The sequence below is a fragment of the Pyxicephalus adspersus genome, chromosome 4 (assembly GCF_032062135.1).
Source record: "Pyxicephalus adspersus chromosome 4, UCB_Pads_2.0, whole genome shotgun sequence".
NCBI classification, from domain to species: Eukaryota; Metazoa; Chordata; class Amphibia; order Anura; family Pyxicephalidae; genus Pyxicephalus; species Pyxicephalus adspersus.
In genome coordinates this window covers 27,768,266-27,840,354 of record NC_092861.1, presented here as the reverse complement: position 1 = coordinate 27,840,354, position 72,089 = coordinate 27,768,266, and the positions used below count along the sequence as shown (strand labels likewise).

The window sequence follows — 72,089 nt, the reverse complement described above, 5'->3', positions numbered from 1 at the left end:
AGGAGAGGGATTTCCCTTCAGAGAGCTTTCCCTATTTACTGCGGCGGCGGAAGTATCAACGCCGGCCTTGGTAAATAGAGGAACAACTGCACAGGGGCGGCACCGGAGCTCGGGGTTGCCGGCCGGCATTAGGCCAGATCGGCCAGGGGTCGTTAGGCCATAATGAACTACCAGCTAGGCCGTATCTGGCCTAAAGGCTGGGTTACAGGTTAGGTTAGGAGGTGACCTGGCTTTACCTGCAGTATTACCAACTTACTATACTCTGCTGTATGACAAGTCATCACCAGGACTAGAAAGAAATATTATGTTTTTTTATGATATTTTAAATTCTTTTCCTACAGCGCAAGTTTAAAGGATGACAAAACTTTTAAATACATTCAGTTTCTCAATGCTATTTCTAAACCTTAGGACCAGGGTTATGGCCTATTCCAGACTTGGTGATGTTCCCTTCATTCCTCAGCCAAACAGTCCTCCTCCTGTGCCACTGTCTGTATCTGTCATCTGCAACCCCTATTTATTGTACTGATTACAAATTGGCAAGCAGAGGGCAAATGATTCCACAGGCTCCCTGCAGTTGCTACTACTGTTACTTTGTAATGCACTGAATGGAGGGGTGAGGACCAGGGCTTTGCTTTCTCATGTCAGCGCTTCCAGCTAGATTACTGGTAACTAGTGATCTTGTGGGGGATAGATCATTAGACTAATAGCAAATCTTTACTAAATCTGTGTTTTTTTACGTATAATTTGGTTCCATTATAATTGGAGCCATGAATAAATGCTTCACACGGCATCTTTGGAGAAAGAAGAAGAACTTGGTGACTGTGTCCTCTTATTCCAGACATCTGTTTCCTAAATTAATGTCTTAGAAATAAGTAAAATGCAAACCTGTCTGGAATTTCTATGCCTTGTCAATCATTCTGGGATAGCAAATGCTGTAATAGCAGTTCATAGTTATGTGCACAACTTAGATAATTGGCTTTAAAGATGTGCAGCTTTATACATGGCTGATATATATAACAGACAGCCAATACTCATCACTATAAATATAAATGAAAGAAACAAAGTCTGTGCTGATGTTGTGTTGTTGCATTTTAATTAAAGCTCTTTATTACTGGAGAAGATAGATTATCATGGAGGAACCTGGGTGATTCAGCCATCCTGAACTGGATTTCTTAAAATCATTTGCTGTTTTTAATCCTTGACCACATCTATTCCAAGTTTGCTGGATCACCCAGGTTCTCCCATGAAAGTCCATCTTCTCCAGTCTTGGAGTACTTTTATGAATCAGGAATATTACTCCCTGCAAGCACTACCCCTGCTTAATTATCCCCCCAAATAATGTGACTGCCCTTATTCATTCTGTGGTTTGACCCTTAAACAAAGCAGCTAGGACTTTAAAAGGCTTGATCTCATTCTCAGTGCTTGGTTTCCAGCGCTATTTAAACTCTGTATACTAAAATGTATAACAAGCATCACATTGGTTGATGTATTTCTACTTACTGTCTACCCAGTCCTGTGTATCATTGGTATATGTGTCAAAAAAGATGCAGCAAGTGGTTACAACAATAATGATTGTGTATGGGGAGAACATGTGGAGCAGGAAGGGGCCAGGTCTGGTTACTGAGCAACATTAATATATTAACCAAGGAATGTAAGCTGAGAATAAATTACACAGCCTGGTGCACACAGGGATAGAAGGAGTCTGATGACACCTACACCTTGTGTATGAGCAGCCCAATAATTCCGTATGATCCAGAGAACATCAGGTGAGCATTTATTTACCAAAGCTGGACTACAAATCACATAGGATGAGCTAATGTAATAAAACAGTACATTGTGATAAAAAAAGTGTAAAGATAGGAAATCACAGATTTGTGTCTGTTATGTTATTAGTTCTGTGCAGTATGAAGGTCTTGATTTTGTTGATCTGACTGATATTAATTTGTATTATTTTTATTTTCTTGTATTTATATAATGGTTACGCAGCGCTTTACAAAATTCTTTGTCATGTCAAAGCTGTATGTGGGTTGATTCATATAAATCTCTAACTGATTGTGATAGACAGATTGCAATGCGTGATTTACTTGCTGTGCCTCCACCTTATCAACAACAGACTTAGTTCCTCTGCTGAAATTTAAATGAAAGAGACTATTTCACCTTTCCCATTCAAGGCATAGTGACAGGGTCACCTCTATTCATTTTATGTTCATCCTTATGGTGCCCTCTTAGGTAAAACATCTGTGACTGTTAATGTAAATTACCTGGTATTGACAGGTGCCTGATCTTAGACTTTTTCAGCGCTTAAAGCGCTAGTAAACCTAAAACTAACCCAAAGCAATAAAATCACACTTACCTTCAATCCCGCAGATCAGTCTGTACGTTGGGGGGTTTCTTCCATCTGTTCCCGCGTCGTCCCGGTATCCATCTTTGGCCTGGCATAAAGGGATCACCAGGCGCTGCCATCTTCTCTTTTCTTCGGCGTTCTTCTTCCTAGGTCACACGATCTTGCACTGTGCAGGTGCCATAGATTGGAACATTTTGTTCCCCTATTGATGAAGGGCTGCTGCGCATGGAGCTATTCATTCTTGATCACCTAGGCAAATAAGAATTAAGAGGGCGGTGCTGCACCCTTGTTTTTTTTTAACAAAACGCTAATAACACTTTTACTTTGAATAAAAGGGTTTAGGTACGCTTTAAGGTGGAACTAAACTGGCAGGTCCTTATAGCTGAATGAGAAATGTGATGCTCCTTCTGTAATAAGTTTTCTTACCTGCCCGATCGCCGCCCCGCTGTCAAGTTTCGCTGATCTGCACATGGTTTGTCGCCAGGGTTATCCAGCTGTCTTTGTATGTGCCAGGACTGAATGAACTCCAACGTGCCTAAGTTACGCCATCCTGGCCTGGCCAATCAAAATTTGTAAAGTAACATAGGACTTGGCAGTTTAGCATTAGTACTTCCTTATTTGTGTGATTTATGGAACCCTTTGGGTTTGTTCTTTAGCATTTCCAAGCACATTCTGTAGAGTGGTCACCAGGACAGGAAGTCCGGAAATCTCAGTAGACAGTAACAACCAAGACAGAGAGAGGTTCCACTTTTTCTTAGGGTGATATTTGTGCAGATTCAGTAAGAGTATTTGTGGATATGCAGACTACCTGACATTAGGTATTACAATAGGCTGTACTGTAGAGTCAGGTTTCTGTTGTACACACCTAGTTACCAAGCTATCAAACACAGGCTGAAGAAGCTGACTGCATAAAGACATGGTATGTACAGGGAAACAAGAATGAAGAAAGAACTTCTGTGGACCCCTAATTTCCAAATCAAGATAGCCCATAGACCCCCCATATATGCAATGTATCCAAATACAGACAAAGGAATTAAACCTTGATAGACTCAGATGTATTCTACTATGTGAATAACATGCTATATTAGAAAAGTGCTGAATGTTTTATTTTATGTTTTATTGAATGTTCTATATTATTTAGCTTTTATAACGTCGTAGGCTACCCATAGATATTAGATGGTGGTCTTAGGACAATTTGAAATGCGTTTGTTCTAGGAAACTTTATTTTAGAAGAGACAATAAATGGCCATTCTGTAATTAAAGTTGTAATTGTTTCTGTACATTGCTCAACAAAGTTTTGGAATTTTTATTCTTTTTTTTGAGTCAGGGAAGAAGTCCATATTACATGTATTTTTATGTCATGTTATGAAAATTAAAATATACTGAATTTTTTTACTATTTGAGTATTATAGTAAATTATCTACCTGTGTTTAAACTGATTTTATGTTATTTTTATTTTTTTTTATTTTTATTTGCAACTGTTGTATAGCAGTACGGCTCCATTCACATATCAGCATTGTTCTTCTAGGAAATCAGCAGTGTTCCAGGTTTAACATAAACTATCACTCATTTCTATAGAAGGTGCTGAAACATGAACCTAATATGCAGCAATTTTTTTGTGCTTAAATAGCTTGGTAGATTACAAATTAAAATGAATAAAAAAAAAACTTATGGACAAAGTAAATATTCCCTTTTGCTTTGGGGTAATGCACACATTCATGCACTTTGCATATGTCAGTGTTCATTTTGCTGTTCTGCGTTGAAAAAAAATGGTGTTTTATTATTTTTTTGGGATGTTTTAGTGCATTGCCAGCCTGTTTATTTAAAGTGAGCAGCCTTATGGCAATGCACCAAGATCCCAAGGAGTGAATGGGCCTATTTACTCTTATTCCTTGTGGTACATTGCAGTAACATGTGTGTTGCAGTCATTCATTTTAAATAACACCCAACACACTAATACTTAGTACACTCTTTCAATTACTGTCAACTAAAATGATTTTTTCATGTTTTGGGTGACAGTTTAGGATTAACCGATGATGAAAATTCAGCGTGTTTATCATCCTTAACCCAACAGACCTCTATCGTTTATATGTTACAGCAGACCACACACACACCCCAAAGCAGGAATGGGCCCAAAAACTAATCTGTAGATTTAGGCCACAGATCCTTATTAAAATTATTACTAGCCAGTATTTATATAGTGCCAACATATTACGCGGCACTGTACAATGTCCAAAATCATGTCACTAACTATCCCTCAAAGGGGCTCACAATCTAATGTCCCTACCATAGTCATTTGTCATTACAGTCTGAGGTCAGTTTTGAGGGGAAGCCAATTAACCTAACTGCATGTTTTTTGGAATCCTTACTATAAAATCTCACTCCGGAAGCTAACTAAAATATCAGTGCCAGTACTTACTTTGTGTACTTAATCCTAAAAACAAAGTCATCACTTTTTAACCATGTGATTTTATCATAGGATTTGTTACATACTTGGAGTATTGAACAGTAAGCCAACTCAGTCCGGGGTTCTTCCTGGTGTGCTGTATGCTTAATTGGAAGTCTTGGATTGCATTTGTTTCTTCTACATTTTAGTATTTTGCTTCTGGGATGGCTGGGGAGCTGTAAAAAGGGAGAACGTCCTCAGTGTCTTGCATCTAATGCTAATCTAATGCTAATTCAAATAAAACTGACAACAGCCTAATTAAAATATCTTGGTTTAAAATAATGTACATACACTAATCCATTGTCTGCTATGGTGATTCCTTATCTATTTAACCAAAAAACTATACTGGACTTTTCAGGCATCCTATTTCTTTAAACCCCATATCATTGTTAAAACCTTCATTTATTTGACATTAAAAACACATGAAATGTATAACACATTTTGTAAAAAAGGGATGAACAATTGGAACTGTATCAAATTAGTCCCACTTTTATTTTGATGTATTTTGCAGATTTTGCTTCCTCAGGAAAATTTTAGAACATCAAAAATGCTACATCAATAAACATTTTCACAATATAATGGCATCTGGTATCGCCTATTGTATTTTGTTATAGGATTACCTAGTCCTTTAGCTCAGCATGGGTAGGACTTGGGATCAAAGTCACAGAGTAATAATGTTAAGCTCCACAGAAGCAACATGAATCACTTGTGGTCAGTGCATTGTAATGCAGGAAAACAAAACTTAGGATATACTCCTTCCAAGTTTTTTATGATTCTGATCTCCTAGATTGTAAGCTTTTCGGGCCAGGGTCCTCTCCTCGTCCTGTGTCACTTTCTGTGTCTGTTTCTCATTTGCAACCCCTATTTATTGTACAGCGCTGCACAATATGTTGGCGCTATAAAACCCTGTTTAGTAATAATATTAATAATAATTCTGTCATATATTTCAATTTTTCTTCATGTCACTAAAAACATAATAAGTGTACATGAATTGTGTGCGCTACTTCCCCCACCTCATAGATTGTAAGCTCTTCAGGGCAGGGTCCTCTCCTCCTCCTGTGTCATTTCTGTATCTGTCTGTCATTTGAAACCCCTATTTATTGTACAGCATTGTGTAAAATGTTGCCGCTATATAAATACTGTTATTAATAATAATAATAATAATAATAAATGTTCCAAATTCCTTAGAGATAGATTAAAGTCAACAGTATTTATCAAATGGTTTCTTTTACTTATTATTTCTTTCCATTCCTTCCTTCCCTGATATTGCAATGGTGATTCACTAAATAAACAAGGAATGCTCCCCTAAAAATGTGTTTTTGTATTTTCTCTATATCTTCCTTGTAGAAATTTACCATCACTACTTGTCCTAACATAAAATGAAGGTGAAACTCCTACAGACAGCAATAAATACCCATTCAATATAGTTAGAGATCAGCAGCCTAATACATCAGCACCCATGCTTTTGGCAACTGTTGTATCAGATATTTCATTCAATGCTATTACTTTGTCATTTAAAAATATGTTTTCCTATTTTTTGCAGCCTTTCCTCAACAATATATACTACCCTTTGGCACCACTTCCCTCCAGCCCACGTTCCCTGAAGATGCCAGGTTATATCACATCCCCGGCTCAGTACCCGTCTTTTCCCTTTGTATCAGTACCACCTAAAGGCAGCCTTATTCAGGCTTTCAGGTTCCAATCACGTAGAGATGGCATTGACTGGCGGCGTATCAGTGCCATTGATGTGGACAAGGTAGCCCGAGAGTTGGATATATCTACATTACAAGAGAACATCAACTCCATCACCTTCTGCAATCTGGATAATGAAAGATGCCCATATTGTCAGAATCCAGTAGACCCAGTGTTGCTGAAAGTCCTCAAACTGGCACAGCTGACCATTGAATATCTCCTGCAGTGCCAAGAATGCCTTAGCAGCACTGTAGCACAATTGGAGGAGCGGGTACAGGAGGCAACAAATGAACATCAGATGACAAAGGACGAGCTAGCCAAGCTGAATGATGAATTAAAGCAAGTGAAAGATGAGAATAGGAGGAGGAAGAAGTTAATTGGCACTCAGCAGATGTTACTTCAAGCTGGAGCTAACAGTTATCATAAGGTATGGTCATCCTTCCAGTCATGTGACAGCTAAAAATCTGATAATACAGGTAGTCCCCGGGTTACATACCAGATAGGGACTGTAGGTTTGTTCCTTAGTTGAATTTATATGTAAGTTGCAATAGGTACAATATTTTAATAAATGCAATCAGGACAGATGTTTGTCTGAACATATTATTAGGCAGTGTAGTGTCAGTTACTGTATAACTGTATAACCTCACTGTGATTTAATCACAAACAAAGCAAAAAAAAAAAAAACTTTATAGAGCCCAGACATTCATTAACTTATAGAGCAAGCTGTGCTTTGATATGCAAAAAGAAACAACTGTAGAGTTTGTCTTGGTCATTAAAGAGTTACAAGAGCCTGCAAAAGAGCTCAGTCTCAGCTGTATTTAGCAAAAGATTTCTTCTGCAAGTCATGCGAAACGCTCCCCTCCAAGTCTCCGTCCTGCACATGAGGGAGCAGGGATGCCCCATTCATATCTAGGCGTTGTCCGTGTGTCCTTAACCTGGGGACTACCTGTATTACCCAAAAACCCCAGCTTTAGATTTTGCGGTTCTGGTCCAAAATGCCCATGTCTTTCAAATCTGACAAGTGATTAGTGGATTAAAGTTTGAGATTCCCTACCACCTGCTATTTAGAAAAAAGTAAGTCATTATGGAAAAGCCATGTGTGAAAAACTAAATACACCCTACCATTTAACAGAGCGTAGATCCGTCTTTAGCAGTAATTGTTTTTTTGCATGGCCCGACCAGCCTTTCACATCACTGTGCAGGACCGTTGGCCCACTAAACACATTGCTTAAGCTTATTAAGGAGTGCCGGCATTCATTTATGAAGAGTTCTTTTAAGTTCAGGCAACTGCATTTCGATTGAGTTGACTAGTACCATAAGTACTAGTCAACTCAAGTATAGTACTTTTTGACTAGAACTATAAGAAAGACACTTTTCTCTACTGATCAGAATGTGTAACATCACAGGGTGCAGGGAATCCCATCCCTACTATATCTTTTACCCCATTCCGCTAAATAAAGAAGTATCCAACAAACGTTAGGTTGAAGGATAATGGGTAGGAAACCCAAACTCCAGGATAGAATGAGGGTCACATGTGGCGCGGTTTACCTGGCATAGTACTAAAGTCCCAGTGAATCTGCTATAGGTGGATTGGCTTAATTTTCCATCTCACTTATTTTTATCTCATTTAACGTCAATTTTTTCACCTGACACATGGCAGCTGCAGGCAGCAAGATAAGTCAATGCATAATAAATACAATCCAGGGACGCTATAGTCTGCTCAGTGTACTTTATAGTATAGTATAGTAATTCAGTATAGCCATAGTTTCCCTTATACAATAGTTTCTGGGCAGAAATTGTAATTCTCACACGTTAACTTTCCTTCCATATTCAATGGGTTGTAGGCAAGGCTGCAGTGACACATAAAAGCAGCACATGAAATAACAACACATTTACATGCATTCTTAAACATGATGAATTACAATATGCATATAAAAAAAAAAAATAATGTCCCTTTCTGTTTACAGTGTCAGTTATGTGACAAGGCCTTTATGAACTACTCCTATCTCCAGGGACACCTCCAGCGCAGACACCCAGAGGTTACAGACATAGGTAATTCAACCACTTTGCTGCTGATTTGTTTTATGCATCACAATTGTATTTCATAGAACTTGTATGTGTGTCACATATGCCACCATGTGGCCATTTAGGATACTACAGCTTTCTCTGGCTAGCTGGAAAACCTGAATCAAGCACCAAGATGCCATCAAATACAGTACTGTCTTACCATTTTCTTCTGTACATAGGTGGCATCCTCTTTTGTTTTGTTTGGAAATAAATGTTTTTCATCTATTTGGTGTTAGTTTTTTATTCACTGATCATTGCTTTTGATCGAGATAATAAAAGATGTCCAGATGTAGAGAAAAAAGAAATGACTTCATTACAAGTGTGAAAGCAAAATATGTCAACAGAACTAATAGCTTTAGTTTGATATTGTTTTCATAAATTTATATTCTCAGTTTGTGTAAAATATTCTGTGTTTTTCAAGCCTAATGTACTTTTAATATACATATGTCTTTAATAACACAAAGGGAACAATGGTCAGTGACTATTTCTGTGATGGATTTATTCTGGAGCTTTTCTTTTTTTAAATCCTCTAATATATTTCAACCTTGATCTAACTAATGTCTTTCTAGTTGACCTGTATATTATTTATAGTTTACTTTCTTTGAAAATAATGTTTCATTTGCACCTTATGTATATCTTGTATCGAGGATTTGTTATCATTGTGCGCTTTATGAGACTGATTTCAATATTTTCTGTTTGTGTTGAAGAGAGGCAGAAAAAGAAGCAGGTGGAACAGATGGAGGACGGCATTGAGGAGCTTAAATACAAATTACAGAAGACTCAATCTCAGCTGGAGGCAGAAAGGGACATAGAACATCAGCGAAGGATGCAGGTAATATATGGTCCAAGGTAGATTAAACTTTAGGGAAACAACTACCAGCAGACTAAGAGTGTGAACTCCAGGTCCAGATCTAAAATCATCTTTCCATAGACTTAGACATTAGATAAGTCTACCATAGATACACTTTACATTCTGTTTGTATTTGTGACAGTAGCTGCTATAAAATGTTGCCTGTTTTAGCATGGCATATTTCAGCCGATCAGCAAACGATTGTGTACTGTTTTTTTTTTTACATATCTTTGTGCTGCATTGTAGACTTCTATTTAGTTTTGGCTGAACAAGAACAATAAATAAGACCCGTAATGTCTTACTTTTCAGGAGCTGGAAGTAATTCGCCAGAGGGAAGAAAGCATCAAGAGAGAGTTTGAGAGCTGGAAGGAAGAAGAGAGAAGCAAGCTGCAGAATGAGATGGATAAACTCAGACAACAGCTGTTCTCTCAGATCGAAGACATTACCCTTAAAAACACAGCTGTAAGTAGAGAATGGATTTGTAGGCAGAGAGAATTCTTACCGCCAACAGAGTTATCTATGTAGTACTTTAGAGCCATAGTCTCATGAGTAAATTCAGTTAAAACCTATAATGCTCTAATAGATTCCTGGAACAGTTCCAGAGGGATCTCGCATATCACAGTGTACCTTTAACATTTTTGACGTAAACAATTTAATTTTTGGCTTCCCAGGTTAGGAGGAAAGCACTCCTACACACCCAACACCACATCATGGGTAAACTCATCCTTAGACTTTAGATAATCGCTAGTTTCCCTAGGAGTATCCTTATTTTATCAGTATCTACATTTGCCCTCTTCTGGGTTGTTTGGCCACTCATTTACAGAGCTACACTGTTGTTTAAACATTTACTCACTAATACTAGTGTACAGGTAAATGTAAGTGTAGTTTACAAAATGATTTTCAGTGACAGGCGGCCCCTGACCCTATATTACCTTTTCACACCTCCACTGACTACACATCTAATGGTGCAGAGCACAGGGAATCCAGGATGTCATGGAAAGCTGGGGCTGTGCTACGAGTAGGTCTGTGTAAGGTATATGAGGTGTAAAAGACAGGCTTACAGGCATTGATCAATGTTGCAACCTAGGTTATTACACTATTGTGAGCAGTTCAGTTATCAGCACTCATTATCTAATGACCGCTGTTGTCTCAAATATTGTAACCATTCTAAATGTTTGCAACCATTCTAAACCCTATATATAAAATGTGTTAGAAGCTTTAACTTAAATATGCCATTTAAAAAGTATAAAGAAGGCCTAAGCATTCCTAATTTCTGTAGAATTCACCAGGTTTTAATGAATGCTCAAGCTTTTCTTACAGGAGGAGAATATACTGAGCTTACTAGAATATCCCTGGTTTACATCATTCCTCTGCTGTCCCTCTTCAAATCTTATTAAACAATATATAAATTGTAGACTTTCCTTTATTATATAGTTTATCGGCAGTTTTTAAATATATGTTCCATGGGACAAAGAAAAGTAATCCTCCTGAATGGTAAATCTATCAAAGACTGCCACATCCCTAAATTTATTCAATAAAAAGCATAGAAAAAATAAAAAAGCAAAACAATGTGGTATATTTAAGGCAGCAAAAATACCATTATACATATTTTGATATATTTAGCATTTTAATAAATTAAGTACAATAAAACAATAATGTTTATTCTCTCTATATTTAAAATCAACATAAAAACTTTCACCATTATGGTGTATGATGCAGGACAATTAACAACTCTAGGATATTTCTCTCCACGCGTTTTGCGGAAAACCAGTCCGCTTTTTCAGGAGATTTACTCTTAATTGCTCTCCCTCTCCTATTTGTCACAGGACACACCATTTTATCTGGCCACAGAGCAAGGGAATGTGGGATCACCAAGCAAACCACCTCAAAACCCCAGCACTTATCTGAATAAACTTTAATTCCAATCTCCTTATAGTGCTTATACCAATAAACAATGTAGACATTGCTGCTCATATTGAATGCTAAATCAGACAGCCACTCACATATACACCTCATCTTCTGGGACCCTTCTTTTTAGATGCAGTGACATTGTCACTAGATTTGTGTGCTCCTCTGTGCAATGTACCCGGATCATGACTGCTGGGAGGGACTAACAATTGTTACAAAGCATGCTGTTATCAAACTACTCTAATGTGCCATTGTGGTACAGGTAGTCCCTGGGCTAAAGACATCTGACATACGAACACCTCCTAGATACGAATGGGGTTTCCCTGCTTGCTTCTGTGCAGAACCGAGGCTTGGAGTTGGGAGGGGGCAGTTTGCATTACTTGCAGAAGAAATCTTTTGCTAAACACAGCTGAGGTTGTGGGTGATCTTAAGGACTGAGCTCTTTCTGCATCCTCTTGTAACTCTTTAATGACCAATACAAACTCTGCAGTCCTTTCTTTTTGCATATCAAAGCACACCCTCCTCCAGAAGTTAATGATGGTCTAGGCGCCATAAAGTTTTTTTTTTGCTTTGTTTGTGATTAACTCACAGTAAGGATTTTATACAGTAACTAACACCACACTGCCTAATAATATGTTGAGACAAACATCTGTCTTAATTGCATTTATTAAAATAATGTCCCTGTTCTGACATATACAAATTTAAATTAAGAACAAACCTACAGTCCCTATCTTGTATGTAACCCGGGAACTACCTGTATATTTTCCTATTTATTAGAGATTTCAAGAGATGGAAGCTAAAAAAAACACCTCCTCCAATCTTGGTGAACTCTTGGATGAAGAAGAACGTCAGGAACGTCTGAAGCTGCAGAAGGAAATATGGAACATGAAGGAGGAGTTAGAGAGACAGGTACATTTAGGGAGAAAAGGTTCATGGTAATCTATTGGATTAAAGCAGTGATGTTGTGTTCCGAGAGAAGCAGTTATGGATTCAGGGCTCCTGTTTGTATAGTTCAGAGGTCGGCAAACTCCAGCCTTTGGGCCAGATACAGCCTAGCCAGTAGTTGGTTCTGGACTAACGCCCCCCTGGTCGATCCGGCCTAATCCAGGCCAGCAGGGGTCCACAACCCGCAGCTCCGGAGCCGCACACGGGGGTAAGGAGGCATTCCCTCTCCTCCGTATGCATTGCGGAGGAGAGGGATTTCCTTTCAGGGGCGTTCCTGGTGGTGGGTAAAGCCATCACCGCGGAACTCAAGAGAGAGTCCTGCCTAATGTGTCTTCTTGACTTTTTTAAATTGCCTAGTAGCCAAACAATTTTTCTGACCCCTGGTATAGTTAATTTATCACAGAAATTTGTAACAAATTTGTTTGTTTTTGTCACTGGGAAAGGAATGCTGAAATTTCAGATTCCACTCACTGTGCTACTTTCAGGTGCAACCTTGTATCCAGAGAGACCTTTTAAATATCACAAAGCTCTGGGAAGTCTGTAAATTGTAAATTAGATTTAAGTCTATAGATAAAATTCAATAATCACATGGTATAAGGGAGGCACGTATGACTTCTCCTTTTCCCAGTGATCTATAGTTTCTTCTTTGATGCATTCGTAAAGGATGGACACCTCTTCTCAAATGTCATAACTTTTTTTAGAGCATGGAATGGAAAAACAAGATAAAGGAATTAAAAAAAGAACACAAAGCAGAAACATCAGAGGTAAATAAAAGTAATAATAATAAAAATGTATTACATGGCTCTGATTTTTGTTTTAGTTTTGTTTTTTTTTACTAAAGGTGCCAAATCTGTAAGTCCACCCACTATGGGCTGCCTACAATAAACGACATTGGTTACAGAAAGCTCCGGCATAAAGGAAATGTTTTACACTGGATTACTTCACAAATATGAAAAAATACACCAAAGGATAAATTTATAAACTATTTGTATTGTTATTCATTCAAGGAAATTCTTGTTTATCATTCTGTGTGAACTGAGGTTGGTGAATGTACCTTAGGTACATGAAAGATATTAGGTAGACATGGGCAAATGTACATCTACTGTTTATTGTTAAGTTCTCGTGTATTTCATTTTAAATGAAAAGAGACTCAACTCCAGCTAGTGCAACCAATGATAATTACATGCTATTAAGCCAATGTCTGTACATAACATGTCTACCTAATATACTGTAAAACTCAAACTTATCAATTATGTTTTTGTTTCATTTTCATTGAAATGTGTTGAAAAGAATCACAGAACCCAAATGCAACCTCATTGACTTTAATTTCCTATTTGTAAAATAGAAAGATTGAAAAAATGGGGAGGAGAGGTTACAGTTTCATCAGTAAAGCTGGGTGATCCAACAAACCTGGAATGGATTTGGTCAAGGATTCAAAACATTTGCTAGCAAATAGCAAATGACTTTGATTGAAGAAATTAATTAAAGATTTGCTGGCTCACCCAGCTTCACTGATTAAAGTGTATCCTCTCCAGCCTTGGAGAGATTTAATAAATCTGACCCATAATCTCAAAATAGCAGCAGTAAAGTTCAAAACAGACGAAGAAGGTATTTTTTTTCTAAAAGAGTAGTTTATTCTTGGTGCAGATTCCCAGCAGAGTCAGTGAGCCAGTCTACAGTAAGTGAATTTAAACATACATGGGACAAACAGAGATAAATACAAAAATGTTTAAAAAATCAAAATAGATTCAATAAACTACTTAGAACAAGTTCTCCATCCCATTAGGCTTTTTTATACTGTTTTATTATTTTTCTTCGTTTTCTTGACTTAATATTCCTATTTGGAAAATCTAAAACAAAATAATAAAAGCATGATCAAATTAAAGTTTATACTTTTATAATGCGTACACTATTCAGGATTTATTATTGAGTTATCTCTGTACATTTGGTGATGATATTATTGCTGCTTTGTGCTTTGCAGCTTCTAAATGAAAACAACAGACTGAGAGCATCCTTGTCTAATGATCAGAGGGCCAAAGATGAACAATTTGAGATAACTATGCAAACTTTGAAATCTACAATACAAGGCCAGAAGAAGCTCATCAAGTCACAGGAGCAAAAAGTAAGTGCAGACTTCTCAAGAAATGTTTGTGCAAACTTTTTTCTTTGGATATATTACATTTCTTTCCTAAAGTTTTCAAGAAATAAAATATATCAGAATGTTTTAATTCATCTAATTACAAAAAAAACCCTAATACCAGATTGATAATCGTTTTCTACTTCTCCAATAAGAAGAATGTCATGGCACCTTCCAGGCAATTCTCTTGGAATTTGTACCATATTTTGACTCATAACTAAAAATAGTTTTTGTTAAAGTAAATATAAACCCAATATTTAACAAATAATGTAATATACTTCAGCCCAATGGTACTTGGAACTGGTGGCTGCATTATTTTTCTTTTTTAGGCTAAGAGTATTTTCTGCAAATACAGAAAATACCTGTTGATGCTGATGGAAAGTCGGTGTTAACTTTCTTTGCAGTGATATGAAATGACAAAGAACAATATCTTCCCCCATACACTGTTATGGGAATAAAAAATTTGCAGGAGAACAGCCTGTGGTTGGAATGCTGCTCGGATGAAATAGAGTGAATGTGTTTTGTCACCTTAGGACAGGAAGTTTGTTATTGGCTGGTTTACCAGATGAAAATAAAGAGAAATAGGCCTAAAAAAACAATGCCACCACCATCACGGCATTGAGAAATTACAGTTTTGATTTTAGATGCACTGTAACCTGGGTTAGCAATGAACAGTTCGCTGCCCGGGTTGGATGTTTGCAGCAATCACTAAAAAAAGGAGAAAAAGCCAGACAATACTAGCATACGTGTTCACTTGAAGGTAATTGCAATGATGAATACAAACGATTAAAATATTGGCTGTTTGATGGTGGTTGCATATCCAACTTCTGTCTTGAGTCTTTGGCCAACTTAAAACATTTAAAATTAAAAAAAATCTGGGAAGAAGTCCTGGAAACTTAACTATTGTGATTATTATCTTTATGATATCTATTAAATACATGGATACAAAAATATGCTTGCATTTTTTACATTGGTGAGCAGATTGTGCAATGTAAAAAGACCATGGGGGTATTTAAGTTTTTCAGAATCTCTTGTGGATTATATAAATTGGATGAGATCAGAGCTCATTCATGTTTTTGTTTGACAATCTGCTGATCAACTGTGAATTCATTTACTCATCTCCACCATTCAGTTAACCATTTTTGTATTTTGAACTGGAACGTGTGTATAAAACAATATAATAACTTTTCCTTTTTATAATTTCTATAGATTAGGGAATTGGCTGCAAGCAAAGAAATTAAAGAGATCAAAGAGGTCAAGGAAGGTATGAGCTGCACATATACATAACTGTAATAAAAGTAAAATAAAGCAACTTCTTAAAGATATCCACATTTGGAGATACAAAATTATATTTTCTAGTAATAAAACCCATTAAAGGTTCTCTTCTACACCATGTAGAGGTCCAACCCAGCAATATAACAATAATTATTCCAATATATATTCCAGACAGAGTACAGTGTTACAGCCTTCCATAATAAACTTGAATTGTTTGTCATAAGTGGTATAGTAAAAATGTATTTCAAGATCTGTTACACGGGCTTGCTGCCATATAATAATAATAGATTCACCAGGGGATGATACATTTACTTTTCACTAGTACAAAGGAATCCCTTTAGTAATTTGTTAATTTTATAATTGTGGAAAAAAGCTACTAGAGGTTTATTTGCCAAGTGAATAGATTACTGTTACAATAATTTGCTGTCATCTTTTACTACAGTGCCACAAGTAGCTCATGTCGTTATGCCCGTTGGACGTGCGAAAGATGATTCCAGTGAAGACGGTAGGTGGAGCTTGGGACAGTAATGTAGTTGTTAGACAGTTTTGGTACTGTTCATACACTGGTGTGTGCACAGGAATAAATGTAATTATTACTTAAAGTTGACCTTACAAATTAAAGTCTGATTGTACAGTTACCTAAAGGTTTACCGTCTACTGTATAGCCTGTGGGCCTGTCTGGTTGTATACTAACTATATGCATTGTGTTAAGATAAGAGTGTGTTGTGATAAGAGTGTACATAGAAACCTTACTAGCTGCATTATTATGTATATATACATTAATATTATTTTGGGTTTAGATGCTTAGAGAATGGTTAAACTGGTTAAACAGACTTATGTCAGTTGATTCTTAGATATCCATGAGCTTGTGGGAAGATTTTTTACTTCCTGTCATAGAGATTCAACAGGAAATATATGATTATCTAGAAAATGATGGAAAAATTATTTTCCTAAATACTTGTCTCCATGAAAGGTCTCTCAGTGTTGGAAGATTTACCATAATCTTTTTTTTAATAAAGGGCAAAACGCAGATAAACAATTAATGATTACTTACAGAAAAGGATAGATGGTGCAGGGCCTTCAGCATACTCAGGGTTTCCCCTATAAGTGTAAATGTGAGCATAATCCCAAGTAGTTTGCTCCCACATTTAAGGCCACTTTACTTTTTCCCAGTAATAAATACCTGACAGTTAATCTAATACTGCCTTACTCAAAAACTAGAGAAACAGGTTTTGCTTCTACATGCACTTTGGGGGTCTATTTAGAGCTTTCAGTTCCTGTGAGTTTCATTTACATGAATTATGTCCTAAATGGGCTGCCAGTGCACTAAGCTAACACAAAATCAGAAATGCAGCATTCTTCTGAAAGAATTTGTTGAAATTGATCTGTTTGGGGATTACTACCCGGTACTCCTTTAGCTGCAGACAGTAGAAAATGTCTTTTTGCATGTTGTTAAAAATATTCTTTTTTTGTGTATGATGTACAGAACTGGACGCATCTCTGGACCAAAATATGAAAAAGATTGAGGCACTAAGACGAAACCCTGACTTTATCAGACAGTTTCGCCCCATTCTGGAGGAGACATTAATGGAGAAGCTTGAAAGCATGGGTGTAAAAAAGGTAAATAAAATCTCTATTGACTTAGCATCCTAGATAGATAAAGTGTACTACGGCTTCATTTTTTATGTACACTTTTGTTACAAGCAAAGCCACTGAGGTCTTCCACGTAGAAACATAATCACTGGCTAGTTAGCTGCCTGCCCTGCTTATTTACTGATAGCATATAACCATGTTTTTTGTTGTCACAGAAGGCAATGTTGGAGATTTACAATACTTCACATTTCTCCAATCATCGAATATTGTTTAGAAAAGTCAAACATCAGTGATTATGCCATGGATAAGCGTACACATTTATTGGTTGTGGGTGCACCAGGTGTTTGGGTGAAACACAAACCCTAATAAGATTCTAATCAGCGATTGTAACGTTTGTCAGTCTGTTGGTAGGTAAATAAAAAAAATATTTTCAACTTGCTGTATGCTGTAGAAGATGAGACTTATACATGTTTGTATGATCAGGCAGATCATTATTGCAGATAGGTACAGGCCATGTCACCTTTTGCAATAATGCATCTTAGCCGCCTTATCGCTCTGGGTCTCTGGCGTGTGCAGCATCAACTTTAGTTGCCAGGGAATCTTGGCAATCCTGGCTTTTCTTGCTTGTGGTGGAATGAATTTACTGCGCAGGAGTTTTGTCATCCTGGAAGGGCCAAGATGGCCAAAAAGAGGAAGAAGAAAATCAAGATGGCAGTGCCAGTCGCTGGAAAGCGGACAGGTGAGTCAGCCTAGGTTTAGTTCCAATTCCACACTAGTAAGTGTCTGATTTTCACCTTGCAGCGGATAACTTATCAAATGTGATAAAACATTTACTTCGCAAGGAATACTCAATCATGTGCAAGGAAATATAAAATCAGTATTTTTCCTTACATGTGTTTGGATGGGTAAAGTAAGCAGAGCCTTATCCAATTTAATAAGTTAGATTAAATGAGAAAATGAAATAACAGAACATTTTTTTTTATAAAAATGATGCATTTTGTTAGGCAGGTTATTTCTTGCAAAGTCAACTTCATTTGTCCGAACTGACTGATGGAAGTGATTATTGCAGATGATACCCAGCTGCTAGTACAGTGTTGCCATGCCATTGTATAGACAGCACAAGTAATTCATATGCAATCATATTCTATTATTTAAAGGGTGCAAAAGGAATTCCTTTACCTATCTACAAAGATTTGAAGGCACTTCTCATGAAGCAGCAGCAACAGAAAATGAAGAAGTTTCCAGACTTGGAGGCTCTGAAAGTCAAGCTAGGAAAAGTGCTCATCAAACGAGTGAAGCAGCAGAAAAGTGAGGAGACATTACAGTCCACCAATTCACAGTTATCATGTAAGTGACGCTCTCTGCGGTGCTACAGACACTCTGTTTATACAATTAAAGGATCATTATGTCCTAAATATTCTATGTGTTACCTTTGATTATTTTTTCAATAAATCATTCAAATGAGAATCATAATTTTTTTAACAATGTTAGGCCAATATATTCCTTTAATGAAGGGTCTACTTCAGAATTCTTCAGCATTTTGCACAGAATCTCTTTCACACTTTTTTACCTGTGTGAAGATGTGCCACTTTCATCCAGATATTGGTACACTGGGTTCGTTTTACCAGCTTATAATGTAACAGCTGGTGGCATAACAGCACAGGACCCTCTTAAGTATATAATGCAGTTTTAGTTTACATTCAAAGCACCCCACCAGCCCTATGGATAACCAGATCCCTCATGATGACTAGGCAGTCCATCTGACAATTGGAGCAGGAAAGGTAAGACTACACGTTAAACTTAATGGTCACTTTTTGCTGACTGTAATTTTAAGGATACAAGGTGCTTTGTAGGGAATGTGGGAAGTGACTGCATTATTATGTTCAATGTACAAAATGTGTTAGGTTTGTGCAAACGCATAATAATACTTGGAATTCAGCATCTTTACCACCTGGAAATGGACAAATTGAAGAAAACAAGGTTTTCAAAGAAAAAGGTAAAATGATAAAAGTCATCATCATAGGGGTCATCTGTATGTTATTGAACCTAATTTCAATGTAATTGAAAAATCTATTAATATGGCAGATTTACCTGTTTACATTTTACAGAACATCAAAGTGTGTCTATGTGTTTTTATGTGCTAGGCCAAGTTTATATAAATCATTGGAATTGCAGATACAATTATCATGCCTGTGACTACATTTGCATAAACAATTATTATAGTCTGATATGTTACTGTTCTCATAAAGAACAATGCTACTTCTATATATTTCATCAATAATTCCCAGTACCTCTTTTTGGCATCTGTGTGATGAATCTGAATATTTACATTTTTTTAATTTATTCTAGTACCAAGTCCAAGAAGCCCACGCAGCATCCAACCTTCAGAATCGATTCCGCAGGTCAGGAGTGTGCAGATTGTGGAGTCATATTCACCAGCTAAAGCTCCGATCCCCTCACCACGCACTAAGGCCTTAGCAAGTAAGAATACAGCTGGAACTATAAATGATACACCAAAGACTCTACCAAGGTAAGAAAACAGTTCCAGCACTGCTAGCAAGGATAAATGCTATATATATATGTACAAATTACTTTATCCACCTGGTATTCAATTGAAAACCACTACATCCCTATTCAAAATAAATACAAAAAACAACCAAAAGAAACCGTGGGACTTTAAAGGTAATAATAAATGATGTCATCCATACATACAATTTGTAACAATTTTTTAATAAAACATCCCATTAAAACAATAGCATTTATTGACCTATTTTAAAAAACACAACAAAAAAAACTTATGCTTATATAGGTGTATGACTCTTGATACATAGGAACCTTCAGTTGGTATAGTTTTCTCACTGTTCTCTACGCGTTTCGCGGAACCACATTCCGTTTCCTCAAGAGATCTAAATAACCCAAATATTACATTTAATTCAATTTCACAAGTATTTTTTAAAATTTTCTCCAATTTCAATATTCCATTATCAAATAATTTTTTACAAGTAAAAATCATTATGCACTTACTTAAGTATCACATGACATACCCAAAAATATCTCAATGGCTGCAGGGCAAATAAGGAAGCATGGAATCAAAGATGATGCGATTTAGTGTATAACAATTACTTCTCCATGATTACAATTCAGTTTTTTTTTTTCACCTTCATCTAAAAGGTTTACTAGCTAAGGTAGTTCTTTAGTTCTTGTCTTATAGTCCCATTTATGTCAGGGGGATCACTGCAATTTTGTTTTATGCATCTTTTTGCATGTTGTATATGGTGAAACCTTCTAATCAGCGGGAGACCAAGGGAGAGAACTCCCCCAGGAACTCCACAACTTATTTAGTTGTCTATTAACTAATGAAATTAGAAATTCACATGCATAATCCTTAGTTTGGGTTGAACAATTCGTTTTTTAAATTTACATTGTACTTAATATATTCTTCCTAAATCCAGTGTGAGCTGGCAGTCTGAATATATTTTAATTTTAAACAGTATTTTATAATAAAAATTTGTTGTGATTCTCTCCAGGACTCCACCATTCACCTCTGAAGATGAGACATCTATAGCTGACCTTTCTCCTTACAGCACTCCAGCTCGCAAAGCCATCCCAGTCTCTCAGACTGTGTTTTCTAAGCAGAGACAGATACAGGAGGACAGTGATGATGACCTATCTGATTCAGAGAGTTCTCCAGAGAAGCCTAGCCCCAGGGTTGTTAGCTTTTCAAAAGACCTCAATCAAGGTCAGAATTGTCCACTATAAGCAATGTTTCAAATTATACACTGTATAAAATACCATATTTACCGGCGTATAAGGCGACTGGGCGTATAAGATGACCCCCCACTCTAAACAATCAGTTGGGGGTCGTGTTATACGCCCAGTATTGTACTGTTCCTTCTGCCTGTCAGATCTCGCTATTGTGCGAGAACTGAGAGGCAGAAGGAACAGTACAGTACTAGTAATTGGAGGAGGGATACAGGAGGAGCCTACACTGCGCCACACTCCTCTAAGGAATGAATGGGCGCGTTCCTTCTTAATGAATGGGCGTGTTCTAGTGGAGAGCCAATCCAGGCTCTCCACTGGAGAGCCAATCCAGGCTCTCCACTGGAGAGCCAATCCAGGCTCTCCACTGGAGAGCCAATCCAGGCTCACGTCCTCCTGTGCAGGCTCGCGTTCTCCTGTGCAGCTTGCACAGGAGGACTTGCGGGGACTCGACTCGCGGGGACGCCGGACGTGAAGCAAGCTGCAGGTAAGTACCGGTATCCGGCGTATAAGATGACCCCTGACTTTAGCACAGATCTTTCGGGGTTAAAAAGTCGTCTTTACAGTAAATACAGTATATATAGGAAAATGTAAAGTAAAGTGGTGTGCTATACCAGAGAATGTTGTGAATAGATTTGACCATTGTTTAGTTACTTCACTAAAAAGAAGCTGATTAATAAAACTTGATGGAAGTTAGGTAGTAGTGGTGCCTAATACATTCAGAGATCAGGTGCTGTGTTAGCTCTGCAGGTCATGCCGGCGCCGCTGCTCCTAATTGCAGGCACGGGCGCCGGGTACTATCTTTCAGGTAGAGTGACCCCACTACCTGTGTTCCATGCCTGAGTTTCCTTCCTGCTGGAGACTTGCTCTGGTGTTTGAGCTGGCGTGGGTGTGTCTCTCTTAAATCTATGAGGTGACACATACACGCCCTCTGTTTTCTTCAACCAATGGCTGGATCTCTGCAGGTATTTAAAGGCACCTCCTACTACAGGAAGTTGCCTGAGCAATTCCAAGGTTTTACCCTGTGTAACTCCTAGTGCAAAGGTGTTTCCTCTGTTTGCTTTACTGTGTACCCTACCTTGTTTACTTACCCTTGGACTTTGCCTGTTTGCCGCCTGACCCTGACCTCGGATTACGTTTTTGGACCTTTGCCTGATTGCCGCCTGACCCTGACCTTGGATCTTGTTTCTGGACTTTGTCTGATTGCCATCACCCTCTTGGCCACGCAAGCCCCTCGGTGCTTGCACCAAGTACCCTGACCCCTCTGGTCAGCTGCCACTGACCTGGGGGTTGCTCTGGAGTGGCACCTGGCAGCTACCCTGCGGCCCAAGCCTATCCTCACCATCAGAGGCTCTAGTGAAGACCAGGTAGCGGCTTAGTTATGCCCCTCCCAGTCAGTGGCACAGTGGGTCCACACCCGCGTGCATAACAGGTGTATTACCAACAGGAGTAAGGAAATGTATAGATGAAACATCATTACCTTGACGTCTGTAAAAATATGCAGTGTGATGATGCAGAACAGTTTTATAGAGGCTCTGCGGAACAAGTGTGATTAGTTACTTTACCAAGTACAAGAGATATTAATGTTCAAATATAAAGTGTATTCTTTGCTTGTATTAGTCCTGCTAACCACATCTGCTTATGAATCTTTAGAATATTCTTAGGTTTGAATGGATTTACTTTCTTTTGGCTTCCATTGCTAACAATAGTGTCCTCTTTGTACAGGTTCCTTGGTACAGTCCATGGCACGTAGCCTAGAGAAACAGCTCCTAAAGCAGAGGGAGAAACCAGCTGGAGGAGTGGAAACTATCCCATCTAATTTAATGAAATCCCCCAACACTACAGCAGGAGTAATATCTCAGGTACATTGGATGTCACACGCTTATCTGAATATGTTGGTGCTGCACTTTACCATATGTCATGTGAATCTATGGGACTTATTGAAAAAGAGCTTTAAAATAAATAAATATTAACACAGATAAAGCACAATGATGTTCATTACAGGTGTGCTTTGCACTCTGCATACATCAAAACTCTAAACTCTTGTAATGGAAATGATTAAAAATGAAATAAATGAATGAAAAAAACATATAGGAGAACATGGTCGTACTACCTGTAAAACATTATCCCACCAGAGAGAACACTATGGAGGTTCATGGGCTACATACCACAGCCCAAATGTATTAAATTGAATAGAATATTCCATACATTTATCTGCAAGTTTGATTTAAGTGATTCAGATTAGTTCAGCTCTACTCACATAAATCTTCACCTTAGGTCCACACTAGAGCAGTGCACATCTATGCGGTACTACATGAAAATTACATGAAACAAGTATTAGTGCAATGCTGTGCTAAATGGCATCCTGATTGTTATTATTAATAATATTATCATTATTATTATTTTTATTATTATTATTATTAATATTAAACAGTATTTATACAGCGCCAATGTATTACGCAGCGCTGTAAAATAAACAGGTGTTGCAAATGACAGATAGACAGTGACACTGGAGGAGAGGACTCTGCCCTGAAGAGCTTACAATCTAACAGGCAGAGAGCTGCATACAATAGAAGAGGGGAATGCACTTTACTGGATACCTTGCTGTGCATCACACATTAAACTATGGTACTGCATTGTGGTGTGAATGTAAAATAAATGTACATACAATGCATGCACTTCTCTTTGTGCATTGCCATTTAGTAGGCACCCTATTTAAATGAAAGAGATGCCCGATCCCACCACATGACAGCACAAAGTGCACATCTATGCAACCTCACACAAAGATGTGAGCTCATCCTAAAGTACAGGTACTGGAAAGATTTCTCTGGGCATTGGGGAATTCATTGTATTGTTTATTGTTGTAATATATTTGCACATATTGTATATACTTTGTTTAATGTCTATATTAAAATGACGGATGGTCCATTTTATAGTATACGTGCTTAACATGAATGTTTCCATTGTTCAGTAAAACTGAGAATTAACTTTTCGCTTTTTTGTAGTCCTGGGATGACAGTGACTCTGAATTCTCATCCTTGGAAGAAATAACTGATAACCTTGACCTCACCCCAAAGAAGCCTCAGCCTGCTATACGTCAAAGTGCGGAGTCCACGGGCTCTCATGGAACCAGTGTCTGGAGCTCTGCCAGTGGCCGGGGCTGGTAGAAGGAACTGAGGATGATCTTTTATATCCACAGTAATGTTTTTGTTTTTTTGCTACTTTGATGTTAAAGGTTACAAATTACAACATAACAAAATGGAAGATAATTATCCTGCCCTTGTTTTTCAAAAGTAAGAAACAAATAGTAAGGGGAAACCAAAAAGAATAAGAGAAAAAAAGTAATAAGGAGAAAAAATGTTAAGGCAGATAGCGGCAGACATCTAATGGGTATTTCCTTAACTTTGGGAAATGTTCTCTAAATTCCTTTTTTGGTCTGTGAAACTGGAAGTGAATTAGAATTTCACCAATATGCCAGTATACTTTGGAGAAAAATAAACTAATAAATACCATGACACGCTTTTAATCCTTAATTTCTCTAACCAAAACTACAAAAAATTTTTTTATCTAATACATACTCATACATATACAATTAAACCTAAATGGCCAAAAAAGGACACAGATATAACAAGATATACCAAGACAGACAATTTGTTATTGACATCAAATTACAGTTGTACTAATAATTACAATAATTACATGTCCAGAATATACTGAATTGTAAAAATGTCTGTTACAGCAATACAGCCATTAATAAAAATGGCTCAGCTACAATTTTACTACATATTTATTTTAGTTTTTATGCTTACATAGAGTATAAAATTAAATTTATATTGATATGATTTTATTTAAATGGTATTCTTTATAATAATTATTTTTATAAACAGTTGATGGTACAACAGATATCATAAAATAAATTATTATTTAAAACAGTAACTTTCTTAGCTGTAATTAAATTGTATATAGTTTATTAAATTAAATTAAAGTCATCTCGGTTAAAAAAAAAAATAAAACTCAGCTTTAACATTAAAATGTAAGATGTTAAAGAAGTTTTTTTACCTGTATACAAAAACATTTTTTATCTCTGAAAGGTTTGTATTAAAAGGGTCAGTTTTCAATTTTAGTTACAGCCAAAGTCTGTTTGGCTGACTTGCTCCTTGGCTTGTTATATCTCAGGAATGGGGTATTTTTGCCAACCAAAATTTACATATCTTTTTTACCTCCTTAGAATCTACTTCTACTGTTCCCTGGTTTTCCTATACCTTTTGCTGTATGATTCATGATGTAAAATTCAAAATCCAAAGGGAAGTGTGGAGCTCAGTCTTATGTGCCTTAATATGTTCAGTCTACAGTCTGACATAAATAAATGCCACTCAGTTATCATTCATGTGTCATTAAATGTATTTTATGTAAAGCAGTGTAAGAAGGGGCCTAGTATTGGTCTCAGTTCCTGTGTATCAGTGCTGGTGTGTAAGAGGTAGGAAAAGCACAAGTAGCCGATTAGGTTCTGCCACAAAGCCTGCTGATAGGAATAAATAGATTGAATTATCACTGTGCTTCTTCTTTTGCTGTTCAGTAACTGAAATTTGTCCAAAACAACCCTTGCTCAAAAGAAGTGAGTTGAAAGATGCTAGCCATCAAACCGAGGGCATCCAGTGGCAGACAAAATGTAGTGCGGGGAAAATATCTGGAGTGAAGGTGAATATTGCAGCAACAGAGGGTTTTGTTATTTTATTTATTTATTTTTATGAAGAGTTCTAAGCAATAGCAATACTAATCGATCACAACATTCTCATAGATAGTGTTGAAAAGGAGTTTGAGTAAAAAAGGTGTCATATCCTTTATCAACATACTTCAAAGGGTCAATGGATTTCAAATGCCAACATGCAAAAGCAGTAGAAAAAGGCATAAACCAAGCATGTGTGCTGTCTCCAATACTTTTCACAACATTTACAGGCTAAGCTTTTTAAAGATATCGGTAAAGGTGTAGAAATTCCAGTGTAAGGACAATATCACACAGAAAAAAGGCTGTACAAATGATACCAGTTTTGCTTTCAGAGCCCATGGAAAAGCTGAGCACCATACAACCACCTGTAATAAAAACAATCATCAACCAGTTAGATGTAAAACAGCCCATTTCATGTCAATTTAGTTGCCAGTTACTACTAGAAAAGCTTAATTTCAGGTTTTCCGATAAAAATGCCCTTCTGAGCACAAAATGGAAAACAAAAATCAGCAAAAATACTCACTTTTATGCTAGGTTTATGTAGATGTAAATAAGCATTCCTGATCACTTCCAGCAACAGTACAACAAACAAGTGTTGTACACACAGCACTATTCAGTTCTATGGAGAGAGTGAAAGGGGAGAACAAGTGATGGTCCTTTCCTATATAAACGTACAGCAATTATCCTATTAGATAATTTATTGATCTGCCAGGAAAGATCAATACACAACACCTGGGTACCATTGTATACATTCTAGATTTTTGCCTGAGACAATCACAGTCATTTGTTTAGTACAAATTTATCTAGCATGTGTACGTAGACTAAGTCTGTAATAGGTTCAAATATCACTGTTCAGTTTATGCTGTGTGACTATCATTTTAGGAAGTAGTTTTTCCCTGAGCCTGGAGTTCAGCTTTAAGATAATTCTAAAATCTCAATAAACTGTCATTTTACCCTTTTATTTTATTAAAGCTGTATAGCTATTTTTATACTTTTAATCTAAAGCTTGCTATTTTATATTTGTTGTTTCGCACCTTGTGTTTATATTTTTGTACAAATAAAGATGTTTTTAATCACAATATGTGTCTTTCTATACTAGAAAACTGTTAGGTCACCAAAGATTTAACCCTTGCCATAGAAAACAACACATCCTCATCTCTTTAGCTACATGCTATACAACTAAGGACACTATGAACTTCCACATGAAGTGGTAGTAGTTGACAATTGATATTGTGATTGAAGACGCCTACACAGTTCTGGTTTTATAGATTATTTACAGGCTTTTACTTCACGCCACTTGTAATGGATAGCAATCCCACAATGTGAGAACAAAATAACTCTTAGCAGATTGTCTCTCACAATAACAAGTGTCTTCACTTGTGTCTTCATATCTGAAGAATGTTTTCCCACGTATTCATACTTTAAGTGGGCCTGGCAGCAGATGTCATTTTTCATGTTAAAACTGAACTCCAAACAAAGCTTATTTTTTTTCTGACCCCAATTCCTCTTCTCCATACCAAAAGGTCGATTCATCCGCGGGTCCTCTTTTAGGTGTAATCCTCATCCATAGCAACAGTTGTATTCCAAATAACAGCAATCCAACATCATTACCTTGATCAATCACTGTTGGAACAGATTTCATTTCTACATGGCAAATAATTTACTAGTAGGTTTTTTAAAATAATAGTAACAGTCATGACATGCATGCTGCTGATTATGTGTAATTGAATCATTAATTGACAATTCAAAATAATAACAGTGTGAAGTCCAATTAGCCAAAATTAGGTGTCAATTACAGCCCTTGATTAGGAAAAGAAGGCAGCAACTGTTATACATGCTGGTTATAGTGCATTTCTCTCTGTACAATGGGTCATTTCAGATATTGTTCAGAAAACCTGCGTCCTTCGATGACAAGTTGATTGGAATGGCTAAAACATATAGGGAAGTGCAGAAAATGATAGGCTGCTCAGCTAAATGATCTCAAATGCTTTCAAATGGCAACCACAACCTGAAAGACGTGGAAGGAAACAGAAAACTACCATTTTCATTATTACCTGATTATTTATATAGAGCCAACAAATTATGCAGCGATTAGTTATCCATAATTTAGTCTATAGTCATATCACTAACTGTCACTGAAAGGGGCTCAAAATCTAATGTCCCTTCCATAGTCATGTGTCATTACAACAGTCTAAGATTAATTTGGGGGGCAAATAACCTAACCACATGTTTTTGGAATGTGGGAGGAAACCAGAGTACCCAGGGAAAACCCAACACAAGGAGAACTTGCAAACTTCATGCAGATATCATTGTGCCTCCCAATAGCCAAAATGGCCAATGATCATCTCCAAGAAGATGAAAGAAAGTCTAAAGTTACCTGTGAGTACTGCTACATTTAGAAGATGCCATATGAAGCCAAACTATCAGCATGAAGCAAAATGTTGAAAAACAAACTGACATTTTGTGGACTGATGAAAGCAAGATTATTCTTTTTGGGTCTAGGGGCCACAAACAGTTTGTCAGAAAACCCCCAAACACTGAATTTAAGCCACGGTACACTGTGAAGAAGCATGGTGGTGCAAGCATCATGAAGTGGGGATGTTTCTCATATTTATTGCCTACCAGGGTTCAAGCAGATTGATGTTATGGAGGGTCCAGCTCAATCCCTGGAACTTAATCCAATAGAAAACTTGTGGAGTGACATAAAAAATGCTGTTTCAGAGACAAAACCAAGAAATGCAGAATAATTGTGGAATGTAGTCCAATTATCCTGGGCTGGAATACCTGTTTACAGGTACCAGAATTTGGTCAACTTCATGCAACATTTATGAGCAGCAATTTTCAGAAACAGTGGTTATACAGCTAAATATTAGTTCAGTGATTCAAAGGAAAGCAAATCTTGAGACATTTTTTGGTCATACAGTGAATATTTTAGCTTATGAAGAATGCAGGCACTGCTATTATTTTGAACACCCTAATATTCCTTTTTTGTTCAGTTTCTGTAAAGTGAACAAAAAGGGAAAATTGCAATTGCCTGTATGGAAATAAAACCTGATATAAAGAGCTTCTTCATTCACTTTTTTAAACACTGTGTAATGATCTCATACAGCCACAGACTGTGGTCCTGTCCCCGTGTGTCTCTGCTCCTGACCATTCATATTAGAAAGTCAGGGGTTGTATGTTTATAAATGGCCAGGACGAGAAAGAGGTGGGCATGGGTCTATAGCCACTGGATGTATGAGATTGACTACACAGTAGTCCAGAAGTACAACAGCTACTTCTCTATTTCCAGCTCCGATAGATAAAGATTTCACCTAAAAGAAGACCCACCAGGTAAATATACCTCCCACACTTACCTTTTTCTCACTAAAGTGCAGGCACCTCTCTCCTGCACATGCGGGCAGTTCTGACTCTGAGCTTGCCTGCGCTCCCAAGTTATATAAATTTTGTCCATCCCACCAGCCATTCAGAAAATAGCCTCCTAATCATCCCTGGCTATTTATATCCACTAGTGCCGAGCCCCCTAGCTCCACTGAGCATTTTCTCTACACCTGTTATTTAAATCAATGCTTTTCCCTGTCCAGCTCCTGTGATAACTCCTTATTGCCCAGTCTGTTGTTTTCCAGCCAATACCCTTGTGCTGTTCCAGTGTTCCTGTCTGTCTGTGGATATTCCTTGTGTCACCTGTGTCTCCTGTTGCTTCCAGTGTCTCCTGCATTCCCTGTGTCTGCAGTGGCCCCTGTGTCACTGGTGTCTATTTCTTTGATCCCTGGTATTTGACCCCTGGCTTGTAACCTGAGCTCTCTTGCTTGCTGCCTGCCTCGACCCCGGCCTTCCTCGACTATCCTTCTGCTTTGTGATTTGATATTGTGTTTTTCCCACCTTGGTGTGCCCAAGGACCTCCACCTGGCGGTAACCAGCAGCGCACCATCCTCACCATCAGAGGCTCTGGAGAAAATCTGGTTACTGCTTAGACTCTTCATCCTTGGCCCTTCTCAGGGCTTACACCACTTCTGTGCAAGCCGTAGCACCCACTGGAGGCCCTGTCCTCCAAAGCACGACAACACCTTTGTTTTGGAAAAGAGGAACCAGGAAAAAATGAAATAGTGTAAAATAAGCTTGGGGTAGAAAAAAGTTGCTGAAAGCGGTAACCCCGAGTCACACTTGGGGTAGGTAAACCTATGGAAGTAATAGTAAATACAGCCTAATCCGCCGGCGACACGCGTCATCCATCGCCGCGATCTCTGTGTTCTTTCTCCTTCCTCCGGCCAGCTTCCGCACACGACGAGTCACCGGGGAGTTCCCGGTGACGTCGGTGCGTGTGTACGTTGCCGGCAGGGCAGGAAATTCAAAAACCATTTGTATTGTATTCAATACAAAACAACTGTATTAAATGCAATACATTGGATTTATATGTGTAAAAGCAGTACAATGTTTTCAAGAACATTTATTTTATAGTATATATAATAGTATGACTATAATATGTATTTTTTTTTTATTTAAAAAAAATTAATAAAAAATTTTTAAAAAATATATATTTTTTTAATTTATTAAATTTATTATTTTTACATGATTTTGTGTTTCAAACTTTATTATACTCATACTATTGTATTATACTGTAAAATAAATTTTTATGAAAAACAATGTACTGCTTTTAGACATATAAAACCGGAAAGAAATGAACCGCTAGGGAAGGTAAATGAGCAGATGGTAGGAGCATGCCGAATCGAATGTGGGCGGCTTACTAAAGCAACCCTATTGTGTAGGTTTTACATTTACAGCTATTTATTGCCTCCTGATGATGTAGTAGTTCCCCTGGCCATGCCCCAATTGACTTTTTTCATTAAAAAATGTCAATGCCATCTCTATTTGGGCATCATCCATGGACACAATCATGTAAATCCTACTGCCTTGGTTATCTGGATTTGTTTTTAGATAACCTGGACAATTATTGCATAAAGAACACGGACTATTTAGTAGAGATCCTGACAACAGGCCCTATAAGCCCGTCACATTTACTAGTAAGTCTTCATCGTAGATATGTCAGCTCTCATGTAACCAGCTACAAGATCCTCATACTGCCGTGGTCACTGAGCCCGCCTTACTATTGTGACAAAATTCATTCTGTCGTGTTGACAGTTCCAGGGGTGAAGTATTTAGTGTCTATTCTGTCCCCACTGAACATAAACATTGCAAGTGACAAAGCCCGGGTGTTCATCAAGTGTGTGTGTGCAGAGGGGAAGTGTCATAGAACAGCAGTTTACATCTGACAGATGGATCATCTCCCTGTTTGTATGACAGGAACAAGCCATCTGAGAGCCGCTACAAACCGCATCAACATTGTTATTCATTAACTATTCATTTTGAAAATACTCTCTACACGCCCCTGGCTTTGTTAGACAAATCTTCTTCCCACAAAGGTAAACAGGACAATTTCATTAAGCAAAGAAAAAAAGGAGATGGATTTAAGAGAAGCTTTGTAGTAATTACATGGAAAATAAATAATGTGCAGGACGTGGAGGGAATTCATTAAGGCTTTGACTTTACAATTGTTAATGGCTGTGATGCAGCGGAGGTGTTCTCCATGCTATGCAGAATTGTATTATTTAGTATTAGATTTAAAGCTGGACTGGTGGTGAATAAAAACTGATTTATGTAGGTATGTGTATAGAGCATAATCATTAAAGACCTAATAACCTTGTTTCTATACATGTGTTGCAGTTCATTATATGCCCATGCATAGATATAAATAGGCCCATATAGTTTTTTTTGGAAAACATTCTGCAGTGCATGAACTGGTCACAATAAAACAAATGAGATTTCTCCTTGAAATGAGTTTTACAACAGTAAGCAGACAAGTATAAAAAGAATGTTAGTATATTTTTAAAATTAAGTGTTGCCCTGTGTCTAAATTTCACTCATTATCTGCCTATTGCAGGGGCATCAACAGAAGTGATCAGACTAGGAGAGGAAGAAGCAGATTAAGTAGGCAATCAAGTGAGAGCAGAGTGGCAGATGAGTTTATCAAACGACTACTTGTCCTATGCTGACCAATCACAGGCAAGAAACAATATATTATTTAAAAAAATGTAAAGCAATGAATACAAATAGGAAACATTCCACTGATGCTTTTTGTAACTCCACTTTCTAACTACTACCTGGCTACAAGAAATAGTCACCTCCCAATGTTTGAAATGTTTGTCACTAGGAGAAGTATATACAGACACCAATTAACTCCTGAGAGAAGCTCTAACCCTTCCTGCCCTCCATATTTAGCCGGAGTTGGGATTTAGAGTATATCACTGCAACACATGTAAATTTAGAAAGGTATTTCACCTATACAAATCCTGCAAATAAAGGCAAATGTGGCTGACAATGTTCAGGAACTTTGGTGATCATCATACTTTCGGTTTGGGCAACACAGTGCACTTGCTACACTGAAATTCCACCCATTGTTGCTAGCATTTCTTGCTGGACGACAGAAATCTGCCTATTCCCCACTCATGGCTATTTTATGGAGAGGGTGCAAGCTCCAATATGGGGCACCTGTAGGTAGAATTGTGGGGGAGACAGCCAAGCATGTCAGGAGAGAAGTAAGTGATCTTGTGTGTGTGCATATGAATGTGTGTATACAGCATGTGTATGTGTGTACATATGTGAATGGGGGTGATGCCTTATATATAATAGAGTTGTATACCTTTATGTTTTAAATACCTGCACCATGTATGTTACAGATACCAGACACCTGCACTATGTATGTTACATAAACATGGCCCCTGCACTTTGTACACTTTAATTTTTTTTTCAAAACCAAAGCTTCTGTACTGCAAATAGCCTGATTACACACTTTGTGCAGAGAATGGGCTCTTGGTAAAAGCAGTTCTGGGGACCGGCCTACATCAGCAGGATCGGACCTCCAAGTCACAACCCCAGAAGACTAGTGATGATATTGCATTGTGTAACAAAGGTTGGTTCTCCCTACACAAACAAGGTAAAAGTCTAATATAATGCTTGGCATTCTCCAAATGAGAAAAGAGGGGTTTGGGCGTTAATGTGGGTAATGCATGTTACAGGCCCAGAAATGTATTAGGCAGTTTTTTAAATAACTACAAAAACCAAAAGCAAGTACAAGTAAATAACATTTTATCTTTTTGTTACTAAATTCTAGTTTTGCTGTGTAATCTAACCCTAACTAGAATAAAATCTAAACACAAAAGAAGTCTAAACTCCACTTTATCTTTATTTCACCTTTGTCTCCTATTCATTAAATAAAGTTCACTTTTAATTCACTTTTCCCCTGTTATTTTCTTTGCAGTTGTAAATGTCTTCACCTTTTTTTAAAAGAAGGAGGCTATTCATCAGAAGTTTGTGCTGTAATTTATCTCCATTATTAACACAAGATATACCAGCTTTTCATGCTCTATATGACTGGCACGACCCTCTAATGCCCCGGCTTTTCCTTGTTTTTTTTCCTTTTAGTACTACATAGAGAGGCATGCAAGAAACTGTTTGTGTAAAATGTAAGCGTAATATTAGGATCATATTGATTGGAATTAGTACAATGGCACAGTTTTTACAAGTTTGTCATCACAATAACCCGAGTGACAACGCTTTCCTTGTGGAGATGTTTTATGTGCACAAATGTCACCCAGTGCATTCAATGTATGTGCTGGAATCCAAGGATTAGAGGGCACAGGTGATTTCTATTGTACAGCTTTTATCATTTTGTCCAGATACATACAATTCATTCTTCTGTGTTGTGTGGTGACGTTAGTAATAAGTAGGATGTACCTGTGCCCAGTCATCTATCTATATAATCTCAACAAACAATTTAAAAGCTTTAAAACAAGCTATCCCTGACCTCCCTAGCTGTTTTTAATGTGAAGTTATTCATTCTGAAAGATCCCAGAGGAAACAAGAAGAAATGTTTTTCAGAAATTTACGCTAAATGAAATTAACAGTCCACAAAGTGTTTGTTCCTTTCTTTTTCACCAAGCTTCTGTGTGTCCATTCAGAGCAGAGTTTCTCAACCGTTTTACCATGGGGGAACCTCTACTATAATTACTATATGCACAACTCACAGTACAGTAGTATGGTGGTCAGTAGGAAGAATGCCTCTTACATTGCTGGCCATAGGGAAGAATGTCACGCTTACAGATGGCCAAAAAGTTCATTGGTGTCAGTAATAAAAAACCGAAGAGGTACAAATTGATCATTGCTAAAGGATCCGCTAGCAACCTCTGGAGGGATCCTGGTTGAGAAACACTGACCTAAAGGTTCCACACAGATGGAAAAAAAAGATGAGCGTTCCCAATAAATTAATATTCTTTAATCACAGTTTCTCCAATCAAATTTTCTAAATGTGATGATAACGTGTTTCGTGGTAACAAACTGCTTCTTCAGGTGAAAATAATATAAAAGTACTCATACACCAGGAACTCAAAAAATGGTGGAAACAAAAGAGTCCCATCCGAAACATACAGTTGTTCAGTCACCCACCCAGGCTGGAATTCCCCCATCTATACTGGCTCCAGGGTAATCAGCAGACATTTATATGAACAAATATTGCCAATATAGGCCCATGTTCACCTTGCAATCAAGCAGATGACAATATTAGTTCATGTTTGACTTATATAAGGTTAGGGGAATGGTTCAGAGTCGAATACAAACCAATGTTCACCTTGGCAACTGGCAGGCTAGCAAAACAAACACCTTTTACATGCTCATTGTCAAGTTGTACAATGTACATCGGCTGGTAGGTATTATTACCTAAGGAGGGCTAAATTCAAATACAGCCAGCCCAGCAATGCCCACTCTGACATCCACCCATCAAGACATTTTGTTATTTGCATAATGGGCCTGATTTATTAACGCTCTCCAAGGCTGGAGAGAATACACTTTCATCAGTGAAGCTGGGTGATCCAGCAAACCTGGACTGGATCTAGTCCAGATATGAAAACATTTGCTAACAAAAAGCAAATGACTATTAGGCAATTAATTTCAGGTTTGCTGGATCACCCAGCTTTACTGATGAAAGTGTATCCTCTCCAGCCTTGGAGAGCTTTCAAAAATTGGGGCCAATATCTCACCCACGCTTTGGGGCAGAGCTGAGCACTTTTAAAAAGGAGGTTTCATTAAAAAAAAAAAAAAAAAATAAGACTCCTACCATTATTTCCACAAAACCCTTGATCCCTCCACAATCACAATCGGCTTCCATTCGGTCCTGCGCTGTCCTGGATTCTGGACACCAGTGGGCGCCACCTTCTTCTGTCTTTTCCCTGCTTCTGCTTACATCACCCAATCTGGCGCTGTGCAGGCATGAGATCAGGTCTTGTTACCTCTTTTAAATGTAAAAAATGTTCTGGTCTCACTGCACATGTGTAAGATCAGCACCTTTTTTTACATTTTGGGGAAAGCCTCTTCTGTGCACGCCTAAAATTGGGCATGCGCATAAGGAGTAGCCCCAAACCTGTAGGCTTTACATTTAGTCGTTACTGCTCCAGCAGTAAGGACAGAAGCAGAGATGTCTTTCCTTCTATATTTGTTTTAAAAAGTTTGGAAAAATATAAAATTAAAAATGATAGGTTCGTTTTAAGAGGAATACTGAGGCTTGGTATTGGGATTTTACGTGTAAAAAACTAACTAGTGGTTTGGTAGGAAGGTGGGGGGGGGGGGGTAAACACAGGTACCAACTTGCTAGGTGAAGTTTTTATTAGCATAACAGGTTTTTAGGCTACAAAAGAATGTATATAGATTCTGTGCCGGAATCTTTGCATCTTTTCTATACTTCCAGAGTAGGGCCATTGTCCATACTTGTATTAAATATTTTATACATTTCTAAACATATACACATTAGCTTTAGGTGGGTTAAATAGTGTCTATACAGGTACAGATCACATGAAAGCTTTGAATTTTTGACATGACCGTTTCTTTCTGTTTGCTGTTTGTTTTTACACCTTTAAAAGATCTAACATATTTTAAATTTTAACATATATATTTTACAGACTAAAAAGGAGAAAATCAGAGAAGTTTATTGTCTGAGTTCACATTTTGATGTTATTTAATTTCGATATAAAGCTCTTTGGAAGTATGCAGGCCACCAATCACCACAAGGTGGCACAAAACATTCATTAGATTTCTACAGAAAGCTTCTTAGCTGTATTCCCCAGACATTTGCTGATAAATCTTTTCTTCTTTGATGTTACCTGAAACCAGGAGCACTTGATCTTCTTAGCAACTAAAAAGAGGGTCGGCTAGGCCATTCACTTTATTGGGAGATATAAAACCTGGATCATCTTACTAGTGAAAACTAAAGTCTATAGAAGGCTTTGATGAGCCAGTGGTCATCAACTTTGGTTTTTGCAGTAGACAAACGGATGTCCCTATCCAGCTCTCTCGATCATCTTTAAATGTCGATGAAAAACTTCAAGCGTATTCCAACAGCTGTAAGATATATCACATTATAAAACGAGAAATTAAAACCCTGGCTGAATTTAGTAAAGGTTGTCAGAGAATTTGGTGATTTTCTTTGGATAAAAGAAGACGGTCTGACAGAATGTCCATTCTATTCCTATTATTGAAGAGTAGTAGTGAAGATTTTCCATTTGTCACCTATACATGTCATTTCTGGCTTTTTGACTCAGGAGCTGAGCCAAGAATATCAGAATAGTTTTACTGTATGCATTTCCAGTGACCTAATATGCGAAAGGAAAAAAAAAAGCAAGCTGATATATATGAATCAGTAATCTGAGTTTTGCTAATCTTTCCAATGTAAAAAAACTGCAAACTTTTGGCCTTTTTTTAGCAAAACAGATTACGTCAGGTGCTTGTGATTTTTGGAAAGCTTCTTTATGCTGCTTTATATGCCTTCCCAATCGCCCCTGCTCCTGCTTGCCTTTTCCATAGCCAGTTTAGCAAATTTAAGTGTAACCCATATAAACATAAAACCCAGGCTGTAAAGGTTGAAGAATTTAGGATTATCAGCAGTTACCAGTTCTCTGGTGCACTTTCGCTTTACTATTGTCCAAATATAAAAAAGTATGTTTTTTTTGTGTAGCTTTCCTTTTGAATCAAAGACTTTAGGTCCTCTTTAGGTAAGTAAAGTAGAAACCACTGTACAAAGCATTGGTCAGACCACATCTGGAATATGCAGTCCAGTTTTGGTCACTTGTTCACAAAAAGGACATTGTGGAATTGGAGAGAGTGCAGAGAAGGGCAACTAAACCAATAAAAGGAATGGAGGAGCTCAGCTCAGGAGAGATTAGCTGAACTGAATCTATTCTCCCTTGAGAAGAGACATATAAAGGGGGATATGATCACCCTGTATAAATATATAAACAGTCCATATACAAAACTCTCTTCCCCATTATTCACTTTGAGATCATTACAAAGAACAAGAGGGCACTCTTTGCCTCTGGAGGAAAAGAAGTTTAAGCTCCGGATAAGGAAGGGATTCTTCACTGTAAGGTCTGTGAAAATGTGGAATCGGCTCCCTCAAGAAGTAGTTTCAGCAACTACTATAGATTACTTTAAGAAAAACCCAACCCAACCCAACCCAACTATGTCTTATGGAGTTTTATATCTGGGATATGTTTATTTCCCTAGTTGTTGAACTTGATGGACTTATGTTCTTTTTCAACCTAACCTACTATGTAACTATGTAACTCTGATTTGGTAATGGCTTTTCTGTAAAGCCAAGAAGATTGGTCTTCTTATCAACCTTGGTATCATTTAGCGTGGAAGTTGCAATTACATGTTTTTTCTACAGCACCACCCACTGCTGAAATCAGACATTACAATATAACCAAACACCTCTCTGACGGCTGACTGTGGTGCTCCTGCCAATAATTCTGTCTTCATTGAAATGAATCAAGTGAGAGCCTTCAAATCACCAGCAGCCTACTTGAAACACTGAGTTATACTCTTCTTATTTGCACCTTCAGGATTACATCATAGAAGCCTTACTTTTCTCTTAACCTTATGGCTTCAAAGACATAGGCACTTACTACCTTTGCTTGCAAACACCACAACAATACCTAAACTATCCTGTACATACCATCTATCAACCTCCCTGTCATTTGTTGCTAGCAATTTACTTAGCAACTCCAATGCACCACCAATATAAGTCTCTGTGATGACACCTGAGGAAGCCTAGATGGCGAAACGCTTAGGAACTTATGACTACTTATTCATTTGATGCGGTTGTTTGATCAATTATAAAACCTTGGAATATGATCAATTGTGTTATGTTTACATGCCTATAATAGTTGATCTCTGTTAAGTTTTTATACACTAAAAATACAATTCTATTTTATTGTTGCCGTAAAGAACCATCGTTTATGCTCCCTTTCTCTTTGATTTCTATGTACGTAATATGAGCAAACAGCAATATGAGGAGAATTATTCCTAAAACAATGATTATGGTTGTTTTAGTTCATAGTGTAGAGTTTACCATGGAAAATAGACATCAGGTTTCTTGCTTTATTTTCTTGCTGGACAAATCACCTAATGAGCCACATCACAGAGCTGGATGAATCATGCAATGTCAAATAAATATAAAATGTAACAAACTGCTAAATATAGTACAGATTACTCAACAGTCCTTACAAACCAGAACAGTGTATCTCAGTTTGAGGATTCTGTTAATGATATATTACTACCACTTATGCCCACGAGGATTATTTCAGTGCCCCTAGGGCTCCCAGGATGCCCCCCGTATCCTAACATCGTGCACTGAGCATACACAGCTCTGCATTTTAAAAGAGCAAGAACAATCAGGCATGTAAGTGTGTTTTATGATAGGTGATGTCCCTTCTTTAATAATTTTTGTTTTTTTGTGGAGCTATTCCCACTGATTTAAGTGTTAGTTCAAGGCATGCCAGCTTTCAAACTGCCTTTAAAGTGCATTTTAACCAAAAAAAATGTAACATTTTGCAGATCTTAGTTTTGGTGGCTACATTCGTTTTTTTTTTTTTTCTAAAGTGAAAATAAAATGTTTACTTGGCACAAAAATGCTGACAGGCATGATCTTTGTCTAATGATAAATTTTGTGTACATGGGCAGTCTCAAAACCAGGCCCAGAATCATGCCATATTATAGCAGCGTTATGAAGAGTCCAAACCCAGGAGACAACTGGGCACAAATGTTAGCGGCAGTGCCAGACTGATAAGGAAGATTGCGGTCATCACAGAGCTGCCGGTTTGGCAGGTAAGTGTGGCATAATGTGCGAATGTACCATTGGTAAATCCCTGGGTGCTAGCAGCAGGCATAATTTAAACTTTTTTCTTTGGGTATCTACTTACCTATTGACTATGACAGCAAAAGGGAGAGAAAAGATAGGCGGAAGGGCTACATGACAGTGTTGGAAGAGGAATCAGGCAGTGAAGGGTTAAGGTCACAGAGGGGGAAGGGGTCTGATAGGGGATGGGTTAAAAAGGGAAAAGTAGTTGAAAAAACGAGTTGGGAAAATTTCCCACCCACCTTCTCTCTTTTTTAGATGTGCAGGAGTTAACTTTAGGCAGTGCTGTTTTGTCATTTGTGGGTTGTGGTTGGGGTACTGAAGGCAAAGTTCTTGGTGATTTAGGTTTTGCAGGCAGCAAATCTAAGGGCTGGTAAGTTGCTTATATGACTTGTTTGTTCTTAAATTAGATAAACTTTGAGTATGTCCTATGATTCCTATGAGTTCATGTGATTGGCTTTCTGAGCCCCAGGTCTGGAACGTGTTTGAGAAAAGTCAGAAAAAAGTAAAGTTGTCCCACTTTTATGTCCCTACAAAAAAATATATCATTTTATAACCCAAAGTAGTACATTACCCCAAACTCTAATGACAAACGTGCTGTTTTTCAAAGCCAGTTTAATGTCTGTAAAAGAATGAAAGCTTTTCAACCAATTACTATTTTGCATAACATTTATCATGCTTTGTATAACTGGGGGCATGGCAGGGTGAATCTTTGCCTACATGCTATAGATTTGCTTTCATGCCCCTTTCCCATATCAGAAAGTTGGGAGGTATTTTTTAAATGAATGCTACTGACTCAAATATTTAAATTTTAATATAAGCCAGTTTATTTGTAGCATAAAGATTTTATAAAACAGTGAAATCTGTTGTGTTTATTATTATTTTTTAAGGTAGTTTCCATCAATGAATAATTTTATGGGCAGAGCATCATAACATTGGGTTAAAGTGTTTAAACAGGGCGAAGGATGCTCCTACCACTCTCATCATATTGTGACATGAAATTGTTCTCATGGTTGGTTACTCCAAATTCTGTATTGTAGAAGGCATGGTAGAAAACACCAGCTATCTCATATCAGGAAGTATTCTTTTTTGTTTCCTGCAATATCAGAATGTGTGGGAAACTAGTACATGTTTCTTACCATGACTAAACGTGACATCAGGCAAACATGTTTGTTATACCTTTGCAAGGCTGTTATTTTTTATATTTCAAAGGTCAAATATGACATTTTACCATAGCAGAGAATAGATCTAATGCCAACTAAGTTGACATCTGCATATTGTATCATACTAAAGGTAATTATTGTGCAAAGCTCTGATATCAACTTGCTGGTTTGGCATCATACTGAACCCTTACCAATGTGCTAGTAAGTGAAAGCACTTAAACAGTGTTACAGTTTTTATTTTAATGTTAAGAACAAAAAGCTAGTCATTTCGTCTTATGTTATGCATTAAAAGAAGCAGTCAAATATTTGTTTTGTGAAATACAATGGAATCTGTTTTAACAGGACTAAATTCAGTGAAGCAAGATCACAGTATTCTGCACTAAAGTAGTTCAGTAGAGATGTCATGTAGCACAATTAGATGGGTTTAAAAATAAAACAACTCCACAAGTGTTTAAGCTTTAGTTGTCCTGACTCTCAATGGAAATTTTGAATGGGTAAAGTTGGTGTCAGATAAGTAGAAGAGTCAGTCTATGCTTCCTAACCACTAGTTTTCTAGTGCCTGGGCTCAGCTGGACCCAGTATAAGGCTTCCCTGGTGACTTTTGGGCCGACACATGGGACTACTTTCAGTCTGGGTAAGCACAGGGGAAGCCAGGATTGCACATGCACAGACCAGAATTTTTGACAGTTTCATGGAGCGATCAAGCAGGTAAGAATGTTTGTTGCAGAAAGGACATCACCTGTCTTTTTATGCAATAATGCCCTCCCTAATTCAATATTTTAAAACATGAAACTTTAGTTCTGCTTTAATAGTGTTATTACATTTCTTACACATCTGCTAAGAAGCTGTTCAAAACCAGGTTGAGGTTGAGTTGCCACTTGTTGGATTGTTCAGTGGAGTTGCTCTAAACCTGAAAAGGAGTTTCTTGTGCTGATAGGTGGACTAGAGGACATCAAGCACATTATCAATACAATTAGATGTAAGTTAAGTCAATGCAGCAGGTTTTTTCTGCTGTGACCCCCTAGTCTGTGACAGATATATTACTGAAGATAAAACAGGTTCTTATTCTAAACAGATGTACATTTGAATGATTTTCAGTTTATTTCTGTTGCAGAGCTGCCCTGGAGCAGTTTATGAACAGACTTTTTGTACATGTATTGTTCCCTCTACAATCAGGAACATCTTATTACATAAAGATGGGCAGGCTGATTCACCAAGCAAAATCAGAAGCTCGCTCGCGCATTCGTATTCGCGATCCAAAATTGGAGGCCTTCGATCAATTTATCAACCAAATCCGAGGCACTGGCGTACTCACGCGGACGTCATCAACTGAAGCGATCTCCCTGAATGATATGCGGAGCCCCAGCAGTTTCACACTGGCGAGCTTGCATTAAACTCACTGTTCCCCTAAGAAAACATTCTTTCTAATGGCACACATATTACCCTTAGCCCTAAAAAAAATGTTTGTGGTGTTCAAATGTTTAAAGCATCTATATGTGCTAAGAAAAAAAGCATATTTAAATTACTTATTTCTTTCCTGTTAGGCAAGAGTTAACTGAGTTCAGCTCCTCCACATAGGTGCCTATCTAAACATTTACGATGCCTGATTGGAGGAGCCACCTGGGGGTAAATATTGCGACTTTCTGCAGGTTAAACCTTGGCTTTGCCATCAGACTAGACTTCCCACAAAAGTCACAAGCACACACGTTTTTGCTTGCTTCTATAGATTTATATGTGTATAAATATATATAAATATATATATATATATATATATATATATATATATATATATGTATATGTGTGTATATATATATAATGTGACACCAATGCAGGATTGATGGGGGAAGGGAAGTATATTTGCCCAAGATTCCTCTCCTATGTGAAGTAGCAGGTGGAAGACTCTCACCTGTGAGGTAATTAATGAAGCAGCACTGAGGGTGGGGATATAACAGGAGCTCAGTCAGTCTCTCTGTGCCTGAGGACACAGAAAAAGTAAATGTAAAAGAGTAAAAGGTTGCTGAAAGCTTTGTTTATCTGCAACCTTCAAATAAATCTGACTACAAGTCAGCTTAACACTTATACCTCAGTGTGTGATCTGAATTGGATGAACCAGATAAGTGTCCTTTGACCCCAGCAAAGGCGATCCTGAACATAACCCCCCACAATATATATTGTAATTACTATAGTTATTATAATAAAAAAAATAAAGAAACATATATATATATATATATATATATATATATATATTATTATAGTATATATATATATGTATCTAAAAATATATATATATAGAAAATACTTTTAACATTTAACCACCTGGGCGTTACACTGAGGTCTAGATTTCTGTACCAAAAGTTCAGGAGTGTAGCCCATAGTTGTGCTCCAAGGCGTACCCACTATGTGCGCATGAACTGTGTTTTATCAGTTGAAAATGTGCCGCACTTTTGCACAGTCCTCATTCAGGTAAGTTTTTATTTTTTTGTGTATATTGCTTGTTTTGCTTCTCATGCATGCTTGATGTGCACTCATGCATGTATGTATAGACATGAGTGCACATAAAGTAAAACATGTATGTATGTATGCATTTAGATGTGTGTACATTTACATAGAAAGGAGACATTATAGAAAGAAATAGGCAAAGGACTTTTTGGACCATATTCCTTCACATGCTTCAAACTGAAAAGATTGCCTATTTGTTCCTATTATTTCTGATGTCATGGGCTTGGCTACAAGCAGCATTCAGGGAGGATATTGCTTCTGGTTAAAGGAGGACCTTATGTGCTTCCACTACCAAGGTGAGGTGAGTAAGTCAATTATATATAGTGGGCCAGGATCTAAAATGCCATTCAAACCTGCAGAATCATCCGGGAAGAGGGACCCAACATGGAGAATACAAAAGCCATAACAACCTAGGAGAATGTATCCACCAGTAGATAGCAAACACTAAGAAACTAATTAATCAATGTTCTTAGAAAGGGCATCCAAATACTCTGCAGATAAGGAGAAAGAAAGCAATACGATAAAAACATTGATGGTAGGCACCCCCTGAACCTCGGATTACAGAGGTAAAGTCCTCCATCCTTTAGATATTTTGAATTTCACAATCGGTGGGGACCTATGCAAATGCCATATTGTTGGGATGTGCGACATGGCTGCATCTAACAAAGTTGTAGAAAAGCATGTTAACTCTTGCAGACAAAATTAATACAGTCAAGTAAGAAAAATCCAATAAAAACTTCTAGGAGACTGATACGACCTTCAGTCAAAATGGCCAATCAGAGGACAACTATCAGTCTCACATCACAAACAACGGTCAGATACCTCCAAGTAGATGGAGGGTAAAAAGATTAGGGCTGCAAGCTGCTAATATTGTAGATACTACTGCTACTACTGTGGATAACTAGATTTTTGGTGTTTTTGTTTCTACTACAATTGTTCCCCAGAATATCCAACATATCGCTGTTCCATCGACAATGAAAAAATATTTTAAAGTAGTAAAAGAAAATGTATTTTTCTTAATCATTGTTTGCATTGAATAAAGCACACACATTACATATTAAAATTACACATGTTCTTACAGGTGAGTAAATATCCCCCATTGACAAAGTAAGTACTTTTTTCTTTTCTTTAGGTGAAATAGGGATGTTGTAAAGTATTCTGTGTTAACTATACAATAAGCTTATCTCTGAAAGCTACATGACTCAGGAATCACATCTGAAAAATGATAAATCATAGTGATATGGAATACATAACAGGGTTGGGTAGCTGTGAAAACACAGATAACACACCAATTATCTACTGGTCGACTTAACTAAATCAACACTAGGGTGCTACCTAGATAAAGGCAGGAACACTGTGCTGCTACCAGGTTTCTGTTGGCTGAATTTCAACTGTTCATTTTGAATTGTACGGTTGTCCTTAAAATTTATGCTTGTATGTATAGAATAGACGTTTGGTCAAAAGTTTTAGGATCAATATGAGCACTATGAATTATCTAAATCTTGTTTACTGAGAACATATCAAGTAGATGTTAATGATATTGTAAATGTAATGCATCCAGCTGGAAGTGTAAACCTTAAAGGATGAGTTTCAGAAATTCAATATAATGTCCCTGTATTGAATGAGCTCTTTCATTACTTTTACTTACTAGTTCTAGCTTTACAAAGGACTGTAGCAAGTTTTTTTATATGTTTTGTTTATATGTTGTTTCTCATGGGGCTTGTGTCTACATTTCTATGTAGTGATCTGTTGCTGCAGAACAAGGCATAGGTAGGTTGGGCTAGCTTTGCCCTTTAGAAACCTAAACCTATAGGACATGATGATGACGAAACATGAGACCTAACAGATCTAAACTGAAAAACAAAAACTAATAGTCACACACAGGTAAAGAAAGTTTACAAAACAGATATGCAAAGTCTCTTTTGCCAAAAAAAAACAAAAACCCCGGGCTCCAGGAGACTTTTTGTGTTATCCTTACATTATCCTTAGGTATTAGAAAAGCTATCCAAGGCACCCACAAAAACATGAAATAATGTTTAATGTTTTTTAGGACAAAACTACATGACTGTAATAATCTTGACTTTCCAGATTAGGTAGCATATATGTTCTGAATTTCAATATTTTCCATGTGTTATAGCGACTCATGGAGCCAACCAATCTGTACACAAACCTGAACAAATCACACATCATTCTGCCGGATTATTTCAACCAGGTCAGATCGCTTTCCAATTAGGTGAATTACAGAAAAATGTAGATACATCCCATACCACATGGTGTATGTGAATTAAACCTGTACCTATAATAAATATCACAGTTTTCTGAGGAATTTATATCAGACAAATCACTAATGCTATAAAAAGCTTTGCACTAGAATAATGTGGTTGAGGAACTGGTCATTTCCATGGCTTCTTAACATCTTGGAGAAAATATGGTAAGTACATGACAGTAAGGATTAATAAAATATGATTTAATACATAAAAACTGTAAAGACATCTGTGATTTGTGTGCTTTCACTAATCTGTTTTTACCTAAAGTTGACACTGCCTGTGTCCAGGTGATATTTGTTTTCCATATTTTTTAAATTAAAATGTAGCTTATTTGTGTATGTACAAATTAAAACACTAAACAGCATTTACATTTTCTGATTTATTGTTGAACAGCTACAATAAAAACATGAAGGACAAGAATATTCTATAAATGATACTATTCCTACTTTGCTAAGGGAGCAGAGGCTGTTCACAAAATGGATATTCACCGTGCAAATTAGGTGTTTGTGGATAAAGTTTCAGTCATGTGCTAGGAAAAAAATTGTAATACACAACAGGGTGTTTAAAGTAATGAAAAGGAAAGTCATCTTAGCCGTGATTACTTTGCAATGAGAACATTTACTAAGTGAACAGCCTCTGTTTTTTCAGCAAATCAACCCTACAGTACTGTATGGAAATTAAAGCTATAACAAAAACTTGTTTAGTACAATTTTAATTTTACAGAACATTTAGTCAACACTATGATATAATAAAATACCTGTAAAAAATTAAAATAACACGACATAGGGAACAGCACAGCATAAGCAATTGTATGCTTTATTTAAAAAAGTGTCACTAATAAATTCATAATATTTATGAGGTGTATTGAAAGTTCACCCCAATGGCTCTATTTGAAAAACAGGGAATAAAACATCTCAAACATTCCCTGGTGGGAATCAATTGCTGCCATTGAATCACATAGACTTGGAAGATTCCCACCAGGGATTTTTTGGTGGAATGTCTGATTCACTGTTTTATAAATGGAACCCCAAATGTCCAACTGAATTGGTTAAAGCCCAACCAAACTTACAGTTTAAATCAGCTAAATGCATTCCAGATGCATCACAACAAAAAGTATGTAACATCAACTTTTTTTCAGAAAGCCAGATATTAATTCACAAGCATTTGTCTAAGGTTAAAATTTAGGACCTGTACAGCTTTTACCCATCAACATTTATTGATTCATTCAGCCAGATCAACCAACATTAATACTCACAGTTATTTCCTAATGGAGAGTACGCAGCGAGGCAGGAACTCGTCCTCCCCTCCCCATAGAGCAGAACAGTCCTGTCCTTTACAGAGCTCATTAATTTGTTCAACTGTCATTGAAAGTGATTACTTGAAGATTCATTTCCAATGACAATTTTGAGTATGTGTACAGGACTATGCACACAGTTGTGTTTTGATGTCCCTGAATAGACTGAGCCAACCTAATCTGAAAGGTCAGCTATGTGTTAAAAAGTCATGAAGCATATTTAATAGACTTTTATATATATTTTCCACTTTGTGCCAGCTTAACAAAACTGGGCCACTTTTACAAAAGGTTAGGAAAAATTATCTTATTTCCTTTTAATTAAAGTGTTTTACTATTGTTGCTATGGTACTTTTATTTCACTTTTGTTATAATATCATTTATGTATACTTTCATTTTAAAATCTAACTAACATAATGCTTTAATCTAGGGGATCAGAAGACAATTTTCAAATTAACTTCTGTCTGAGTGATGTTAAAAATAAGATAACAAGCTTCCTACAAATATTACAATTCAGTGCAGCAGAGAAATATTTCTGAACACAGTTCTATCTTATCCAATATTTATGTTAACATGGAAAAGTACAGGGCTTTTTGAAATGAAATCCATCTTTATTCAAAGAACAGGAGTAGAATTGCAAATTAAATGGTAGTGATATTCCATAGAGGCTTAAAATGGTACAACTCACTGATTGTATATGACAATAAAATCCTAGAAAAGTCTGTATTTGGCTTTCAAAATGCAATAGAGATGTTTCCTCAATGCCTCTTTCTTGCTTTACTATAAAACGTCATAGAACTTTGACAGCATGTAAAATCTGAATTTATGTCATTTTTAAATTTACAGGAGGAAATGTTGTTGCATCAAGTCTGCAGGAGCTACACCAGCAAAGGAATGGATTGAGATATAGCAGATACCTAAATATGAATAGCAATTGCTTCATTCAAAGGTTCCTGAAAAACCTTTAAATTCATTCTCCTGTCCTGAATGTTCTATCACTGAATTTCCATGTTTATAACCTTGACCACCTGTGTGGGAAACTTATTTCGGATTGCATACACTTTTATGTATTTAGGTATAGTAGTTTTAGGAATTTTGTTAAAAGTTTCAAGAAAGTAAAAAGAATAAATGTGTTGAAAGTTTATTATAACAGTGGAGAGCAACTGGTTAAAATATATGAACATGTTTCTGCTTTGCATAAAACATCAGTGTCTTAAATAGTGCATATGGTTACTTCATAGGAAGGATTATTACCTAGAGAAAGGATTATTACCTAGAGGAGCTGATTTACTAAAGGCTGAAACAAACCTTTGTGGTTTTGATGTGTTGCAGCAAAAATTGGTGCATTGGCACGTTGCAGTGCCAGTCTTTGGAACCCCAACACGCTAATAACAACTCCAACACAACATAGCTCCAGAGCAAATGCATTGCAGCACATAACCATGCACAAAACATATAAAAAAAATACTGCATGACCATCTATTTATACTGTGCGGCCCAAGGCTAATGACGTATGGACGTATGGGAGGTAAAGCTGGGAATTTTAAAACCCCAATACTGTGCAGATGGCAATAATAATAATAAAAACATTTTTGGTTACACATGATTGTAATACTAAAAGGATAAGAGCTTTGTTTACTTTACTGTGAAATTAGACTGTTATGTATGTTTGCTGAATAAAGTTGAATATCTGTAAAACATTCACACAGAAAATACGGTAATACATTTAGGAGTTTAGCACTATATGTACAGTAACTTTTCTGATGGTTCTGTAAACATAATTATAGACTCCAAGGTACAACCCCTCATTAATCTTCTAAAATGAATTAATGTAAAAAAAAATTGGCTTTTGAGTGAATATGCTAAATCCAGAACAACAGAGATCCATACATTGTTACCTAGCAAAAAAAAAAAAAACAAGTGCAAACAAAGTATATTAATATATGCTTCTATTAAAAACAATTGTAACAACAAGTGACTATAAACATATAGGTAGTTACTTTGTACTTAACATGCTTGGGGAATAAAATAATACACAATAACATAACATGGGTGGTATTTTTTTTTTTTGCTTTTTTGCAAAGGAGACGATTTGTTACACCATTATTGGGCTACATAAAATTGAAAATAAAAAGTTTGCAAATGCTTGTAAATTAACAGGGCCGATGTCTTTGCACCTTTAGATATTTTCAGATTCTTCCTACAAAAACCTCTCTACCTTAACCAATAATAAAAAAGCATTTTCTTTGGAGCTGGGCTCAATTAGACATGGGTGCTGTTTTGTTTCCCCTTTATAAATTGCTTATTCTATATACTGTACATATTGCTGACATCCCTATCCATAATGTGTATATTTAGTATTGTTTTTTGTCATACTCTAGAATGAAATAACAGTTGCACTTTTAAGTGATATAAACAACTAGCATAATATATTACAACAAAATACAACAGAATTTCAATAGTGCAGATAAAGGCCCCTACATTATAACTTTGCAATTATTTTCTGTATTGTGCCCTACTGAAGTACATAGCTGAATAAGGAGGCTCTTTAGTTTGCATTAAAAAAAAATTTAAGTCTTTGTAGACTAATAGGGGCAAATAAAAAATTACACATAGTCATATTTTGATGGGTAGCTTTTGCCATCTTCGCTGCGTCTGGACTCATTGTATATAGACTTCTTGCTCTTGTCCTCATATGCTGATGTCTTGTATCCTGTGCTTTTGGCTGGCACATGGTAGGAAACTGCTTTGTAACTACATGAAGAAAAAATGTTATCATTGACAAGGATAAAAACAGCAAGGACATTAGGATGCAAATCTAGCAATAGTTGTAACTTTTTTTACTCTTCTTCAAATGAAAAAAATTCAATATATCAAGGTCAAAATCTACATATTCATGTGAAATCTTAAGCATTGGCTCTTATGTTTTTACATGAAACTTGATGTCCATGAATTATATATGAATTATATTTTATTTGAACTGAATTGTAGAAAACGCTAGGAATTTAAATCCAAAAAATAAAGGGTAATACTAAATTATTATTTTAACTTCCACAGGTCAGAGCTGCTACACCTTTGACCTACAACTACTCCCACAAAACCTTTTTTCAACCTAACAAAAGTTAAATCATTTCTTGTCCATTTGTAAACCAGATCTGTTATTTGTCCATCTTTTGCTGGTCTAGAACTGAGGACCCAGCGCTAAAGGAAAGAGCGATAATCACCTATCTACTAAGCTTCCCTTTTAACATTAATCTCTTATGTTCTCCAGCATATAGCTTTAAATCACTCTAAAGTTTAATACAGCAATGAGCTATTTCATAGGGGGCTTCAATGTCCATTTCTTTATACATCATACTTCAACACTTTTAGGGTGCATTCATCTTGGTGAAAATTTATCTGCTCAAGTTACTTCTATATAGCTTTTATTTTGTGTAATGTTTAGGGTTACTTACGTAGTCTCTTCGGGCATTAGACCTCTGCATGCAATGCACATCATAACACCACCAATCAATGTAATACCACCGGCTACCCATCCAACAAATAAAGCAGATCCAAAGGTGTATCTGTGAAACATTTAAATAAATATGTGTTAGAAAAAGCAGAGTAGATGTAAGGTGATAAAGAGTAGGTGTGATCATTATAACTGGTATCTATTGTTATATATATATGTATATATATGAAAGAGGCATACCTTGTCTGGAGAGTCTGCATGCCTCCCATCCCACCCATACCACTGATGGCTCCACCTGTGTACATGCTAGATGTGGTCATCCAGAAGTTAGTCACCAACATGTTGGCAAAGACAGACACACCGATTATTGAACAGAGACCTTAACAAAAGAACAATTTGTGGACGACAATTAGTAACATATAAAGTTATATTCATTTGTAAGTTATCTCAAGCATTTATTTCTCACAATGCTCACAATAACCTGACATTTCCAGTCTTGGAGAGCTTTATTAAATCCGACCCAATTAAAATACAGATACTTACTAATTTATTCTGGAACTTGCATACCCTATATATCAAGTATGGCAAACCTGCTAAATTTCAGATTATAAAACAGTTTAAGGTACAAATATCACAAGCACAATGGAGAGGAAACATCTAAGATGCTGTCTTTGTGAAAACCTATAATACTCTTTACAACTTGTGTCAAATGAATTATGAAATGCATATAAAATAAAGATATTATATAAACAGTAAAAGAGATAAAAGTCATAGAATGTTTTAAATTATTAAATTGACCCCAATCATTATAGTTTCCATTTAGCAGTAACAGGCTGTTGGTAGAAGGACCCATATGACTTTATAAAGAAATGTTTACATTTGCCATGTAGATGCATTAGAACATATATATTGATCAAGTTTGTTTTAAATAATGGTTTAGTAAACATTCTTAAGTGTTCCCATGATCATGTTATCAGTATGTTCCAGGTCAATTTGTTGATAAAAGCTTAGGGTGTACAAATGTATTGCCATTTCACCCTCATTGGAGATAACTACACAAGTCAGAGAAAATATTTACAACCTCCATATTCCTCTTTACATGCTCAGTTCAGAGGGGGCCCTACAAAGGTTTAATTAGAGAGAAAGTCTAAAAGTAAACAGCTTCTGCTTTGCTACAGCTACAGCTGATTAGAAAGCTGCCAATGCACTCTGTCCCCAGTATCATGAGAGCCTGCAGTAAATTCATATTTGTAAAATGGAAACACCGACACATTGACAGTTTAATTTGTTCGAGTACTGTGACAAAATACATGCATTACAATAAAGGAATACAATAAAAGAAGCCTAACATAGGCAACTATGTATTTTCTGAGGAAACAAGTTTTCCCCTATGGGTTGGTAAATTATTGGTAAATTAAGTTTTTTCTGGTCTACAGTTTCTATGATATGAGAAACAGTGATATGATGAGATTACAACATTGTAAAAGTGAGTTATTTTGTTCCTTTGTCTATTACTTCCATATTTTGGCACAAGAACATTTTTTTTTACCTTAAAATGTTTGTCACTTTTAATTTTCATATATTCCTATATTCTCTGAAGGCAGTTAGGTATTGTCAGTCCTTGATTTCAACTGTTTGTTTGTACAGTCAGACAATATTTACGTGGTTAATCAAAAATTAAATATTCTCTACTTTTTAATGGTATTTGTTTTAGCTGATTATTCTAAGATTTCAGACTGCTCTAAAATATATGTTTTATACTTTATTCTATCCATTTTAAATATATATTTTTTATATGTGTAAGTACAGCGCTGCGTAATATGTTAGCGCTATATAAATCTTGTTTATTAATAATAATAATAATAATAATATTAATAATAATAAAAGAACTGTATATATAAATTTGCATATAAAACGTAATAATAAATTAGTCATTTCACTTTTTTTCTGTGTTCAGAAAAATCTATTTTGTTTTTTAATACTTTGAACAACTGACACCCATCCAATATGAAAAAAACTCTTTTAGTAAAAAATGCTAATAATAGTGAAATAGTATGATGTCAATTATCATTTGTATGTAAAATGAAAAAATGCATTGTTATAAGATGTTTTTCTTAGCTGTCTCAAGCTAAATATCGAAATGTAGACCCAAAGAACAAGTCTCTCACCTGCTACAATAAACATGATTCCAGATGTAAGAGTGATGTTGGCTTTGGCAGCGTCTTCCATGTTTCCAATTCTGATACATTTCAGGGCAAAAATTGCTATAAGTAAACCGATCGCTCCCAGCACAATCCCTACAATCATCAATGCTCTGACTGCCTGGAACATTGCTGTGGGAAAAAGGTAAAAAATTCAGATTATGTTTACCTAAAAAAATATATTGTATACATTTCTGGATTATTCCAATAATATGATATACTTAAATAATTTGTTTTAAAAATGTAACACCTTGTTTAAAGTTCTAATGTAATCCTTTATGTACTTGTTTTATCTAATTAATTGTACAATAAATATAATTATTAAATCAAATAATACAATTTAATACTAAGTTAAATGCAAATCCATTATATAATATATTGAAAAGTTGTAATTTGTAAATCTGTAAGTCTAGCACTACAACATAACACTAAGGATATGGCTAATTATATGGCTTGTTTTATTATTGGCAATATGAGGAAAATCAATTTAATTAACTTACTACTAAGTAACAAGCATAGTAATAAATTAATGTTCAAAGACCACTTATGTTGTAGACATAAGAAGACCAGATTTAGAGTAATAGGCATAGTCAATTAAACAAAATTTAAAGAATGCAATTATAATTTTGAGAGCAACAGAAGTTTTTCAAGGTAGAAAAAAATGTTCATTCCGCAGTACCATACATCATTCTTGTAAAACCATAAAATATGTTAATATTTCTAAATAAAGATATGCATGCAAACCGAAGCTCATTATTTCTTTATTCAAAACCCATTATTCATCAACAGGGTGTGGGTGGCAAAGAAATCATGCATAACTAAAAAGGAAATTGCTGATAAGAACCAGTACACCTGAATCAAGGCTGATAAGACATGTTCTGCCTTTGGAAAACAAAAGGCCAGGTTCACCATTAGGGGGGTGTTAAAACCTTGGTTTTATCAGCCCTCACATACTGAAAGCCATTGCCCCATTAACAAAACACAAAGCAGAAACTATGGAGAAAAAAATATGCTGCGTATAATGTCTTTGCTTTTCCACACAACAGATAATTTTTTTCAGATAACAGTATGAAAAGATAGAAAGCAGTGTTTCCTTATTCCACAGTTAGAGCTCAAGTATTCCAATGAATGACCTTCTACCACACCTAATGGTAGATAATAAAAACTTTGATTTGAAAGTTAAATCTTGAACAATTCATGTAAGGCAGAGAAAATGGAAAATAGAAAACAATATATGACTGGTAAATCTATAAATGTTTATTCATAATTTGGATTTTATAAATACCATGAACTCCTATTCACTGATCCCTTTATGAATAGTAATAAGGGTGTATTATTTATTAAGTAGTGAATGTGACATTCAATAAATATTTACATAAATAAATTACATTGATTGATTCACCTGTTGTAAATGTTTTTGAGGGTTAGATTTACTGCTTTATAAATATACACCCAAAATATGTTAAAAAAAGTACGAATAAAAATAAAATAGTAATATTAAAAGTTAATATAATTAATACATAATATTCCTAATAATTAATATTAGTCAATATTAATGTGTTATTAATTAATTATTATGTTTTTATTCTCTTTCAAAATTTTAATCTTCAGAAATATTACGCTTATTTTTTAAATGTTTCTTAAATTATACAAGAAAGAAACACATACACATACACATATGGTACATAAAATATATATATATATATATATATATATATATATACGTAGTATATCTAAAGTAGTAAATGTTTAAAGTAAATGGACCTGGTAGCCCGAGGATGGTGAAGTAGGGTCTGCATTCTGTGAATCCTGAGCTTTGTCTGACACAGCTTCTCCACAAGCCTTGGTACTGGAATACAGCAGTCACTGGGTTATCATAGAGGTCCTGGGTGCTCCACATATCCAGTCCCGTGGCTGCGATGATTCCAGCAAAACCCAGGGCTGAGACGATGAAGCCCATCGTTTGACACATTGTGACTGACATGGTTGGAAAGTGTTCAAAGGTCCCAGGTGGCTGTGCCTACTGCTGCTTCTGTTGCTTCTGATCTACTGAAGTCCCATTCTGAAGGACAATTATAACCACCTCTTTCTGTCCCTGCTTTGTTTACTCAGTATGTTTTCATAAGATATCGCAGTTTCGCCCTTATTGTGGGTAGTGTGGACAAGTTTCACATGACACTGAACATTAAGCTGTGACCAGTAAGAAAGGGAAGTGATATCACAACCACTACCCTATGGCATCATCAGTTTCTATCGCCACCGCAGTTTCACCGGGAGATCACTTTGCCTGGTATGACATATATACGGTAAAAGTACCTAACTTGAGAAGGCTTGGCCTTGGCATGCCCAGTATTGTTGGGGAGCACTTAAAACCCATTTTTATTGCGAGATGGAGCAATGGTAATTCCAACTTTAAAAGTTCAACTCAACTTTCAATCTTTCAAACAGAAGGATGTGGGACTACATATGGTATCAAAGGATTGCAATATTTGAGGAACCAAAGAATTTCATATTGTATTCATGCAGTAGAATGTCAGGGCATATGTGTGTATGCTTTAAACGCAAAGGAAATTGTCCACAGAAATGACAATGATCCCAAACACAAAAGTATTTTGTACCTGAGTCCTGAACAAAATCCCATTGAAATGCTGTAGCATGGTGTTCATGGATGTCTTGTCCAACATATGCATAAAGTAAACTCAATTTGTCCAACATATGCATATGTTGTATAAACACAATTTGTACACACATTTGTTAACAGTTGTAAATCCCTGGTAGTCAGTCACTAAAAGTGTTTACCAGAAGTTATTGCCAGCTAAATAACAAAATTACTTATTTACACACTGCGTGCAAAAAGTACCTTTTATTTGTATGCATTGATTCCTAAAAAAGTTAAACCTTGTATGAGTAGATGGTTCAAAAGGAATATCTTTATTTATTATTATGACTTAGATTGAGTACAGGTGGATGTAAGCCCTTCCTGGTTGATGTGTTCACCATTTCTATCCTTTTTTATATCCTAGTATCTGATGCCAATGGAGGAACATGACTTTGCACCAAGCATTGTCACAGTCCCTTATAGACTCCACCACAAGTGATTTGACTGCAAGGTTCAAAATGATTATATTAGATTTCTGTGCTTGGGTCTAAATATACTTTAAGAGCCAATCCTAATAGCCATGAAGAAATGCATTATCTTTCTATTGCAGCGATTACATACTTTATACCCTTCATCAGTAAATAATTCACCACACATCTATCTGTTAGGAATTGAAGTTCTCAGGGATAGCTGGCACTTGCCAATGAAACTTTTAGAAAAATATATATAGAATTATAATGCAATGGGTGTGATTTACTAACAGAATATAGGTTGGTCACTCAGCAAAGTGAAATATCATCTTGTAATACAGACACAATTCAATGAAATCGAAAAAAAAACAGGAATTTTGTTTGCTTGCGATAGGATAGTTGAAGTCAGCAGAGCTTTCCAACATTCACTAAATTAAATTTCCCTTGCAAGATGGGTAATTCACTTTCCTAAGTGAACATCCTATATTTGCCTAGTAAATCAACCCAAATAAGTTTAAACACTGTGGAAGTGGAAATTAGTAAACCTCAATGTCTAGTGCTAGTCTCGGCACATGGAGTTTTAAAGTCTGATCTTTACCAAACAAGCAGAGAATAAAATAATATGTTGCTGGTTTTACGAAGCGTTGCCTATTGGGACACCATTATATTTGTAACAATAGATTGTATATGATATTGCAAATGGATCTCTTCCTGTTTTTGAGATTTTTTACACTTATTAGGTTCTATGTTGTTATATTTAGGCTGTAATTGTGTAAAATATCTATAGCTTTTTTTTAGGGGAAAAGCTATTTAAATGCAGTTACACACAACCACCAATAGTCAAATGAAATCATATTATTTACTAAAATTTCTCTTAGTAATCATATAGCTTTCCAAATTATTTCTCAGGGGTATTGTATTCAATTCTTTACAGAGAAACACCCAGCTCAGTGTGAAATCCTAACATTTTTCTGGTTCAAGGATGAATTAACTGTGCATATGCATAGGACTGGGGTCACACTAGCAGGGGAATTAAGAAAATGCAAATCCTCATGCTTGTTTCATGTCAGTGATCAATAAACTGAGGAAAGAGAAATTTCAACAACAACATTGTAGGCTGAAGGTCAGGGATAGAAGTCCCGGAATTCAGATTGCTATAAACTAAGTTCTAAGTACAAAAATTTACCAACATGACATAGCCATGACTCTGCTCAGGAAATGCCATTTATTAAAACTAATCAAGAGAGAAAGTGTACTGTTCAGTGGTAACATTCAAGAAGTTGCAAGAATTAACCCAAAAAGGAGACTGGCCCATTGGAAAACTGTAAACCTGGACGCACCACAAAATTGAGCTTTATAGAATAGTGATGAGACGGAAGCTTTTTCTAAATAAACCTCATAATTAATTCCATTCTGAGTTTGTCAGATAGTGCGGGTGAAAAACATCAAATGTGGAAAACTGCAAAATTGAACTTTTTGGGTTATGCACAACACCGTCTGTGGCAAAAAAACAACAATCCTCATCATCTATGTTGTGGAAATGCTTTTTCAACATTTGGAACTGGGAAACCATTCAGGATTCAGGGCAATGTATACTACACTAAATACTGGTCAATTCCACCCAAAAACCTGTTTCTTCTTGCAAGAGTCATAACAATAAAATGAATGTTCACGTTCTAGCTGGGGAGTCACCTTAAATTCACAGTAAAGCAACCAATAACCTGAATCTTCCACATTAGCCAGATAAAGGCTCAGATCTTAATGCAAAAAGATTTTGCAAGACTTAGGCCTTGCAAAATTTGAACTTGATTCCCTACAGATTTTTTGTAGAAAAAGCACACTGGGTTATTTAAATTTGAATTACTGCTATTGTGTTTAAAACAGAACTCCAGTCAAAAACAATGAGTTACAAGTGAATAGGCACCTAAATAATAAAAAACAGCATGCATCTTGTCAGCATATATACCAACAGGTTCCTTGTACTGCTTCTTCCATGCACAGTTCTGCACTGCTATATAAATACTGCAAAAAGCTGACACAAGCCAAATTTTGGTACACTACTTGCACTGTTTGTACATTTATTGATGTAATACGGATTAAAGGGTATTCATTTGTATCTTACATCTGCCTAGAGCTTAAGAGAAGCTTTTGCTCTGGATTCACAACATTTGATACATCTTATTATATCTTCAGACTAAGTTCAGAAGGGCGATGAAATTAGTGTTTTAGGTGGTATCCAGCGATTAGCACCTTTCCAGACACACCCAACTCCTCTTCTAAATCTGAATGAACCAGCATTTCACCAGCAGGCATCAGTGGGCAATACTGAACTGCAACAAAGTGCTACAGGAAATGAAGAAACGATAACTGTGCCGAAACCTCACCGTCCATCTGAATCAAGCGTCAAACATTTTATGCTGAACAAACTGTATATATTTCATGTAGTTGCAGACCTTTTCTTATTAGTTAAGAACCACATGATGTAAGCTGGAAACTCCCGTGTTTCTATTGTACACACACTTTTTGTGTTGTAAAAACTACAGGTGTTGTCTATGCAGACTATACTTTAAACATGGCAACATTAAAGTGTTACACAAAGCAAGGAAACTTTTATTCTGAGATGTTCATGTACAAAAACATTCCATTCCAAGGATTCAGTCCACCTAAACAGCCTCTGTATTTTTTTTTTTGCACAATTTGGAGTCCCAATCCATCAATCATTCTCTGGCATATTTCCATGTAGAGTATTAGTATTATTGTGTGCTATTTTCAGCTGTGTTCCTGTTGGAAAATTTGCATCATAAAAGGAAAAAAAGAGACCTTTAGGGACATATGTCCCATCTTTAAGGATATTTTATTTGCTTTCGGTTTTATTTCTAGGGACAGAAGTGCAGGGCAATCTCTACAGGCAGAAATTAACACCCTTAGAGGTTTTAAGCCAGTGGTCCCCAACCTTCTGGGCCACCACGCGTACGCAGGGAGCTGTTTGTCACTCAAAGGGCAAGAAACTTCCACCAGAGTGACGTCATATTGCCAGAACCCGCCCACCGCCCTGAGCCTGCGATGCGTACAGGAGACATGGTCTGCGGCCCCCAAGCGGGGTCCTTTTCCCAACAACAATGGGGGGTGCACCAGCCAGAGCTGCGGACCACCGCTGATCTCCATGCTCTTGCGGCTCACCTGTCAGACGGGGCTGTTCTAAGCCTTCCCCACTTTTTCCATGACAAAAAATTATTTGGTTTGAGTTACATTTTAACAGAAGGTAGATTATACAGTTATCTGTAGTCATATCTTCATGTGTTAAACGTTATATATGTTCTTCTACTCATAAAGAGCTTAAATAAGCCATAGTTGCAATAAAGTTAGATATTCAACTTAATAATATACGAAATGTCAAGTAATTTAAATATAGGTATATATTATATATTCTCATATTTAAATATAGAAATATGTTCTTGGCATGCTTTAGGTTATATTTTGTTTTTCCAAAGATTTTTCAAGCATGATGCGAACGAGTTTGATGTGCACTGTTAGGGTTTGATTTTACAAGGGCCTTTCATTGTGTATAATACTACGCACAGATAGGGATGGCCCAATATTTCAGCTCACATCTCTCCTTCCATTCGGTCACTTGGGGCCCTTGAAAAGGTGGGGGCTCCAGGAAATTGTCCAATTCACCCTACCCTAAAACCGGCCCTGCAAACAGGAAACGCCCTGTATATGCACTGCATGTGGGGGCAGCCATGTACATCATACACAGAATATATTCATCCTATGGTATATTCATCCTAAGGTAAATTAGATTTGGCTGGTGCCAATGTATAATGTGAATTTTTTTTTAAATAAACACTTACTGATATTGCAAGAAATACATAACTAATGGAGATCTTGCTGAGATAGGTATATTTAGTCAGCACTGAACAGATCCATCAAAAAAACAGGAAACAAATGTATACACTAAACCAAAACATGCTGTATAGCTGGACAACAAAAATATATGCATGTGATGCTATACAGCAATATAAATAGAACGGTCTGACCAAATGCAGTGTTATATTGATCAATAAAGTATTACAACTGACATTCTTACAATTAAAGAATGAAGGAATAATATTATGATTGTGCATAAAATAGAAGAATATCTTTATATATATATAGATATATATATAGAGAGAGAGAGGGAGAATGCACCCCTGCTTTCAGAGAATATTGAAATGCGATTAGAATATTAGGACACAACTTTTTTAATAGACCAACAACTATATATACCCCATTTATTAGCATAGTGTAAAAATGTCACATTTTGCCTAATTCCCAACATTTTTTTCATGCACCCACCATTTTTGTATTTCTATTTTAAAATGAAGAAGGGATTCACTGTTTTTCATTCATTATTAGACCAGAACTAGCATAGAATTTAGTTTGCAAAAAATGTGCAGGCTATTGGTTCTTTACAAACAAAAGGCAATAATAGCATATAAATAGCAGATTTAGAAGGAGATAATATAAATAATTCTGCATACAAATATATTATTCCATGGGCTCTATTTATAAAACAGGGAATCTGACGTGTTTCAATGGCAGTAATTGATTCCCAAAAAGTAATATTTATGTCAGATTACATGTTTTATAAATATAGCGCTATGTGAAGATATAGTTGATTTTTTAATAACTAAATAAACTGCACACTCTGCAGCTGTCAAAATGTATAGTAAACTCTATTTTTTTAATTCTAATTTATCTCATTTATCTACAGTTCTAAAATAGTATACATACAGTTAAATATCCATGCACCTTTCTAATATTTTAAATTAGAACTAATCCTAATTAATACGTATTCATTAATAATTAAATGAAAAAAGGTCTCACCAGGTAATCCAAGAATTGTTAAATATGAACGGCATTCAGTATACCCAGAGCTGTCTGTTACGCAGGTTTGCCATAAGCCCTGAAAGTTAAATGTCTGGGTCACTGGATTATTTTCAAGATCCTGGGTGCTCCATTGGTTCATTACAGTAGCTGCTACAATACCAGCTACCCCACCGGCTGCAAGCAGAAACCCCACACATTGGCATAAAGCAATCGCCATGATGCCTCTCTATCTGCCTGAGCACCTACAAGAAAGGGTTGTCAAGTAATTAGTGTTAGACTTCTTGAGATTTTTTTATTTTCAAACTTGCTGTATTATATACGTCATATACTGGACAGGCCAGCAGCATGGGTTGAGTTACCGCCCCAGGACTAATCTGATGCTAGTAGATAAGTGTGACTTTCAGTACCAGGCAGCTTTAGTCGTATCAAACCTTTTTTGTTTACCCAGGAAAAATCCGTCTCTCTCCACCCCTAACATAACTATGACTAACAGCTAGCGTAGGAGAGTGACAATGGCTTTCCTGCATCCCAAATCAGTGGGAATCTTTGTCTTTTGGTGAAATTAATTCAAAAAATGCTCTGCAAATAGAAAAATGAGCAACAAAGATGTAACAAAATAATAAACAAAAAGTATAATAATATAGGAAAGAATGTATTATTGTAGTTTTAAAGTGTACCTAGACCATCAAATTTTGCTAAAAAGTTTCCTTTATTTTTCTTCAGCATCCTAGAAATGTGTTTTCAACCTATTGACCCAGCCAACTAATGATGTGGCACTATGGTGGTCTGTTTCCAGCCCAAACCAATACTAGAGAGGGCAAGGTTAGCATCCTAGCACTAAGGCAGCTTGATGATGTTCGTGCCATAAAATAATGGGTTAGTTGGCTCACAGCAGCAGAGGATGCAAGAACAAACAGGGGACAACAACATTAAAACTTTCAAGAATGTCTTCTAATAAGGTAAAATCACCCATAGTTGATCAGGATTAGGTTTAGGAAATTTTGTGAAAATTTCTAAGAATTTGTAAAATAAAATCTGTGGAAATAAAGTACCCAACTTATTTGTCATGTGCTCACACCAATATCCCAGATACCCACAGGAAACTGTTTTCAGTTTGCATTAAACTTGTAAAGTTTGGAGTTTAAATTTGTGATACACAAAAATGATCCTTTTGCTAACAATAGGATTTTCAAGTCAAGTTTACAAAAATTGCCCGTCTATCCCTTACCAGGATGGCCAAGTAAAACGACTACCGTACTTTTTTAAAAAAATATTACATTTACAGAGTACTTTTTTCACCACTATAAGTACCTAATTCCACATTTACCAGCCCAAGGAATGATGGATATTGGTGGGGTAAATATGGCTGTAGTCCATGTAAGAAGGGGGTAGCTGCAGGCTGTTATTAAAATGAAACCATTGACTCACACAATCCTATTAACTTACTGCCTAATACAAAACTAGAAGTATCAGGAATGGCATTGGTCATGTGTTCAGCAATGTTATGTTATTTATTTCTCAGAAATCTTTGTTGTTTGTAAATTATAAAATGAAAAATCAATCATGGCATCCCAGGCAGGAGGCTAGGGGCTGGTGGATGTCTATGGGGTTCTGGTACAACCGTCATGATCCTGCAGTAAACCCAGTGAACGGTCCCACTGGTAAAAACTGTGTACCTGCTTGTTATTTCAACTGGTTCAACTGGTAGGTGTATTCAGTGCCTGATAATGTCATGCCAGTACAGACAATGCCAATAGGCTGCTTCTCTTTGTCTGGTGTGCAATTATTTTGTCATTTGGAGGAAAGAGGCAGGAAGGGCAAAATCTGCTACCTTATCTTGGGGTCCTAGTCTGCATAAGCTTTTCTCCAGTAATTTAGTAATGTTATATGTTGGACAGTGTTCAGTTTCAGTAATTATGATGTATTTTTAGCCATTTTTTCAGTTTTGGCTTAAAAGAGGGAACATTAGGACTTCTGCCAAGTTTAACTGCTATTTAGGGAGATTTCCCCCTCTTTCCGTTTGTCTTGGGGACAAACCTTACCATTCAGGAGGTGAATGCAAATCTGCATGCATTGACGAATCTGGGCTCCTGGTGTGTTCTGTACTTGCAGTATAGCATAGGGTCTTCTTTTATTTTCTGACCCCACCACCACCACCAACATCGGTATAAACTACTTGCAAATGGTTAGGCCAAAACCTAATTGCAAAGGAACAAAGTGGGAAGTATACCTTTCATATCCCAATCCTCAAAATTGCTTTGTTCCCTGGGAAAAACATTGTCCTTACCTAAGGAATGTGGAGTAGTCACATTCTTTTGGGAAGAAATTCCAGTCTATTAAAAGTGGGTCATCAACCTCTTGCTGTCACAGGCAGAAGATAAAGGTGGGGTAAGTTTAAATAACTAAAATACTTTATCATAAGGTCCACTTTGAAGTCAAAATAAGCTGCCTACATGTCTACAAAACTCAAATTTTTATGCTCAGCTTTGAAAGTACAATAGCTCAGTTTTTGTGTCATTATGTTATTTTATTTTATATATTGGTTAATAAAAAATTGAGTTTTAGAAGAATTCTCTCTCTATCAAAATAATCTGCCTTAAAATCCTACGTTCTATCTCTTCTTCATTTTGTCTCTAACCTTAGGCTTGGCAGACAATATGTTATCCCTATTGTGAATAAATCCCCCCTCTTGTACCCACATGTCTACCGTACCAATATGTTAGATCTGTTACACTGGGCCATACTTTACAGAGCTGCCTTTGTACCTCAGTGTTGCTTTCACGTACATTTGCACATCAATACAACCAAAAAATTAGTAAAAGTTTTTTTTTTATTAATTTTCTATTGTTTTCTTGTACATTACCCTGTTCATGCATAAATTGATTTGAGCTGTTGCGGTATTTATTTTGATGATATTTTGTGCATAATTTGTTTTTTAATATACAATATATTTATTTATCTTCTATTTATCTGATGTAATTTTAAAGTGTAAGATGCAATAATAAAATAAAATAAAAAAACTGTATTCCCTTTTTCTAGACTGGCTAAGTGACCTATGTTTTTTATTACCGGGTCCAGATTAAAACAAACAACTGCTCACTGCATATGAACAAGAACAAATACTACTGTATTTACTAAGGCTGATTAGATTCATTCCACACCCTGCTTTCTGTACATCAGGAGAAAAGTGATTTGCTTCCATTTTCCTATAATGGTTTAATACTCTGTCCTCCTTCTTGTCACCCACTTACTTAAAGCAGACAGAAACCCTGAGTCACTGTATGGCAGAGGGAACACAGTAATGTTGTGGACAATACTGCAGTGATACGGAGAAATGACTAACCTGCTGCATCACTTCCACCTTTTTAACTACAGACTGTTTGCAGTCTCAAGGAGAGTATCAAAGTAAAATGATTATAAATGGAGAAACACTACCACTTATATTAGACAAAGGTGTTATTATTAATTAGGAAATATTATTATGAATAGAAGAACAAAAGCTTAGCTGGCTAAAGGATTGTAAGCTCTCCTCGTCCTGTGTCACTGTCTGTATCTGTCTGTCATTTGCAATCCCTATTAATTGTACAGCACTGTGTAATATATTGACACTATAAAAATACTGTTTAATAATTACCAATAATAATAATGAAAGAGTAATAAAATAGTGACACCAGAACATGATATATATTATAATGCTACACATACTGTATGTAGGAAAACAAATGTATTACCATAATTTGTACGGATATAATAGTATCTGACTCCAAAGTAGACACCTTATGGTTTCTTCTTCAGTATTCGTCCATCCTTATCCTGCTTTACCATAATTTAAGAACTCTGTAACCTCTGACTTGTTACCCTACTTCTTCTGGCTAGTGAGGTTCCCAGTTGGATTTAGTGTTCGTAGCAGAGGTAAAGGTTCCCATTTTTGGTGGGGAAAAAAGCAATTCATACCCTAAATGTGAAACCTGTGGTTGATAATTGCATGAAAGAGCACCCTGGGCACACCAAGAGAGGAGGACATCAGTTGAAAGATGCAGTTCTTGAATTAGGACTAAGATCTATGTGTCCATTTGTCTTCTATCCGGCTGAGGTCAGTTGGTGTTGCAGTTTTGGGGTAAACATATTAACCCTGGAAACCTGTGCTGTTTCTCATGTCGCTTCTGAAAAAATATAAAAGAACTCCAAAATGTTTCTGGCATTCGAAACAATCAACTGCTCCTTTGTTGAGTGATGTGGCCGACAGATCTACTTGTTTTATGGATGCAAGGTTTCATTACAATGTTGGATGAGCCCACGCTTTTTTTTTTACAAGATTATGTGAGGATTATTTTATTCTTATTATCTTTATTTTTTACCTTTTATACCTTTTTTGTTGCTTTCCTTTCCTTAAAGCAGTCATAAATATTCATTTGATTGATTCAACTGTAAACATTTGTTAATTTCAGCATATGAAGTTTCAAATGAGTGAAAATGTTCTACTGACGGGGGGTCATCTCATCAACCCAAATACAGGAAATGAGTGTCTAGCAGTTCCTAGCAAGTAAGAAATTAAGCACAAAAAAATAATTGGCATGGAAAATTCAATATATCAGTGCTCTCAGTATCTCTTTATTTTCTGTTTTGGATTGCTAGTAAGACTTTCAGCATATTGTTTATTCCTCTTACAAAATTTAAAAAAACAGATGCTTATGGGAGTTATCAGTAAAAACACAATTCAGATAACTAGAAATCACGATCTCCAGAACAAAATTAGAAAAGGGGTCTAAATCAATTGGTGACACATTTGGTAATATTTACAATCAGTCCCTGGGTTACATATGAGATTGGGACTGTAGGTCATTAAAGAGTTACAATAATTTGCACAACAGCAAAAGACGTCTTCTGCAAGTCATGGGAACCGGCCCCTCCCCCCATCAAGCCTCTGTCCTGCACACGAACAAGCAGGGAAACCCAACTCATATCTAGGAGTCATCTGTATGTTGGATGTCCTTAACCTCCCTAGCGGTAATCCCGAGTGTGACTCGGGGTGGCTTTACATGAAAAAAGCGGTAACCCCGAGTCACACTTGGGGTAACTTTAAGAGCCCCCCTTACCTTTGCCCCGCGCTCCAGCGGCAATCAGGTGGTCCTGCTGTGAAGCCGGGACGCTGGTCCGTCGGGGGGCGTGGCCAGGCGGGAAATTTAAAAGCAGATTACAATGTAATCTGTTTTTAAATGGTTTTAACAGTCCAAAAACACCACACAACATGAAATAAAAGTACATTTTTAGTTTTATATTTTGTTTTAGGATTACATTGTTGTCTATTATTGCATTATTTTTAAAATTATTATTTACAGTTATGTATTATAATATAATTTATGATTATATTATAATAAATAAATATAATTATCATACCCGGGAGTTAATCCTAAGAATTACAGGCCCACAATATAAACAAAAATTTCTATGCAAAAAAAAATAGGATCACTTTTTTCATAAAAAAAACTAACAGAATTAGAACGCTAGGGGAGTTAACTCAGGACTACCCATACTTAAAAAATTGTGCTTGCTCCAGAATGGGAATGGTGGGTGTGGGCATAGAGGATGATGAAAGAAAGTGACTCGGGGGGGGCAAGGGTAGGGATAAGAGGTGGCCGTAGCCACCATGGATTGCGTGAAGAGGGGTGTAAGAGAGGGGAAAAGCTAAGGGAGACTAAGAATGGAGGGGTGGAAGCATATTAGGTGGTGTAAGAAGAGGGCATGGGTAAAGTGTGAGAAAGGGAGGGCAGGTGTTGTAGGTGGTTTGAAATGAGAATTTAAAGAAGTGGGATGCAGGGTGGTAAAAGAATAGGGCACAGGGCGCACATTGAGTAATGTGAAAATGGGAGGAAAAACACTATGAATGGTGCAAGAAAGGGCAAAGAGGATGATGATAGAGTACTGTCTTAATAAATAATGAAAGAGCTTTGTCATTTCTCCAATACACAAGCTTGGTGTAAAACATTTTGTAAAAAAACATTTTGTTAGTGACTATCCCTCTGCTACAACATGCAACAAAATTACTAGTAGGTAATAGGAAAAATTCAAAGCAACCACAGGAATTTATATATTTGCAATATATGCAACATGCAAAGGGTTCTAATCAATAGCAACCAATCCCAATGTGTTTTTTTTTTTTTTTACAGATAGCCACAATTTTATTGGTTGCTTTAGTTTTCTTGGTTGTCCACATACAGTTACCTTTGTACTTTATTAGAAATGTTATTTTCCAATATAATGATTATTAAATTAAGTTTATTTATTTGTATAATTGCCAGTAAGTTTTTATTGCTGTTTGATGGCCACTTCTGTACATTAATTAAGGTGCAGTAATAATCCTGGAGTTTGTTTGTCTACTATATTAACAAGGTGTATGTTCATTAGTCACTAGGCTGGGTGAAGATATTATCTCCGTCGTATATAATAGTCTGGCATGTTGACTGTACAGTACACAAGGGGACTCTATATCAGTGCTGTGATCACATTCTGCCTGTGTTTGCACACTTCCTCCTGAGAACTGATCAATGATTTATGGGGCTATTAAATCACAATGTCTCCTATGCTGTAATTCTTTCTATTAAAATGCATTAGAGTTCAGTAGCATTTATAACAATTAGTACATATAGTAATTGTGTCTGTCATTATAAAATAAGCATATTCTAAAGTAATGTAAATGAATCGTAATCAGGGGAAGTACACAGTATGCTGGGACTATTACTACGAAAACATTATTTGGATGCTTTAAGCAAAGAAAAGCATCATGGCTGTCGTTAAAACAGTAAGCATAAAGTGAACCTGTCATGGGAAAATATAGTACCAACATAAAATGTTTAACTTTGAAGCAAAACTATTATTAGTGTAGCAGTTTCATGGGATTACAGAATGACTTCAGTGACAAAACAAACTTAGATTTTGACAAGCTTGACAAGCAACTCTCCAAAATGGGAAAACAAAGTCAGGTCAAGGCCAGTGCACACTTTTTAGAGAAGAAGATAAAACCTTCTGCATGCAGCAAGAGCATGTAGGAATTTGGCCTCTCAGTTGCATCAGCCAATTCATGATTCTAGGGGTCCATCTTTCCAGCACTACCCGTAGAAATAAAAGAGGGGATTTTGATATTAGGCCCAATTCCTTTGATTTTTTTCATACCTAGGGGGTTTAGCACAAAAAATGATGTGTGGCCACATTTGCAGAACAGCAACATGGTACCTTCTTGATGTACGAACCACATAAGGGTCCCTGTGCCTACAACACATATCCTAATTAATACAATATATCAGAAGTGAAAGTATTACAGTGAGACATAGGTCTCATGACAAAGGAAAGGGGTTAAACAATTTAATTATGTAAAAATTATGTATATACTTGAATATAAACCGTTTCAAATACTTTTACCTGAAAGAATAATGAAACTTCAACGACTTGAGTATAAACTTTACCCATAACATTGGCAGTTAGGGAAGCTCAGCCATATAGTGTATATCATTAGTGTTAATAATTATTTAATGGACATAGAAAAGGCCCTGCTAGCGTTGGTTATGCAGAGTGCCAATAGTGAACATGCAGACACAGAACAGAAGATCAATTTGCCAAGAGCTTCCCGGGCCCTGGCATTTGGGGTCGTAACAGCTTTCATGTTTTCAATACTTTAAATTGTAGCTTTGTACATTAATATACAAGTACAATACGTTTATTGCTATTTTGCCTGAAAATTCCTAACCATGTTCTGTTTTTTAGTAAAACATGTTCAAAATGAGTATTTTAAAGTGCTTAGGCATGCATACCTCTCTTCAGTTGTTTCTATTGAAACTCAAAGCAAAGGCAGCAAACAAAACAAACAATGTGATTTAATGGAAAATAAAAATCATTTATTGTGGCTAAATATTGTGTGAAAGGCTAACTAGATGACGCCACAACTAAATGAACATGGCAGTATTCAGAAGGGGACCGCTCGGGCTTCTGACACAGAGATTCAGTGTCACAAATCCCCCTAATTTTCAGGTCATATCATTAAAGCTTGGCTGAGGATCACATTTCAGATTAAATTGACCAGAAGCTTCCAGCGGGAGCAATTACCCAATAAAACAATTGGAAACAAATTGACAAAGCAGTGGCATTATCAGAAGAGCTCCTATCATCCGTCACTCATTCTCCAACACAAGTTCTTAATGGGAAAACCAATTTCTCCCAACTAATAGGCCTCCTTGGAATTAATCTGAGAGACAATAGGGTAAAGGAGTGGTTCTGCTATTAGCAAATGATGCAGAGCCAGGTTCTCATTATTACTGCCACTGCAGTCTCTGTATTCTGCTATTATGTTCTGAACGCGAATTACAACCCTCATTTGAAGTGATTAAGTGGATATAATTATTTTTCAATTAAAAGTTAGGTATTCCACTCCAGATCCATCATTTAAACTTGCTTCCCTCTCTTTCTATCTCTCTGTTATTTGAAATATGCCCGTGTGTCTGCAGATTAGAATAAGTCATAGGATCATTAAGCCAAAAATAGAGCTTGTAATATATTTCCGAGCCTGTGAGCTAAAGATTCAAAGACTAATCGTGGAGAGGAAAGTGGGGGGGATTAAGAGTATTTCCAAGTGCATGTGTCATTTAGCGTTTTATTCCCATCAAGGTGACCAGATGAAACATTTTACGCTGAAATACTTTGTTTTTTTTTTACTCCTGACACTCATTTAAAATGCAAGGTAGAGTTGAGATCTGAAATGTTCTTACCTTTGTTTTACACAATGCATATTTTGTGGAATGCTTTCACAGATGTCTGCTCGATTTGTTTTATCTAGAATATTAGGCCGCTCTTGAACTTCACATTGATGTTTTGAAGAGTAAATCAGGCCTCAAGGTCCATTTAAGCGTTTGACACACATTTTTAAGTGTATTTTGAACATGTTGGTGTGCATTGTATCCTCATTCTTATAGAGAGAAGAACAACTAACTGTTCTTTATGTGCAACTGTAAGCCCACAAAACGTAAAATGCATTATACATTTTTTTATATATAATAATGTTTATTCCTATGAAAGATGTAAGGTGTAAGTAAGCCACCTTTTTAAAAACACACCAGAAAAAATCAATTTGGGTATTTAAGAACAGTGCACCAATGCTCACATAAAGTGAATGGACCACTTGGTCAATAAAGAGATCATGCCACTATAAAACAAGATTGTCGTAAATGATAAAATATTCTAACATTCTTTTGTGAAATTGCTATTTTAGGAGCTACCTCTTTTCTCAGAAACATTGGCTTGGTTCTAGTCAGAATATGGTGTCCACTTTAGGACTTTCCTCCTATATACATCTTATTAAACTGCCACTGCTAAATAAAAACATATGTACATTTTTGTTATAGATATAAAAGGGTAATGCTTTCTATCCCATCAAGTAATGGAAATCTCCAAGTAGGGGGGTCCCAATCATTTGTAACTAAAACATATGTCTACAGTTAGGATGTCCCTGCTCCAGTAAACAAATTTTTGATTTTATCTCACAAGGCTATACTCCTTAAGAGATACCGTAAAAAGGGTAAATCATCCCAGTGGGTACTAGCCCTTTTCACACATTTTAAAATGAAGCACATTCTGGGTCCCAAACCTAAGTAAAGCTACCCTGTAAAAGCACATGAAAACTCTCTCCTCCAGTGATTAGTTTGGGTCTTTCAAAGAAGGAGAAGTCCAAAACTACAAAGGAGAAGAGGCACAATGGAGCTCTACTTAGCTGAGGACAATAGGAATCCAAAGGGAATCCAACCATTTCTCCAATACCGTGTAGTCAGCTCAGTATGTTTTATACATTCTAGGTTTATCCCAGGGTCAAGGCAATAATATTGATTCTTCTACTCACATAAATGTAGGGTACATTGAAGGTTTCCATACTACTAGTCCTCTTCACACATTGCTCTCATAAAGGACTGGGATGTCCACACAGATAGGAAAATGTTATAAAGTCCCTTTACTTCTGAATAAAAATCCAGCAATCATTTTGTTAAAATTCCAAACAGTTTCAGCTCCAATGAAGAATTCCCTGTGTGTCCTATAGCAATGGTAACACCGGTGTCCAGCTAGATATATTCTTATCCGTCTCTTTAAATAATTGGGGCAATTAGTCCCCTGGTTGAATGTAGTCAACTTCCATATTCCAAGGGCCACTTTTTCTTCACTGTCTCTGTACATGAAATTAGGAAAAGGGTCTCTTAAAAAGGACTGATCATCTTTTCTCATTTCACCCAGTGCCCTGGGGACCCATAATGTTATTTTATTTCCATTTTCTTTCTATAAATGTTGTGCACTGGTTAGGCTAATTTGGGATCCATTTTTGGGCAAATAGCAGTTCCAGAATACTTATATTATCTGCAGCCAGTTTAGGAAAGTTTCCCTGAGATTTCACTAGAATCTTTTGCTTTCTCCAGAAATATGGGAAAATAAAAAAAATAAAGTTTCTGCTTCCAGTGGAGAGATATCACAATCACAAAGCCCTGTTATATGTTACTACTTCGGTTATTGTTATTTTTATTTGTATTTTAATTATTTCCTAATTTTATTACATTCATTCTGTGTAATTTGAATACACAGAATTAATGTAATAAAATTAAGAAACTCACCTACCCGACTGACACCTTTGTATTGTGTTCTTTAAAGAGTATAAGTACAACAAAAGCAGGGGAATACCAGCACTAATTTCCAAGAGGTGGTGATCTTAGATTTTAGTAAATTTTGTCTAACCCTTTTTTTTTTTGTATCATTCTTGGCTTCATCCTTATCAATATCCTATATAGCTTATTATGTATAGAGGTTAAAGATCACACTTTTTAATTTAGCTATAACTAAGTGATGTGAAGAATCTTCATTCCCATGCATGTATCTTTATCTACCCAACAGAAATAAGTTATTAGTCATTTACTTATTGTTTTAACCAGCCAATAATATTTATTAGAGGTAATAAACAGAATTTATATAGCACCAACATATTACATAGTGTTGTATATTAAATAGGGGTTGCAAATGACAGATACAGACAGTGAAACAGGAGGAGGAGAGGACCCTGCACCGAATAGCTTACAATCTAGATTTTGAAATTGGTGAAATATCTATGAAACCTATTTACCATATTACACATGTAAGGTATCAAGTGACAACCTCCCATAAGGGGTAGAAAATGTTACCCCTGCCCACCTCCGGCACAAACACACATAAGCTTGGTGGATCAGCAAATATCTAAGCCTTGTGGATCATGTTGTGTCAAACTTCCTGAGCACTCAACAAGACTTTCTCAAGTTTGACTATAATTATTTTAGCTATTCATAATGCCTGGGGCAAAACTTGTGGGTTATGCAGTTGTACTTGAAAATAGCTTCTGTTTTAAACTGCGTTCTCATGTAAATGACCTCCAATTTGTTTATGGAGCTCATACTTCCCTAGGTATTCATGTGTAATACTGCTCAGTTGTATAAACTCCTTTTATTTTTCAGCTTTAATCTGAACATAATAATTACCAAAATACAAGAGCAGAATTACTGCTACACCCATCATACTTTGTTACATATAGAACTTCATAAGAGCTGTATAGATTACCAATCAAGATATTTCTTAGAACAAGGAGACAGCATTTATGTTATTTCATGCTATATTTACCAACAGTGTAAAGTCAAATTAAAAGAAAATACAGATTGGAAACAGTTTGGCTTGGCTTGACTTATTTGGATCTTTAAATGACCCCATTCATTAACCATAATAATGAATGCAGATCTAAAATGCAGCAGGTGCAAAGGTGTGTGCTCTATTTAGGTGTGTTATTAATCTCACATTCATAACACACCTAAATGCAACACACACCTTTGCTGGAAAATGCAACAAAAATGATGTCATAATGCTATGCACCACTAGATGGCAGCCATGGGCCACACTTTCATTCCAGTCTGAGATTTCTCTGATGACAGTGTGCATACCCCATGCATAGGAACACATAGATTCAAGGGCAAACTTTATTGCAGTTTTTAGAATTACTAATATATTTTCTGCTTTCTTAAATTCTGCTTTGCAATATGGAACAGCCATTGTCTTCAGTTTAATAACTTATTGTTTGGACAAATCCTTGCTTGAAATGATACTGGAGCTACATTTTATGTCATTTTGTTAGCAATAATTATTAATAAGAGATATTTAGCAGCCCTATTTTTATTTTCCTCAAAATCTATGTCCTGTTGTCACTATGGAAATTGAAGATACCGAATTTGTATGTCAGCGTCAGTCTCACGCATA

General features: G+C 36.4%; 2 protein-coding genes and 1 long non-coding RNA gene across 4 annotated transcripts; 2 read left to right on the top strand and 1 right to left on the bottom strand.

The window, feature by feature from the left end:
- Positions 1-6,213: 6,213 nt before the first annotated feature.
- DZIP1L (DAZ interacting zinc finger protein 1 like) lies at positions 6,214-26,821 on the top strand. Its single transcript, XM_072407622.1, has 15 exons — positions 6,214-6,909; positions 8,450-8,534; positions 9,257-9,381; positions 9,709-9,861; positions 12,085-12,216; positions 12,954-13,016; positions 14,234-14,374; positions 15,599-15,653; positions 16,107-16,169; positions 17,151-17,284; positions 18,415-18,604; positions 19,607-19,787; positions 20,785-20,996; positions 22,742-22,878; positions 24,022-26,821. The coding sequence occupies exons 1-15, from the start codon at positions 6,250-6,252 to the stop codon at positions 24,181-24,183; spliced, it is 2,493 nt and encodes an 830-aa protein (XP_072263723.1). The 5' UTR covers positions 6,214-6,249; the 3' UTR covers positions 24,184-26,821.
- Positions 26,822-42,493: 15,672 nt separating this feature from the next.
- LOC140328211 (uncharacterized) lies at positions 42,494-48,119 on the top strand. The gene is made up of 2 exons (XR_011920252.1): positions 42,494-42,605; positions 47,046-48,119. It is a non-coding gene; the product is annotated as an uncharacterized lncRNA (long non-coding RNA).
- On the bottom strand, positions 47,680-60,077 carry CLDN18 (claudin 18). 2 transcript variants are annotated; one of them, XM_072407620.1, is made up of 5 exons: positions 59,793-60,077; positions 51,822-51,986; positions 49,894-50,032; positions 49,655-49,765; positions 47,680-48,953 (listed from the first exon to the last, which is right to left on the bottom strand). In XM_072407620.1, the coding sequence occupies exons 1-5, from the start codon at positions 60,010-60,012 to the stop codon at positions 48,806-48,808; spliced, it is 783 nt and encodes a 260-aa protein (XP_072263721.1). In that variant the 5' UTR covers positions 60,013-60,077; the 3' UTR covers positions 47,680-48,805. The 2 variants fall into 2 exon arrangements, with proteins under 2 accessions (XP_072263721.1, XP_072263720.1); XM_072407619.1 differs by lacking the exon at positions 59,793-60,077 and adding an exon at positions 53,619-53,964.
- Between the last annotated feature and the right edge of the window lie 12,012 nt (positions 60,078-72,089).

Excerpts from the sequence above, each read along its gene's own strand:
- DZIP1L (XM_072407622.1), top strand. The coding sequence starts at position 6,250 with ATGCTTTTGGCAACTGTTGTATCAGATATTTCATTCAATGCTATTACT. Across the intron at positions 9,382-9,708 it reads AACATCAGCGAAGGATGCAG|GAGCTGGAAGTAATTCGCCA; the intron begins GTAATATATGGT and ends CTTACTTTTCAG. Across the intron at positions 22,879-24,021 it reads CAGCAGGAGTAATATCTCAG|TCCTGGGATGACAGTGACTC; the intron begins GTACATTGGATG and ends GCTTTTTTGTAG.
- CLDN18 (XM_072407620.1), bottom strand. The coding sequence starts at position 60,012 with ATGGCGATTGCTTTATGCCAATGTGTGGGGTTTCTGCTTGCAGCCGGT. Across the intron at positions 50,033-51,821 it reads AATCATGTTTATTGTAGCAG|GTCTCTGTTCAATAATCGGT; the intron begins GTGAGAGACTTG and ends TCTTTTGTTAAG. Across the intron at positions 48,954-49,654 it reads CTAATGCCCGAAGAGACTAC|TTACAAAGCAGTTTCCTACC; the intron begins GTAAGTAACCCT and ends TTCTTCATGTAG.